Source organism: Odocoileus virginianus, chromosome 30 (assembly GCF_023699985.2).
Source record: "Odocoileus virginianus isolate 20LAN1187 ecotype Illinois chromosome 30, Ovbor_1.2, whole genome shotgun sequence".
Taxonomy (NCBI): Eukaryota; Metazoa; Chordata; class Mammalia; order Artiodactyla; family Cervidae; genus Odocoileus; species Odocoileus virginianus.
Genome location: NC_069703.1, coordinates 17102043 through 17162990, shown reverse-complemented (window position 1 = coordinate 17162990; position 60948 = coordinate 17102043). Strand labels below are relative to the sequence as shown.

Genomic DNA, 60948 nt, shown 5'->3' with positions numbered 1-60948 from the left:
AACCAAAAAACTGGAAATAATGCACATGTCTATCAAAGAGTAGTTAGAATTTACATGAGTGGACCAATCCTAGTATACTATTTATACAATGAATTCATAAGTCAACAATAAAATAGAATGAATTATTGATATACGCAGTAGTAATTCAAAATCATTATACTGAGTGAAAAAAGTCAGGTCAAAAGAAAAGTGAATACTGAATCATACCATTTATAAAACTTCTAGAAAGTGAAAACTAATCTATAGTGACAGAAATTAGATAATTGGTTGCTTAGGGAAGAAGTGGAGGACAAAGGAAAGGAGAGAGGATTACAGGGGGCCATGAAGAAACTTTGTGGGGGTGATGGATACATTTGTTGTCTTGATGGTGGTGATGGTTTCATTGGTGTATAAATATATTGAAACGTCAAATTGTATATTTTTAATATGTTCTGTTTACTGTATGTCCATTATATCTCAATAAAGCTGCTAAAGATTAGTAAAAAAGATTAAGTCAGCACTACATAGAAACTCTAAAATAGAAAAATTAAAAAAAAAACCACACACACAAAGGGAAAATAGCAGGGAAAAAAGCTACTGAAATTTGTAGGAAGAGACAAAAGGAAACCAAGAATGAAGCCAGTTTCGAGGAGGATTGAGCAATTAAAATTAACATGACACAGAGATAAGAGTAAAGACTGTCCAATGTATTTGGCAAAGAAATAATCTACTACATATCCAGGAAAGGGTGGTGGGGTGGGAGCCGGAATGTCAGAGGCTGAAGGGAGGCTTACTTGAGGCAAGGGTGATGGCAGCATCCTGAGACCACTTGTTTAAATAGCTCAACAATGAAAATGAGAGACAGAAGACGGTAGCTGGAGGGGACAGCGGAGCAAGCTTTTGGTGAAATGTGAAGGCAGAAGAAAAGAAAAGTGGAATGAAGCAGAAACTCAAAAAAGATTCTAGAGATGAAGGCAAAACATGTGGTAACAGGTTTCTTGAGGAATTTGGAAGGGATGGGATCTAAGCCACAGGTGCCAGAGTGAGTCTTGGGAAGGAGAAATTTATAATTGTTAACTCCTGACAGTCCTCCCTAAACAATGGGTTACAGAATACCTTAAGTGGATTTTTTTTAAACTTTGGGGAGGAAAAAAAAACTATTATTTTGCCAGCAGATTTCTTAGAAAACTTGGATGACTGGACATTTCTGACATTTCTTAAAACCAATCATGATAAAAAGAAGATATCGTATGAGTCATCACCTCTGACCCCCCCAAACTGTGACCTTTCCAGGGTATAATCTACTGACCACAGCCCATAGGTCGTTGTCCCAAGTGACATAAGAGTAACTTCTGCTTCATGAGCCTCAGTATCTTGCTGCTTCAGGAAGATTACTCTGAGTCAGATGTTTTAGAGGAACAGAGAGCAGGAGGAGAGTCAGGGATAAGCTGTGGGTTTATGTGTACGCGGTAATTGGGAAATTTCCATGGAGAAAAAAAAAAAAGAACAACCATAACTGAAAAGCTGAAATGTGTTGCTAAGGCTTGCAGAATAGTAGGAAGCATGTGAGGTTTAGAACTGGGCAGCCTTGGTCTCAAATCCAGGCTCCTCCTCCTATGTGCACTATGGGACCATGGGTTAATGTCTGTTTCCATTCAGCCACGTGATATGCGTGCGTGCTTAGTTACTCAGTCGTGTCCGACTTTTCGTGACCCCATGGACTGCAGCCCACCAGGCTCCTCTGTCCATGGGGATTCTCCAGGCAAGTATACTGAAGTGAGTCGCTGTGCCCTCCTTCAGGGCATCTTCCCAACCCAGGGAGCAAACCTAGGTCTCCTGCATTGTAGGTGAATTCATCACCATCTGAGCCTCCAGGGAAGCCCCAGCTAAGTAATGGGTATATGGTATACCTCACAAGATTGATCAATGAATTAAAATCCTGATTAAGTATGTAGTAGAAAATAGGCAAGCAATATAGGGTAGCTATACTTCCATTATTATTATATAGGAAGTGTTTTTAACCCATAAAAAAATACCCTAAGCTGTCGTAATTCCATCATTTGCTTACCACAGATAGTCAATGAATGCCTGTTGATATTTTAGTGGTTAATTTAGCAGCCTTCTCTACAACAATGGCAAACTGTCTAAAGGTCAGATAACACATCAGGCAAGGATGATGTGAAACTGGCCTTTCTCCATATCACCATGTTGCTTTCTCACTGGGTTCATAGTGGGTCTTGATATAACCATCCTCCCCTCTTATCACAAGTGAAGGCCTGCAATGAGGAGACAGTAACTGTAAGGGGTCCTGTGATCCTAGATGAATCCCCAAGGAGGAGTGGAATCCCTGACATTCTTGTATTTTGTAAGGCTGTGAAATATGGCCCATGCCCCTGCACATGTTCACACTTTGACATTTCTGAGGATAGATCCTTATCCAGATGTGAGGCATAGCAGCTCAACTCTTCACTGGGATCAAAGGAACATCTCTTTAAAGTAGATTAATCCTTTAAATGCTTACCACATAGTACCTTGAACCTCCTTTAATTATAGTATTAGGCCCACTGCTGAATTATGGCTTTTGATACAATTAAACTGAACCTTTTTAGAACAACCTATAGTATATTTCAGGCATTCTATCTGGCAATTTAAAAGATCTGGAATCTGTAAACCAAATCTATTTTCCCTTTATCAAGGAAAAAAATTTATGAAATATCTTTGCAATGAATGCAAAAACTCAGTAATAAGACGTCTGAGTCATTACTAGACATGCAAACATGTAGTACTAACACATCATAATCACCTTAATCGTTGGTGTTTGTGAGTAGGTCAGCTTGTCTCCAGTTTTACACTACAATTAAGAACTAGTTCAAGTGCAAAAAGTGGAGTGTGGTCTTAGAGACCAGAATGTGTTTGCTAAAGATAGCACACCCCTTGCCCATTTGATCCTTCTGGTGGCAGTTGACTGCATTCTGAGTTCCATGACTTAAGAGTTATAAAGGGTCTGGCATGAGCTTTTCCCTACTCAATATCATGACTGGAATGAGTTGATAACCCAATCCTGGACTTTGATTTGGCTCTGAGCACAACTAAAGTAAGTAATATTACTTTGAAAGGATCTACAACTTTTTTTTTTCATTTCCTGGGTCCTGGAGACCATATGATTGGACAGAGTATCACTGAAGCAAATTACTTACTTTGAGTTAAAAGAGAGACTATCCTGTATGAGTCAAAACCTACAAAAACTGCCCCAATTTAGACTGAGCTAATTGTGTGAAGTTAACATTGCAAAGTGACTACTGTAAAGTGAATATTACATATGTTTAATGATACACATTATTGTGCTACATAGTAATTAGGCATAAATGGTAAGCAATGGGCATACATGGCTGAAAGTAGTAGTAGTATACAGCTAAACCATCTTTTTCTTCTTCCTTCTTTAATTTTCCTTTTTCTATAAAAAGTATCAGTCTTGATAGCTGCTCTGACACCCTGCCTTAGGAATCTCAGCAGAATGTGCTGTTTTAAAAATGTATTACTTTAAGTCACTCATTCATGAATGATTTGTACTGTTCAACCAATCCATACTGACTGCATCCCTAGTGGTGATGAAGTTTTTAAAAGGATGCTGAGCAGCATAATCTCTGGATCTATGCTCTATTCTCTGCAATTTCTCTGCAGCTGAGGTATCTGAACTGTATGGACCCCACCAGCAAGACTCCTCACTGTCTGACCTCCAGACAGGCGTAGGAGGCAGCACCCAGAATGAGAGGGACATGTGTCCTGCAGGTCCCAGCCCCACGTCAAAGGTTCCAGCTCTGCCCACCTACCTCCGCACCAGCACGATTTCTGTCTCCAGTTCTAACAACGAGCACCCTTGCCCGCTGTGCCTTTAGGACAAGGGTCATGAAGAGTCCTTCTCTTCACAAATACCTCACAGAGATACTGGCCCTAGAGTTTCCTCCTCCCAGCTCACGAAAGCTCACATTATACTCTTCTCAAACTTCCTTCATTTGAATGTGCCATCCGTTTCCTGCTTAAGCCCTACTGATTCAAAAGGTATGATCTTACCTATACACATTTATTTTGTTGTAGTTAACAAGATTACAAGTTTCTCATAACATCCTAGTATTTGTTTTATCTGTTGTAATTTTATCAGTCTTGGTATGTGGAATGTAGAAGGTACTGAATATCTACCTGTTGATTGAATGAATGAACCTATTTTATGTGTAATATTTTCCGAATTACAGTTTCTAACATCAGTATTATTCTAGTAAGATCATTAATGGTCAAACTGTATGTTTTGTATAGTGTGATTTAGAAAAAGAGTTATTATTTTCCAGAGTTGCTAAGAGAACAGTAAACAGAAACACGCTGTAGTTTGCAGTTGTCCTGATGAATTTAGAAAGGACCTGGATACCTTATACCAGACCTTGTTTCCTAAGTTGACATTCTTATACTTTTAAATTGCCAAAGTTCTGTCTTTTCACTGACAGTACAACAATTGATACAGTTGTTAAATCACCAATGTAATTTTTTCCTAGCAAAAAATATATGCTTAATAAATTCAGTTAAGCAACTGATTATTGAGTGCCTCAGTAGGATAGGTAAGACAGCTCAAGCAGTCGTGTGAAGAATGGATTGGACAGGAGAGATTGGAGGCAAAAAGTTTAGTTAGCAATCTATCGCTGTACTCAAGCTAAATATTTACTGAGCTTTGTTAGTACTTTGCTTTGGCCATTTCAGTCCTGCTTAGTTTTGGGGTGGGGCTTGTGGAGCAAAGCTGGTATTTGAGCTGTTCTAGCGAATTCTTCTGAATTACAGTGTTTACTTTCTTTTTCTGCATTGCCTTTTCTTTCTTTGGTCAACCAATAAAAAAAAAAAAGAAGAAGATGATATCTTCCAGGGACTTCGAGTTACTTGCAATCTAGTTGGGAAACAAAATATTAAACACAGGGAAAATAATAGCAAAATATTAAAGCAGCAGAGGCGTTATCAGAGGGTGGCTTTGGATTAACATCCAAATTAATGGCAGGATGATAAGTGCCAGAAGTTTATGAGACTAAGAGGTGACTGTGGGCTGAGTATCTTGGGAAATTTTCATGAACTTGAATGATAGGCTAAGAACTGAAAAGAGAAAGGGAGACTTTCATGGAAAGAGAAATTCTAAGAAAGGCAGAGTTGCAAGAAAGTCTTAATTTTCTTATCATTTCTCTTTATCCCTCTGCTCTTCAAAGCAGAGAGCTGTCTGAGTTATGAGCAGGGTGGGGAGGTGTTATCGCCCAATGGGGGAGTCTCCTCCACTTCCTTTTTTCCCATTCTTCAAGGCTCAGCCAGACTTGAAATGCTTGTTCGACGTGTTGAATTACTACCTGTTTTCGAGTCTGGCAAAAGTTCTTGTTAAAGATCCACTTAAATTTCAGACGAGAACTAAAATTGAATATATTTTAATTCTGACATTCATAGGGATGCTATTTCTTCCAGATGTGTAAATGGAAGATCTCTCTATATTCTGAAGATTATTCTGTAAATCATGAGTAAAATTACAATCCCTCATGTCAAAGGAGAATTATGGAAAGAAGTCTATAATTGAGTGCAGACTAGTTACATATACTGATTTGGGTGGACTATATATATATGATTATATATATGAAATGAATGATTTGTTACTTGCAATAGCCTTATGAGGTAACACTATAAAATCATCCCAATTCTGTAGACAGAAAACTATAGTAAAGTTACATACTTAATGTTCCACAGTTGAAAAATGAGGGAACTAGTCATCAAACTGAAGTGAATGACTCCCTCTAAATGCCTTGAAAAGTTATGTAACTGATCTGGTTCCTTGTCTGTAAAATCTGGGAGGTTGAATTAGATAATCATGACATTTGCCCTCATGTTAAAAGTTTAAGTGTTTGGTTCACATCCTCAATTCCTGCTGTCTTCCCATAACTCAAGTTTGAAGCTTTCTGTTTCTCACTTGCAAAGAAATCATTTCTTCTTTCATAGAAATTTTGATATTAATTATTCTGGGTTTTTTAATGACCTAAAGAGAATTAGACACCACATGATGAGCATCTTCCAGCTTAAATTTTTTATCTTCCTGACTTTTCCAACTGATACAGGACCTATACTTAGGATTCAGTTTAGAAAATTGTCCTATATTATGACAGTCTTTAACATGTCAGTGAATAAGAAGTGCCTTCCATTTTGGTTCCACTGATATTTAATGGTTAATATCAGTTTGTTTAAGTATATCTACCCTCACAAAAGACCGAGTAAGGCTATTCTAATATTGAATTTTTTTCAGTGGGCTCTAAACAGTTTTTCCTGAATTGGTCTAAATGAAACACACTTTTTCCCCCTTGCATCAGCTCATATCCTATGTGCACCAGCCTTGTAGAACATGAACATTCCACATAGTCCAGCCACCTCAGCATCGGGGGGACAAGGGGCACCGTGACGAAGAAAGAGAGGGGAGGCCTAGCTTTGAAGCAGAATAAAGCCCGGCTTGTTCACCATGTCTTGGTTTTGACTAGAATAATTTCAGCTGAGCTCCGAGTTCCATGATTATCTCTGCCTCCTGGAAATGGCAGGCAGCAGCTGCCACTGAAGCAACTTCTTGCATGGACTCCAGTACAGAACACAACAGGGGGTGTGAGCGAAAGTCACCCCCCACCACCACCGCCTTAAACTTACTGAGGGAAGTGAACTTTCAGAGCCTGTCTCTTAAGTACAAACTTGGTGGAATAACTGAAATGTCTTTGGGGCAAAGTTTTCCATTGCAGAATGGGATTCAAGTGTTAAAATGCCAATCCCCCTGAAGAAAGAACGCACTGAGAGTTCAACTCAGAGAGAAGTGTACCCGAGATCGGAGGGGGCAGAGAGCTTTCTAGTGGAGATTCCCCAAGGGAGAAAAGACAGAACTGGGGTTGAGATCTAAAGATAAGTTGTGTGTACTGAATTAGTTCAATAAGCCAAAAGATTCCATGCATTTAGTATGTTCTGGCTTAATAATAAAGAGGCATGGTACAGATGAACCTAGTTCCAGGGCAGGAAAAGAGATGCCGATGCAGAGAACAGAGTTGTGGATGCAGTAGGGGAAGAAGAATATGGGACAAATTGAGACAGTAGCATTGATACACAGACACACACACATTATCATGTGTGAAATAAATCGCTAATGGGAAGATACTGTATAACACAGGGAGTTCAGCTGAGTGCTCTGTGATGACCTAGAAGGCTGAAATGGGGGTCAGGCAAGGAAGGAAGTTTCGAGAGGGAGGGGATATATGTGTGCATATAGCTGATTCGGGGCTTCCCGGGTGTCTCAGTAGTAAAAAATCTGCCTGCCAGTTGAAGGAGACAGAGGAGATGTGGGTTCAGTCCCTCGGTTGGGAAGATCCCCTAGAGGAGAAAATGGCAGTCCATTCCAATGTTCTTGCTGGGAGAATTTTGTGGACGGAGGAGCCTGGCAAGCTACACTCCATGGGGTTGCAAAGAGCTGGACATGACTGAGAACTGAGCAAGCACATAGCTGACTCACTTTGCTATGCAGCAGACACAGACCCAGCATTATAAAGCAATTATACTCCAATAAAAAAAAAAACAAACACCAGATAAAGAGGCAGCCAAAGGGATCATTGATTGAATCTTCAAGAACCCAAGGAATTATTTTTTACTTCACTGTCCAGGTTACACTTCAGTGAATGTAAAACACCTAATTCTAGTGGAAAAACAAGACATAGTAAGTGCTTCTTTTACAATAGACAATAAATCATAGGAAACCCTCATTTTGTTCAAATGCAGTGCTGATGACACACAGCGATGAGAGGGGAGTGTGGTCAGAATATGACCTTGGAATTCAGGGATGCTCTCCTGAGAGGTGGGAGAGAGGGACCAAGGAACAGCGTTGTTTCTCCTGGAGTGAGTAAAATGGAATGTTGATGGAGTGCTAAAGTGAGAAGCTTCAGAGTATCTGATATCTTCTATTATTTGCTTTCTTTTTCTTTCTTCCTGTTTTCCTTTTCTTTTCCCCTAACAATCTACTGTTACTCATTCAGTCATGTGTGACTCTCTGTGACTCCATGGACTGTGACCCACCAGGTTCCTCTGTCCATGGACTTCTTCAGGCAAAAATATTGGAGTGGGTAGCCATTCTCTTCTCCAGGGGACCTTCCTCGACCCAGGGATTGAACCCGGGTCTTCTGCATTGCAGGCAGATGCTTTACCTTTTAAGCCATCAGGGCAGCCACTTCTGAACTATCTCTTTCACCTTTATATTTTTGTTTCTATTTTATGACTCAGTCTTCAGTATTTAAATGCATCTAAAGGTAATTCTCCTCTTCCATTTTGATAGCTCTAGAAAATATCTTTTGTGTCCCATTCTCTAGTTTAGGTAACTACCAATCTGGACTGAAGCCCTTTACACAGGATGGTGCCTATGGATCTACCAGAAGAAATGCTACTTGCAATTGCTTTTCAGAAAATGTCAGGGTTTGAAAAACTGATAATTATTAAATAGAGTTTTCTGAGAGACTTCTAGGCAGTGTATTAACCTCTTATAATTTATAGGAATTTTTTACTTTACCAAAAGGCTAAGGAGCAAAGTTTGAATACATTGGTAAAATGTTAAATTAGTGCTAAATACCCCATACAGGGATAGGACAATGGCTATGTAGGTCTTTAATAAATTAAAGAATGGGGAAGTGAGCAAAGAAATATTTAAATTGATTTTTTTAAGGTAAAAGATGGAGGAGAATTTAAGTACTGATACAATTTATTCACAATGACTGGATTTAGTTCTCATACCTATGTACATCATTCTAAATATTTTCAGCTTCAGTCAGACTACTAAAGACCTTTAAGGAGTTAAATACAAAATAAAATATATTTTATTTGAGCCTACATTTTATTTGACCTGCACATTTGGTCTTTCAGCTAATGTTATATGATGAATATCTTCCTGTTTACCTATTAGCATATACTAAGGTTCCACTGTGGTCACATCTTTAGAAACTTATCTTCTAAGGATAAAATATAAATAGATGTCACATTCACTTTATGTGGCTTTTTTGGGGTTGTTATTGTCTTTTCTTTTCAGAGGACATGTATTTCTAATAGTTTCATCTTAGCCAAAAGTCTGCATTTTAGTCTCAAAAAGAGATCCCAATGAATAATTGAAGAAAAATTTCCCCTTCGAAGGAGTAAATAGACCACTAAGCAGTTCATCCTGACTCCTCTGCTAAGACTGGAATCATTTAGGGTCTCAACATAACCACTTTTTTGAGCAACAAGAAACATATTCTCAGTAGTAACATAAATAAACTACTCAGTTTCTTTGTGGTTTAAGTGCCACAGGGATTAGGACAAACACAGGGACTATAAGGGCAATTCCAGGTATTATAGAGAAGACGTATCTGCCGTAATCTTGAAGTTAGTTTTAGTCGATCTACATGTTACAGTACTGACATGAATCAACTTTCTCTAAATCTTGAGTGATGAGGAAAATGAACAAGTTGGGTGGAGCTCGGAAATAAACAGAAGCTCCGTAGCATGTACAGGCATGATCTGGACTGGTATCAGTTAATAGGAGTTTTGAGGGAGGAGGGATCATATTTGTAAACAAGTTGCAAACATACTATTGCAAATAAATTGCAAGCAGTGCAGAATGAAAGATGTATTATAAGTATACAAGTAACTGGCCTAGAATTAGCTTTTTTGTTGTTGTTAAAAGTAAATGAAAGCAGAACTGCTTGATTTCTCATGACTCTGCAACTCTCCGTTGTCTCAAGAGTAGTCAAGTTATCCATCCACCCCAGAATTCTGTATAGGTGGAGTGTGCGCCTCGTGCTTTGCTGAGTCCTCTACTGGGCTTTTTTCTTGACTCAATATTTTGACTTACTGTGTGAATTGTGACTGATTGCTTGGTACCTTCAGGCCACCGGTTTCCCCTAGCAGCATAGTAAGTGCTTACTTGCAAAAAGCTTCATGTGTGAAAATGTGTGTGAAAGACCTGCTTAAAAATAATTCATACATAAAGAATGCTTATAATTCTAAAATATTTTTTTAAGAAATGCATTTAAAGCTTTCAGTTTTCACTTAGACTGTTAAAAGTGATTTCATGCCACCCAGACTGTTTCCTCCTCTTCTTCCTGCTGCTGTTGCTGCTAAGTTGTGTTAGTCGTGTTTGATTCTGTGTGACCCCATAGACGGCAGTCCACCAGGCTCCTCTGTCCCTGAGATTCTCCAGGCAAGAATACTGGAGTGTGTTGCCATTTCTTTCTCCAATCCTCTTCTTCCTAGGGGTTAAATTTATGTCAATTACATGTAGCTTTGCATTCAGAAATTGAATTGATTTCAGCAAATTCTCTACTGCTTCCTACAGAATAGAAAGAGCCCACTTCCATTTTTACAGTACTGTGATGTTTTCATGGATGTGTTTGGTGATTCCAGATTTATTACCCTAATTATGAGCTAATGAGCAAAGAGCTTTGCAGGGAAATTTGCATCACTTGCTAAAGTAGGACAAATGATCAGCTTAACCAAGATAAAACATCTCGTGTTGTTTGGTACCCTTTAACTCACCAGCAGGGAAGCCTGTCCCAGCCAAGTTAAATCAGTTTTCAGAGAAAGGCAGTGACTGCTACCTTGAAAACAATAGCTGTCCTGCAATTTTAAGGAGTTTACTTGGCTGCATCCAAATGTCTTTGAATCCCTTTAATTAGAGTTCTCCTTTAGCCACTTCTACAGCCCTCTCTTACTATTTCTAAGAAGAACGTGAAGGAAGATATTGTCTGATCTCCTTACAACCCAATCAGGAGATTGGAAATAATTTAACATAATGCAAATATAGCATACGTGTAGACTTTTTAATCTGGTATTAAGCTTTCTTCTCTTTTGCTGTTGTTTAGTCACCCAATCGTGTCCAACTCTTTTGTGACCCCATGAAATGGGATTTTTCCAGTCAGAAATACTGGAGTGGGTTACCATTTCTTTTTTCGGGGGAACTTCCTTACCGGGGATCAAGCCCGTGTCTCCTGCCCACGTCTCCAGCATTGCAGGCAGATTCTTCCCCACTGAGCCGCCGGGGAAGCCCCATTTTCTTCTCTTAACACAGTACAAATATTTCATTTTAATATTTTTTTCCTCTGGGAGCCAGAAAAGATAGAGGTGTATGTTTTACTTTCATTTCTCTTTCCTTCATGTTCTCTCATATGGAAAACAACTTTGAGATTTGTTTTGGAGTTAGATGATCATCACTTTAATAAATAAGTTAAGGACCTGATTTTTAGCATTTACTTCCTCTTTCCAAGTGTATCCTTCTAATATGACTGTTTTGAGAATTCTGAGAAATGATACAAACTATCATATAAGGGGACCACCAGGGTGTTCTTAAGAGATATAGTAGGAGAGGTAAGGAAATTAGTCAGCTAAATTAACTAGTCGTTTTAGAGGACATGAGATCTTTAGTGCCATCACGTTATGCCTCATTAGCTCCATTAGTTGCCTGACATTGTCATTATTCTACCCACTTCTTTCTGTGCAGTTTCACCGTGTCAGCTTTGATTTCCCCTGTACTTATTTTTTTTCCAGCTTAAAGCTATTATATCACCTTCCATGAGCATTGATTTTTAGTCAGGTGTCACAAATTTCCCACTCATCATTTCCTTGCAAGCATAAAACTGACTATTATGGCTACTGCAGCACCCTTTCATTATTTCAGAGTTAATCACTTATTCCTATTGGCCAATTCTAGCATCCTCCTTCCACATTAAACTCAATGTTTAAATCTTTAAATGTTGTAATTGACAAACACTGAAATAACTTCCTATCAGTGTGCTTTGACCAAAATAAATCAGTAAGAGAGCAAGGAAGAGACAGCTGATACAAGCATTTGTTTTAAACAATTGTAAAGTATCTATTGTTTGTCCAGAATTGTAACAGATGATGTTGGAAGTGTGACAGAAATACCACCTTATCTTTATAGTACAGTTGCACCTCACTAGCCATAGAGGATTGGCTCTGGGAGCACTCTCGAATACCAAAAGCCAAGGATGCTCAAGTCTCTTCTGTAAAATGGCATAGTATTTACATATAACATACTGCACATCCTCCTGTATATGTTATAATGCATAATACAATGTAAATACTATTTAGATAGTTGTAAATACTATGTAGATAGTTGTAAATATGATGCAAACAATTTATAAAATAGTTGCTGGAACACAGCAGATTCAAGTTTTGCTTACTGGTTCTATCTAGACTTTTTTTCCCAAATATTTTTGAGCTGTGATTGGTTGAATCTGTGGATGCCGAACCCAAGGATATTAAGGGCCAACTGTACTTAAAGTCTTGTTAGGTGAAGCAATTTTGAAAGAAGAGTTAGAACCTCAACTGTAAAGTTTACTGTTTTCTGTTCAGCTTAGTTTTAACTTGTCTGGACTGCTTTAAGGAGAAGGCAATGGCACCCCACTCCAGTACTCTTGCCTGGAAAATCCCATGGACGGATGAGCCTGGTGGGCTGCAGTCCATGGGGTCGCTAAGAGTCGGACACGACTGAGCTACTTCACTTTCACTTTTCACTTTCACACATTGGAGAAGGAAATGGCAACCCACTCCAGTGTTCTTGCCTGGAGAATCCCAGGGACGGGGGAGCCTAGTGGGCTGCCGTCTATGGGGTCGCCCAGAGCCGGACACGACTGAAGTGACTTAGCAGCAGCAGCAAGACTGCTTTAAATTTTAGAAAAATTAAGTAGGTCAATAACTTTTTTTTTTTTAAGCAATGTGAGAAGCAATAATTTTTAGAACTTCAAACAATGAATTGACATTTTTGAAATAGAAACAAGCATTGCCAATTGAACTTTTTAGTGTAACTCTCACTAGCAGAGCTGACATAGCTATATCAGAAGTACAATAAATCCCTTAGAAATTGGTAGGACATAGCATTTTCTCCCCAATTTTTTGATTAAAGTTTGTTTAATAAACAAGTATCTTTTTTCCTCTAGAAAAATAAAAACTAAAATGAACTCTAGCTTCATGGGAAAGAAGCTTTTTTACAGTAGTATCTGTCTTAAGCAGCATAAAGACCATCACTTAAAGAAAAGATGGTGTTTACAGTCACACAGAAGTCACAGCATACAAACACAAGATTTCTAAGAAAGAAATAGGAGATAACCGCAAGTATAGTCACCTCATTTTGTCAAGTGTTATACAACTACCTATTGGAAGTGATTTTTAAAAATTGTGTTTTTAGGGAAAAAGTGAGAAATGGGGGTCCGTAGGAATTTATATCATATTCCATAGCCACTCAGATATTTTTAAGTTTCTCTTTGAGATATGTGGTAAAGAACAGCTTTGAAAGCATGTAATATGTATAAAAATACTGTAAGAGGAAATGTTATTTCTCTAAAGTGTAAGTGAGAGGTTAGATTACAAATGTTGACCCAGTCAACAAGAAGGATGATAAAACTGCACAGTCTTCACCTGGCAAGTCACATCTCTGTCTTTGTAAAATATTTTCTTCTTTTCAGGGTCATTTCCAACTTTTTGTTAAGTCTGTCATGGTTCCAGTCCTGAAAGGCAGCAAGCTTTATCAGAAAGAACATCAAGGCAATAGAGTCATCTGAATAGAAATTCCATATTTCTCTCCCTGGTCAGGTAGCAAGCTCATCTTCTACAGTAAAATGTGAATAATTCTAAAGGCCAAAGTTGCCTATATCATAGGAATGTTGTTAAAATAAAACAAGGTAACAGATTTGAAAGCATACTGAAGAAAAACATTTCCTGGGCATCTATTAAATTTCCCAATCATGAATTATATGCTTATAGTTGGTGTATTTAAGCTCATTTAAACTTGAAAGCACCATGGTAAATATCATTGAAGAGGCAGTAGGGGGCTTCCTTGGTTGCTCAGTGCTATAGAATCCACCTGCCAATGCAGGAGATATGGCTTTGATCCCTGGTCCAGGAGGATTCCACATGCTGTGGAGCACCTCAGCCCATGTGCCTTATCTCCGGAACCCGGGAACTGCAGCTACTGAAGCCGTGTGCCCAAGAGCTCACGCTCCACAAGAGAAGCCCACGCACCTCAACTAGAGAGTGCCCCTACCAACTACCGAAAAGCCTGCGCAGCAACAAAGACCCAACACAGCCAAAAACAAATGCATGAATAATCAAAAGTTGGTAGGATGCATTTAAGAAAACAAAAATTTAAAGGACTATCCATCCAGCTGCTAAGCATTTGTAACACTTGATCCAATTTTCCAGAAGTTTTCTATATGGATAGCCACTCCTATTTCAGATACCATTAGTATTTTGAGTATCCTGAATTTAGGTCTTTATTTTTGCTGAATTATATGAGTTATTGTAAATATGCCCTGTAATTCTCAATACAGTGTATCATGTAATGTTACTACAAAGTTTCCCTGTATCTTTTTTCCCATTAATTCTAATACACACTGTAGAAACTTTGGTTAACACCTATCCCTCTCCAGCCTTCCTTTAGAGGAATTTCCTGCTTACACACCTTTTACTGTGTTATTTATTCTCTTATATAAGATGGCAGTATATAAAACCTACTCTGCAAATAGTAATACACTCCCAGAAGATGAGATAGCTAGAGTAGATTAATTTTTCCTTTTATTTGGTAATTACACTTAGTAATTTTAGAAACTCCAAATTACTGTATTACTTAAGACAGAATAAAATGCAATATTTGGCATAAATTTATATATATATATGTATATACTATATATATATATATATTCAGCATTTTTTTTTCAGCTGCAGCATCTGACACTGCTTAGCAACAGTGGTTAAATTATTTGAAAGACAGCAAACATTTCTTACTCCACTAATATGGCTTGGAATTACTGTTTTATCTAATCTTATGTACATAGAGGGGCTTCCCAGTTGGCACAGTGGTAAAGAATCTACTTGCCAATGCAGAAGACCCAAGAGATGTGGGTTTGATCCCTGAGTCAGATAGATCCCCTGGAGTAGGAGATGGCAACCCAGTCCAGTATTCTTGCCTAGAAAATTCCATGTACAGAGAAGCCTGGTGGGCTATAGTCCAAGGGGTCACATACAGTCAGACATGACTGAGCACACACACATGTATATAGAGAGACCCTACAAAAAGAAAAGAGTAATTAATACATTGGCATTTCTCTTCTGGAGTAACTGTCTTCAATCTTTGGAAGCTTCTTAGAGAAAATATAGGAGTTTTGAAACCTTTAGGGGTTTCAACATGATGCTCCTTTCCGAATGTGCATAGTGACTTAAACATTTATTTCCTCAAAACATGTTTGTGGATGTAAGATAAATTCCTTTATAACTAGTGAATCTCTCAGTAAATATATTTTAAGATAAAAGGCCTAGCTTTTCCAGTTATGCACAGAAATACAAGTCTTGCTTAAGATTATCTTGCATCTATGCTAATATTGCTCAAGATTCCTAATCGTCCACAAAATTTGCTCATCACCCCCCATGGAAACAGGAGTAGATTAAAATTATTTCAGTAGTATCTCAAAATTACAGCAAATGAATCAAAACATCAGTTCTTCTCTCCTAGTATTTCTCCTAAAATCCAATCATGCATGTCGTCAGAATTTTCCAGTTCTATAGAATAATACTGTTCTGTTCCTGGACCCTTTTCTTCTTATTCTTCTTTTAAAGTAAAATTGCTATCTAGGGATCTAACTATATATCTTAATTTTAAACTTGTCCCCCAAATCCTCAGTTCCTTAATTTTACTTAAGATCTTCATTCTCATGTGGCTGTTAGTTTGAACTGGTTTTTGCCCTAAATCATTCCTACCATCAAATAATTAAGCTGATGAACAATATTATATAAAATATGCAATCATTTATTTAAAATAGAAAATGATGAACTAGAATAACTACAGAGAATAATAATGATTGAATATATAGGGAAACATATGGAAAGTCCATGGCATAGTAACCAGCACTGAAGACTCCCAATAATTGTTCAGCATTATTCTTTCATACTTTCCCCAATCATCCCTGTGAAAATAATTATAAACTTAAAAGCATCATAAGAAATTGAAATTACTTTTGAATTAGACAAAAGAAGATTATATTGCACATAAGTTTTTATGTTATACTTTATGCAAAATCAGAAAAAAATCCATTTCCACAGGTAGAGGGTAGAAGTGGGGAAAGGAGGGAAGAACTTTTCATTTAGTTGACCAAAGACTAAGCCAGACTTTGAACTCTAGCAGCAGTCTTTTCCTATTCCTCAAAATTAAAAGATATCAGGCCCTGGAAATTCCTCAGTGAAGTCAGAGTTTATTATATACACTATATTTTGTTATTCTAAATTGTTTTAGTTGCATTTTTCTACTGTGTATTGATTATCTTTGGTCTCAGCTACCATGTGCTGCTCCACTATTCATATTTAGACCCTTTTCTCTGTAGATATGTTCATCTAAATGCTGCTGCCTGGCTTCCATTGCTGGGATCACATAATTCTTTTCTGAAAACCCCTTAGGTGCCTGAATTGGGTTTTGAGGTCGTCTGTCAACATTCCCATTGTTATTCCTGGCTGTTGCTCTGCTTCTGTTTCTCCTACTTGCTTCTTTATGAACTGCCAAAAACCTTTAGCCATACTCCTCTACATTCATTTCTGAATTTTCTTCAATAGTCAGCTGAAAATCCACTTTATATATAAAGCTTTTCCCATTTTAGTAAAAGCTAATGAAGCCCTTGGGCCATTTTCAGAGAGAACACTTGGTTGTACGCTTGGTTCCAATTTGACCAATGTGTTCTTCTTCTTATATAAAATGAGTTTAGAGATATGTACAAACATGTGAACATGATCACATGTATTTGACTCTTCTTTAATTAGATTATCTCGAGTAGAAACTGCACTCTAACACATATCTTAGGCTCTCACCATAGTGCAGATGCATGGATATAAGCAATAAAATGCTCAAACATATTTTAGGTGATCATAAATAAAATATATAGTGATCTAGAACGACGTGCCTAAATCCATAGTTGAGATGGCAAATACTAACCTTCTCATGTGTCTATAGCTCTCTAATTACCTCACTAATTCTGGCTGCTATCTTTCTAAAGGACTGGTAAAGATTACCAGATGTGTAGGAATATACTTTTCATTGAAGTGAAAAGTGGGGTAGTGAAAATACAATCTTTAGGAGAGTTGTTTTTCTGTATTCTTTTATTATTGTTTCTGTAGTAGGTGGTCATTATCACTTGTAGTGTTTGGTTTACTTTTTCTGTGTGTGTGTCTGTGTGTGTGTGTTAGTTCCTCAGTTGTGTCTGACCCTTTGCGACCCCATGGACTGAAGCCTGCCAGGCTCCCCTGTCCATGGAATTCTCTAGGCAAGAATGCTGGAATGGATAGCCATTCCCTTCTTTAAGGGATCTTCCCAACCCAGGGATCAAACAGGGGTCTCCTGCATTGCAGGCAGATTCCTTACCATCTGAGCCACAAAGGAAGCTCACTTTTTCCACAGTCTTCCTAACCTTTGAAAACAAAGTTGCATCTGCTTGATCACCACATTATTAGCTTGGCCAAAGACATATCCGGCTTCCCTGTGGCTCAGACAGTAAAGAATCTGCTAGCAATGTGGGAGACCTAGGTTTGATCCCTGGAGAAGGGAATGCCAACACACTCCAGTATTCTTCCTTGGAGAATCCCATGGACAGAGGAGCCAGGTGGGCTACAGTCTATGGGGTCACAAAGAGTCGGATATTACTGAGTGACTGACACTTTCACTTTCAAAGACATATTGGCACCAGAGGCCAGTTTAGGATAAAATCACAAGTCTAAAGTGCTATTAGAAAACATCACTTGATTCACAGAGAAGCATGCTAGTCACAAGCAACTGGTAGAGATGCCTTCTTGTTACCAGTTGTCTTTGCACACAAGGCCCTCCGTGTATCCTTTGCACACCACAAGGTAAGTGCTTTGGATCCCTGGTAAATTGTTTTAGGTAGGAAGTCATTTCAAATAAGGTGAACTCGAATGTTCAAATAAACAACCAAGTTGACTGTGGAATTGGGAAATAGGATGCCAAAGTGGGGTAATTTTAAATGGCACGCAGTCCCTGGATAAGATCAGAGAAAAGTTCCCTTTTCAGCTGATACCACTTCATGGCACCTTGCTGTGGTCAGGATTAATTGTCTGCATGAGTGTGAGACAAGTCTTATCTCTGGTCCCACAGCATGAAAGCCTTTGAAAGAGAGGTGGGTTACCCAACAGAGTGCTGGGACAGAGCGGACAGCAGGGACAGTGGCAGTTCTACCAGCCGGGTAGTTCTGGTTAGGGGCATTTCAGGATTAGGTATGGATGGCATTAATCCACAGCAGGAAAGTTGGGTCTGGCTCATGCTTCTGATTTGGGAAATCACTTCCAACATTCTCTTTCTAACTATGTCTGGAGAATAGTTTATTATTTTCATAATACTGAGGCCTGATGTCTCAGCAGAAGTCAAAAGTCTTCTCACCAAATACAGCTCAGAACTTGATGTAAACAAACTCATCCTTCATTTAGTCGGTCGTAGTTCTTTAAGATATCATTCCCTTACTTTGGAGATTTTACATTCAGTGTCCCTACTGAAAAACCCTTCTTCCTCTGTGTCCTCACCATAGGTCCATTGTGTGCCTTGCAAACTTCCCATCTAAAGCTCTTCATAATTTTGTTCCCTATTCTCATGTCCTTATTCCTTAAAGATACTATGGAACCAAGCAGATAAGTTCTGTTGGAAACAATAAAGTACCTTTTACTTGTAAAGATAAGAACAATAGGCAAGAAATAGAGATTTAAAATTCATGGAAAGAGAAGATTACACCCTCTGAAAAAGGACTTTCCAAGTTATATTCATAAAAAATTCACAGGACAACATCAACAACAAAAGGAGGTGATGAGTATGCCACTGGTTTAGATTTCATAGAAACCCAATGTCTCTTTGACTTCAGAGCTAGAAGGGACTTTCAGTACCAAGTGGACCCAGTTTTTCATCTTACTCATAAAAGACCTGAGGCTCAGAAATACCAAGGGGTTATCCTCTGGCGTTCAGTTAGTGAGACCTGCCTCCTCACGCTGCTGTCACCCCAGCTCTCCTTCTAAACCGCCACAAAGTCTCCCATAGGATAGGGAAAGAATGAAACCTACTATGCTGCAAAGATATGCTTGCATGTAAGGTGGCCGTTTGGGAATGCAAAATAAAATTTGAAAAAAATTGGAGGATAGAAGCCTATTCAATAATCTGACCCAGATTCTAGTCATCCCAATCACATCACTTTTTAATAGCGAGTAGAATATTTTTAAGCAAAAGGGACCCATTATTGTGACTCACCACAATCACATACAATCAGTTAATACCTCCTACGGGGGTTTAAGAGACCCAAAAGTACATAACCAGTTTTCCAACATATTTGTTTCCTCATTCAGTACTGATCTCCGATGATTATTTCTCAGTGCTTATAACCTTCTTAAATTTTTAGACCATTTGAAATGGAGGGCTCCCTTTTCTTTGAAAAGGTAATTCCAATGTAACCTGCTTTGGGAATCAAGGTAGGATACTTAGGAAACTGCTGCACCCACAGAAAACTTTTCACCTGGTGTCAGATAAGGTGATCACCAATTGCTGTCTTAAGATGTGAAATCGCCTGGGAATCTCCCAACATCGCTTTAATAAGTGACATATAACCAGGGCAAGGAAGACGATTGCATTCCTTATTAACCAACCAGGGCCGTTTGGTAATTGGGATATCATCTGGAAGGGACAGACATCCGGGATGCCTGAAATGTAAAGTGAATTCAGGCTTGCTTGCCTGGACAAATCCCCAGTGGAAGAAAATGTATAGAGCAGCTACTTGGATGCCATGTAAGGAGTTACTAGCCAGCTGAGCAGAGTGAGTGACATTTGGTTGAGGCAGGGTGTGGGCACAGTACTCCAGGCAATCTGGCTCTCATCTTCTCTAGTATTTATTTGGCAAACACAGCCATCGTGCCTCACTACTCCCCCTCATGTCTGAAGCAGTCATCTTGGGGTGAGAAGATTTATTATAGATTTCACATAGTATTAAAGAGCTTTTCACAGAGAGAAGATCCTCCTGGGAAACATGGCCAGGTCAAAGAGGAATGGATGGCAGCAGTGACTCTGACCTGGCCTAATCACCCTCAACCAGTTCTGGCTTCCTTGCTTTCCCAAGACCTTTCTTTATATTTTCAGATGAGCCCTAATCAAGTTGCAATCTCTTGAGGTAGGATTGAGCTTTCCTGGTGGCTCAGATGGTGAAGAATCTACCTGCAATGCGGGAGACTGGGGTTCGATCCCTGGATTGGGGAGGTACCCTGAAGAAGGGAATGGCAGCCTGCTCCAGGATTCTTGCCTCCAGAATCCCATGGACAGAGGAGCCTTGTGGACTACAGTCCATGGGATTGCAAAGAGTCGGACACGACTGAAGGACTTGCACTTCACTTAGATAGGATAGAGATGGCACATCATAAGACAGAGGCTCCATTTTCCTCAAGAAGTTGAGGAGATGTGAGTGCTAGAAGGAAGAAAGGCAGTCAATCATCTTCTTTGTTTACAGCTTCTATTTAGGGCAAAGTCACGGTCTCCTCATCTTGATAAACGGTGTACCTGTTATTAAAGGGGAGTGCCCATTCCCTGGGGACTCCTTGGTTTTTAGTTTTTTTGTTCCTTCTGGGTCTGACCTGCTTTCCGCAGGTCAAAGTCAGGGAATCAGCTGTAAGGAATTCTCACTGCAACAGAGTTCAAGAAAGGAAATATGTGTGGGCATGCACACATATGCACACATAAACGGGGGCTGTCTTGCTTGCCAACCCCCCCCCCCCCCCCCACTGCCCGTGCCACACTCAGCTTCTTGATTTCCTTTGTGATTTCATCAGGACCAGAAGTAGGACAAGGAGGTTACCGTTTGAAGGTGGTAATGGAATGGGTTACATTTGTTCCATTTCCTATGCTCTTTGCATTCATGAGATCATTATCATGAAAACGGATTTGCGCTGTGCCATTTCCTGTTCTTGTTAAAATCTTTATCATGACAAGAAGGTACCAGGTCTTAACGCCTGGTGTTCTATTTAACTGTTTTCAATAACTGCTGTGTAGGGTGACTTTTCTTCCCATGCCATGTTGTCTGCCCCAGAGTCAAGGTACTGCCGTCTGGGTATCTGAGCTGTCTGAAAGCTCTCAACGCAAGGGTAGGGCTGCACATCTTCCTTCTCTATCCCAACCTCACCAGCGGAAGTACTTTCACAAGAGACTCTGACTCGCTGCACTGCCTTCCACAGCAAGTTCAGATGCCCACTTTTCTTATTCCTGACTCTTTCAAGCCCAAATGACACTCCTAGTGACAGTCGGATTGTATCACTTCAGTGGCAAGGCAGTGCAGTTTCCAATTATCATCAAACAGTTTCCCCAGCATTACCATGCTGAGACTTCAGGCTGTTGATATGGATTAGATCAAAAATAGAGCATGGTATAATAAGAACCTTTGCTTCCTGGCATGGACTAGAATCAGAATAGCTAATGGTACAACACTTTCAAGCTTTTTTTTTTTTTTTTTTTTGTAAAGTAGGTTTGGTTCTTGTGAAAGCTGCTGAATTGACAGCTCAGGGTACTATGGATAGAAAAATGATAAGTGTTCCTTCTTTGCTAGTATACCTTCGGCCTGCCCTGAAGGGAATGTCTCAAGAAGAGAAAGGCGAGTTCTTTTTCCAGATACTTTTAATCTTTGAATTCAGGAGTAGGAGTATTATCCAAGCTGCTTATTATGAGGAATGTATCAAGATGTGACTACTTTCCCTAAGATCAAAGCTAAAATGGACAGATCATTTCATACAGGCAACTGCAAAATCATCCAGCTAGAGCCCAGTTTTGAAATCATGTGTATCTTCTCACAAGTGAACCACCAATTGCTCCAAGTGAGTTTTGCAATGCCCTATTTGTGGTTGAAGTTTTAAGAATTCAACATTTAGAGGAAGATAAAGTAGAGCATTTGCTTTATACCCAGCACTTCCCATGATGACCCACCTATATTTCTTGATAGCAGCATTCAAAGTAGTGGTGCTGACTGGGATGACCTAAAGACTTTAGCCTTAGGTTAAAGGATGGTGGTGTATCCAGTCTTCCAAAACTTGGTAGGGGTTACCCTAATCACCCCTCTATTATACAGGTAAGTGAAAGTGTTAGTTGCTTAGTCATGTCTGACTCTTTGTGATCCCATGGACTGTAGCCCACCAGGCACCTCTGTCCATGGAATTCTCTAGGAAAGAATACTGGAGTGGGTTGCCATGCCCCAGAGGATCTTCCTGACCCAGGGATTGAACCCGAGTCCCCCGCACTGCAGACAGATTCTTTACCATCTGAGCCACCAGGGAAGCCTTTATAATTATTATAGGACTCACCTGATATTCGTAAACTTTGGGGTGAGGGCTCACTGATGCATATCAAGAGGGTTCTGAAATTCCCGAGATTCTATATAAATTTTTGTAAGCTTAAACCATTTTTTTTTTCCTGCCCAGAGTGTACTTCCAAGTTTTTACCTGATTTTCAAGGCGATCTGTGACATCTCATATTTTAAGAGCTGCTGCTTTAGGCAGTCACATTACATTCCTTACTTTTCTCCAGTTCCTGGACCAATTGTCACCAGTCCCACTCAGAAAAAACTCAGAGGAAAGGCAGTAGATCACTAACAATACAATAATGTCTTCTTAAATGTAGACAGTACCTCTACAATCATGTACATATTCACCTAGTAACTCCAGCCACTTTAAGAATTCCCTTAACGAACACTATCATTTTAAGAAGGAGAAAGAAAAATATCTGCCACCTTATAAAGGATGGAAGTCTATTATCAAATATAACAATTCTCTGAGAAACAATATGGGAATGCCAGTGCAAACATGACCACATTGCCTGCTCTGATTGTTAGCAAAAGAGAGAGAAAAAAGAAGCGAAAGAGAACAGCTCCTCCTTTGCCACCTAATATCGTTCTGGGGAGTTCATAAGGTCAGGAACTTGACACTGGTTTCGAGTGGAAGCTAGTCAAGCAGGATTTCTTTGCCCTCTGGACAAATGGTTGGCCTACTTCAGGAATTCTGAATAATTATTGCTGTTCTCTTCAGCCAGAAGTTTACCTTTCACAAACCATAGAGCTTGTGGCATTAACTTAATCCCATTGCCTGAACGCACAAAATCAGTTTTGCTCGGCAGTTATTGTTCCTAATTTATGAGTCTGAGACCTTTTTTATCTCACTTCTCAGGTCCTCACGCAAAGGTAGCACTCATGGGATTGTTTAGAACTGACATAAAGACCAGTACCCTGCCCTTCCTGGAAGGAAATCCCCTCACAAATACAGAGTACTGGAGAGGGAATACATTGTCACCCTTGCTCTCTCCCCACGAAACTACTCATATGTAAAGTGATTAGCCTACAACTAATAAAAATAAATGGAAAAAAAAAATAAAATACTGATAGAAGTAAAAAAAAAATTGTAATTCCCATTTTTGTTGTTGTTTAGTCACTAAATCGTGTGCGCCTCTTTAGCAACCCCATGGGCTGTAGCCCGCCAGGCTCCTCTGTCCGTGGGATTCTCCAGGCAAGAATACTGGAGCGGGTTGCCATCTTCTCCTCCGAGGATCTTTCTGACCCAGGAATTGAATCCATGTCTCCTGCTTGGCAGGTGGATTCTTTACCACTGAATCACTTGGAAAGCCCAGATAGCTTTGTAGAAGCTGAAAAATCCATAGCCTAACAAGAGAAAGAAATCAGTTGTCTGTACTGACGTCATTACTGTGTTGTTATGAAACAGGTAATTGAATGAGTTACATTTTTTCATAGTCAGTCCTTGAACAAAATCAGCATCTAAGTGTGTTTGAAGAAGACATGGTCTTGGCAACCACTGGTCAAAATGGCCAGTAGTTTTATTTTCTTCAGTGAGGCAAATTTCCCTCCGTTTTTTAACTCCCTCTTATTATTCCTTGGTGATTTCTATTGTTTTGGAATCATTCTCAACCATACATAACAAGTACTATTAACCATATGGGATTACTCATCTAAATTCCCAGGGAACAGAGAGTAGCTGTGAATATTTTTGTGTGCTTGCTATATCATTGCTTTCAGGCTGCCTCGGATTACTAGAGTAATTTTACCAAGAATCCCCAAGCAATTGAGATCTCAGGAATTACTCTGCTTCTAATAGGAAGCCCATTAACTCTGAGGGAAAATATATTAAAGTGTTGTTCCACAAGTGGTGTATTTGCTTAAAAGGCGTGTTTACTTTGATCTAGTATAGAAATATCTTGTCTGTTTTTTGGTAACCTGTGAAGACTTTTAAATTTTGCAGTGTGTGTATGTTTTCAAAACATCAGTCAAGGTATTTAGTCTTCCAGCCCAGTGAAAACAATATACACAGCATGAATCCCCCCCACCTTTTTTTGTCTTTTGCAACTTACACAGTTGACCTTGTATCTAATTAAGCAGGCAACAAGACTAGTGCTTTGCACAGAGTTAGTTTTCCAATACTTTTGACTCATGTCTGTTGGCTTTGTCATCAATTCAGTATCCAAAAGGGTTTCTTTTTTTTTTTTAGTTTTCAGGTCACTAAACTTGTGATCTTTTATACATTTCACCTTGGTACCTTATCACTCAGACTTTGCAATTGTAACTTTCTATCATCATTTCACAGGCATAGTAATAAAAAGGTTTTAATGACATTTATTTACCAAATGTTTTGCGCTCTTAAGTTTAGTACCCACTTAAATTTGTTGAGGCTTGTTTTGTGTCCTCACAGTTCATCTGTGTTGTCCCATATGGCAGGAATTCCTTCTTTCACCATCAAATCTGAATGAAATCCTTGCTGGGTAATCTTCGTTGTAGGTTTTTCTCTTGCATCACTTTGAATATATCCTGCCGCTCCCCTCTGGCCTGCAGAGTTTCTGCTGAAAAATCAACTGTTAGTCTTATGGGGATTCCTTTGTTATTTTTTGTTTTTCTTTGTGGCTTTTAATATTTTTTCTTTGTATTTAATTTTTGTTTGTGATTACTATGTGTCTTGGTATATTTCTCTTTGGGTTTCTCTTGTATGGGACTCTCTGGGCTTCTTGGACTTGGCTGGCTACTTTCTTTTCCATGGTAGGGAAGTTTTCAACTATAAATCTCTTCAAATATTTTCTCATACCCTTTCTTTTTCTCTTCTTCTTCTGGACCCTTATAATTTGAATGTTGGTATGTTTAATATTGTCCCAGAGGTCTCTGAACTGTCTTCAATTCTTTTCATTCTTGTCTCTTTCTTCTGTCCCTCAGCAGTTATTTCTGTCATTCCTATCTTCCAGCTTACTTATCTGTTCTTCTGCTCCAGTTATTCTGCTCTTGATTCCTTCTAGATTATTTTTAATTTCACTGATTGTGTTGTTCATCCCTGTTTATTCTTTATTTCTTCTAGGCCTTTGTTAAGTGTTAAACCTTTCTTGCATTTTCTCCATTTTATTTTCAATATTTTGAAATTTCTTTATCATCACTCTAAATTCTTTTTCAGACAGGTTCCCTATTTCCTCTTCATTTATTAGGTCTTGTAGTTTCTTACCTTGCTCCTTCATCTGTAACACATTTTTTTTTGCCATTTTATTTTTTTATTGAAGGATAATTGCTTTATAGAATTTTTTTGTTTTCTGTCAAATATGAACAAGAGTCAGCCATAAGTACGCCCATGTCCCCTCCCTCCCGAACCTCCTTCCCATCTCCCTCCCCATCCCACCCTTCTAGATTGTCGCAGAGCCCCTGTTTGAGTTCCCTGAATCATATAGCAAATTCCCATTGGCTACCTATTTTCCATATGGCATTGTAAGTTCCCATTCTACTCTCTCCATACACCTCACCTGTTAACACATTTTTTTGTTATTTCATTTTTTTTTTTTTTAACGTGTGGGATTGTGTTCCTATCTTCTTAGCTGTTTGGCCTGAGGTTTCCAGCAGTGGAGTTGGCACACAGTTGGGCAGAGCCGGGTCTTGGTGTTAAGATGTAGACCTCTGGGATACCTCACTCCAATTAATATTCCTTGGGGCCTGGGGTTCTGTTAATCCAGCAGTTCACACTCAGAGCTCCTGCCTCAGGGGCTCAGGCCTGGTCTCTGACCTGTGAACTGGGATACCACAAGCCACAGAAGCAGGGAAAACAAAGGAAAGAAAAAAAAAGGGTGGCGACAAAAAAGAGCAGAACAATGGCGAAGAATAAAGAACAACAGCCTCTGAAAGGTTAACACTGGGCTCGTTGCCCCAGGGCTCTTCCTGTCTGTCAGAGGCACCCCGCTAAGGCCTGGTAAGTGCTTTAGGTCTGGAGAGCACAGTGTCGGTATCTCCCCTCACCACCATCTTGGCTCTGTCCAGGATTTCCTTTTTTAGGGCTGAGTAATTTCCCTTGTGGTATGCACATATGTTTTCTTTATCCACTCATCTGTTAATGTACATTTAGTTGTTTCTACATCTTGACTATTGTGAATAATGCCGCATTGAACATCAGAGTGAAGATATCTGTTGGGATCCATATTTCAATTATTGTGGATAAATACCAATAAGTGGGATTGCTGGATCCTAGGGTAGTTCTATTTTAATTATTTGAGGAATCTCCATATTGTTTTCTATGGCAGGCACACCATTCTTACATTCCCACCAACAGTGTACAAAGGTCACAGTTTCTCCTCACCTCACCTTATCTTTTATTTTTTATAATTACCATCCTAACAAGTAGGAGATGATGTCTCAATGTGGTTTTGATTTAGCACCTCCCTGACGATTAGTGGTATTGAACTCGTTTTCATACACCTGTTGGCCATTTATGTCTCCTTTGGAGAAATGTCTATAAGTTCTTTGCCTATTTTTTAAAATGAGTTTTTTATTCTATCAAGTTGGAGGAGTTGACGTGTCCAGACTTGATATTCAATTAGATAAGCTCCTTGGATAATGATTTTTACATAATACTTTTGTTGGGACCATTTAAATGAATATTTAAATGGGAAATTTTTTTGCCTAAAATTCTGGTGTTACAGGCAGTTAAGTCCCATTCTAGTGTTTGTAAACTTTAAGTAACTGTGTTATCTCTGTTTTACCTTGATTCTCATCAGCATATAAAGTCAAATACAAAAACAGCCCTCCTCCTGGGATGGCCTTTAAGACAGATCTTGCTGGTCGGCTATAAGGAGCTCAGTTAGCTGAGACACTCCAGCTGCAGCACCTTGGACATCCACTGCAGCATTTAAGTCAAGGCAGGGCTTTTCTCAGATAACCCTAACCAAAGATTGACTGTGGCAAGGCTCCTGAATCCTGGCCATTCTGCCTCATGAAGACTCCTCTCTGGGCAGTCTTTGTGACAGAGCTTCCTGAGACATTCTCAGAGCTGCACAGTAGTCTCTCCTGACCAAATCCTCTTTGCCTTTCCCTCCTCCATTCACAGGTCTCAAATTTGTGTCATTATCTCAAAGCTTTCATTGCCTACTCTTGCTCCCTCTTCACTATCCTTCAAAGGCATCACTCCAATTAATTTCTTGTACTTCTATCTCCATATGATGGTCTGCTTGCCAGATGACTTAACCAGCATACCTCCCTTGAGTCCAAATCCCTCTGTAGCTGCAGCCCCATTGCTTTGTTCTTTTCTGCAATAGAACTTTGCACAAGAGCCATCTAACACTGTGGTTTCTACTGCCTACTTCCTGATGACTTGTTAAGCCCCATCTATCTTCTGTTACCAATGTTCCATTTGAAAAGTTTTCTCCATTGAAGCAATCTATCTCCATGTTGCAAGTCCAATGAATATTTTCCTATCATCTTATTTTATCTTGTAGGGAGATTTGATATTATTAATGGGGTAAAAAAGCTACTTTTCACTTGCAAATTAGAGGACCAATATCAGGTCCCAATTAAGAATATTGCCTTTCATATTAGATAACTTTCATCTGAGTCCTAGATATGCCACTTATGAGCTGTGTAAACAGGCAAATTGATTAACTATGCCTTAGTTTCTATGCCTTTAGAATGGGGTAATATTATCTACCTTTTGAAACTATGAGGATTAAGTTAGTTTAAGGCAATTAAAGCAGTATTTGGCACAGGAATTGCTAGCAATCATTGATATTATTCAATGACACATTCTTTTATTTCTTCTATTCTGATTGCTCCTTCACTATTTTTCTTTCCTGGATCCTTCTTATAATAAATGAGACCTCTAAGTGTTCAAGTGCTACAGAACTTGATCAAGTGCCTACTATAATTTTTCCTGCTATACTTTCTCCTAACCCAGTGAATTTACATACCACTTAGATGCCAACAGCTCCTAAATATATGTCTTTATCCTTGACCCATATCCAACAACATTTGACATTTCTACTTTTATATTATAAACATGTCAAGTTTCACATATTAAAAACAGAACTCCTGATAACTCACCATCTTGTCAAAACCTGTGCAAAATTTCCCCCCTCCAGCAATTTTTCTCGTTTGCTCAAGTTTCAAATTGAAGAGTCTGATTTCTCCATTTCTCCTTCTCTCTACTAGTACCACCTTAGTCTAAACCACCATTACTTCTAGTCTGGATTATGGAAAAGCCACCAGCCTGGGCTCCTAGCCTTCACTTTTCTTCCCCTCTGCAGCAGATTCAGCACACAATTGCCAAGTGTTTCATTGTCATTTTAATATGGAATAAAATTATTAATATGTCACTCTCCTTAATTCAGAATAAAATCTATAATTTTCTTTTGGACTACATTACATCATCTGATCTGGCTCTTGCCTACTTCACCCATCATCTCCTTGCAGATTCACTTATTTGTTATGTTCCTAGTGGCCTACCCGCTGTTTTTTAAGGAGTTAAACTCTCTTTAAGATGCCTTGGGGGCCGTGGGTTTGCATTCCCCTCTCAATACAGTGCTCCTCATTGCCTTTTGCCTGGCTGATTATTTCAGATTTCAGGTTTCAACTCAGATGGCGCTACCTCTGGGAGGCCTTCCCTGGCCAGATATGGAAAGGAATATATATCTCATTTGTTATCCTTTGGCTTTTTTCTGGTACTCTTGAAAATCTGAAGTTGTTTTGGCTGTTTGCTTATCATCTGTTATTCCACACTAGAATTTAATCTGCTTCAGGGGAGGGATCTTATGTGTCTTATTCACTCACTGTCTAGTGCAGTACCTGGCAGACAGCACACTTTTTTTTTCACCAAGACTTTCTGGCTACACCACACAACACGCAGGATCCTAGTTCCTCCACCAGTGATCAAACCCTGCCTCTGCTGTGGGAGCTCAGAGTCTCAATGGCTGGACCATCGGGGAGGTGCCACAGCAGGCCTTAATAATTTCTGGCTTAATAAACAATTGAATTTGGCAGTGAACATTTTAGCAAAACTGATTGACAATTTAAAGGACCCACGCTAGATAATAGAATTGTCATAGCTCTTACTGCCTACATTAGAAATTTTGGAAGTCAGGCAGATGAAAAAGTGTTAACATTAAAAATGTTTAAAATAGAAACTGACATTTAAAAAATTAAAATGCTAACATCTTGGTCATGGGTTTCTATATAAAACTTAATGTTTATGTAGATATTGAGGTAAAGGGAAGTTAAGATCTCGTAAACATCTACTATATGCTTAGAACTTAGCTAGCTTCTTCACATAAATAAAATAAACATATATATATTTCAGAACACATTTACTTTCTACTTTCATGTTAGATTGATTTAAAATAAACTATATGTCCATAGGGTTGCAAAGAGTTGGATGTGACCTAGCACACACGTGCACAGTTTTTAATTATAAAATTCTTACAATCTAATATTTATTTTGTTTTATGATAATAAAACAATACTTCATACATTTCCTACATAATATGAAAATTGGCACCTTAAAAAACTTAAGAACTTATAAAGCCATTTTCCATTGGGGATGATAATACATTTTAATACATATCAGAAATAAGACAGTTTTTATTTCTGATATGTATTAATTCCAAAAATATTTTCAGCAATTACATAAGGTAAAGAGAGGCATTTAAAAGACAGAAATGACAGCTGCCATCTAAATATTTGCTCTATAGAGAGGGCAGTCCTTTGCCAGTAGGACTTCAGTGAGGTAGTTGGCCATCTATTTTACAGATCTAAAAACCCAAAGCCTAGAAAAGTTGAGTAATTTGCCTAAAAGTGAAAGTGTTTGTTGCTCAGTTGTGTCTGAATCTTTGTGACCCCCATGTACTGTAGCCCACCAGGTTCCTCCATCCATGCATTTCTCTAGGCAAGAACACTGGAGTGGGTAGCCATTACCTTCTCCAAGGGATCTTCTGACCCAGGGATTGAATCTGGGTCTCCTGCGCTGTAGGCAGATTCTTTTCCATCACCTGAACTACCTGATTTTGCCTAAATGTACTTTGTAATTATCTCAACCAAGATTTGAATTCAGGTCACTCTGCCTTCAAAGCTCTTAACCTCTGTTTTGGACTGAATGTCATGTATTGGAGCCCTAACCACCAATGTGATAATGTTTGGAGGTGGGGGCCTTTGCGAGATAATTAGGTTTGGATTTGGTCCTGTGTGGGGGACCCTCCTGAGGTTAGTGCCCTTGTAAGAAGAGAAAGATAGACTTCCCCTCCCTCTTTTTCTCTCCAGGAACTTGCTCAGAGGAAAAGTCACAGGAGAACACAGCCAGAAGGTGGCTATCCACAAGCCAGGAGGCGAGCTCTCACTAGGAGCAAACCTGTGAGCCTGGACTAGCCACCTCCAGAACTGTGAGAAATAAATTTCTCTTCTTTAAATCATCCAGTCTTTGGTGGTGTGTTACAGTAGCCAAGCAGAGTGAGACCACTAGATTATTAAGCAATCATTATATTAGTGCTGGGCTTCCCAGGTGGCGCTAGTGGTAAAGAACCCACCCACCAATGAAGGAGACACAGGAGACTAGGGCTCAATCCCTGGGTCAGGAAGATCTCCCGGGGGAGGAAATGGCAACCCACTCCAGTATTCTTGCCTGGAAAATCCCATGGACAGAGGAGCCTGGAGGGCTGCAGTTCACGGGGTCACAAAGAGTCAGATACGGCTGCATCAACTTAGCACATAGCACATATTAGCACTACAGCATGAAAACAAAAGTGATCTTAATGAGAAAAAGCCAAGTTCTTTACTTCTCCAGCTCTAAAAGCAAAAGCCACATGGGACTTTTTTCTTGGTTCAAATAATATCTTATTCGAAATTAAGTTATAAAAGATATGATGAGCTTAGTCACCAGAGAGGCTCAGTTCTCCCTGCAGAGCTGTGGCTGAAGCTCTGTGGGGATCCTTCAGCTTGTCAGACTACAGCCAACTCTCTGGGGTGCTCTGCTTTCATGAGCATTAAAATCCTGCACAAGTATTGAAGGGAGGACTTGAAAGACCCTCTGAGCTGACCCAGAGTCCAAACATTCCTTGCCTGTGCTCCCTACTAGGAGATTCTGGCTTGATCAATCTTAGATTTTTGCTTATAGCCAGCAGCAACTGTGCATGCCACACAGCCAGTACCTTAAGCTCCCAGAGGGATAAAATGCCTCATCACTCAGCAACCACTTTGGCAGACTAAAGGGTGACATTGATTGGCTCTGAACAAGTGAGTAAGAGGAACCATGTCCAAACCTCGGGAGGAATTTATGATAGAAAAAAATCAAAAGAGCTCTTTTTAACCCAGTCTTTCATAGACTGATAAATAAATGCAAATCCATTTGCAGTGGGAAGCCCAATCACTGAAATGAGGGTACCAACAAAGTCACTCTTAGAAAATGATACATTATTTTATTCATTTATTCAATGTCTACTGAGCCTCTGGAATGTGCCAAATACTGTTCTAGGCCCTTGGGATACAGTCTGAATGAAAATTATCTCTCACATCAAGGAGAAAGAAAATAGATAATATACTGGGTGGTGATAAGTGCAAGGATAGTGACTGCAAGCATGAAATTAAAAGATGCTTGCTCCTTGGAAGAAAAGATATGACAAACCTAGACAGCATATTAAAAAAGCAGAGACATCTTTTTGCCAACAAGGGTCAATATACTCAAAGCTGTGGTTCTTCCAGTAGTCACATATGGATGTGAAAGCTGGACAATAAAAAAGGCTGAGTGCTAAAGAATTGGTGCCTTTCAACTGTGGTGCTGGAGAAGACTCTTGAGAGTCCCTTGGACAGCAAGGAGATCAAACCAGTCAATTCTAAAGGAAATCAACCCTGAATATTCATTGGAATGACTGACGCTGAAGCTTCAATACTTTGGCCACCTGATGCAAACAGCCAACTTACTGGAAAAGACCCTGATGCTGGGAAAGATTGAAGGCAGGAGGAGAAGGGGATGACAGAGGACGAGATGGTTGGATGGCATCACTGACTCAGTGGACATGAGTTTGAGCAAACTTTAGGAAAGAGTGGAGAACAGGACTGTGTGCTGCAGTTCATGAGGTCATCAGACATGACTGAGTGACTGAATAACAATAAAAGTGCAAGGAAGAAAAGTAAAATAGAGTATACAGTGAGGAGGGAAATGGATGCTGTTTCCACACAGTGATCAGGGAAGGAAGGCCTATTTGATAAGAGACTGAAAGAAATAAAGGGACAAGGCTAGCCATCCTGGTATTTGTGAAAAGAGAGTAGCAAGAGCAGGATGGTACATGAGCCATTTGAAGGCATCAGCAGTTGGAACAGAGAGAAGAGAGAAAAGAGGTGATTCAAGGGGTAGTCAAGCCAGATAAGATGACACCTGAAAAGCTGTGCTAGGACTTAAAGTTTTCTCTGAGTGAGATGGGAAATAATTGAAGGGCCTTCAGCAAAGGAGTAACATAACAGGCCACAACTTAAAGGAACTACTCTGGATAAAATATCAGAAAGGAGGAAGGAAACTGAGAAATCAGTGGAAAGTTTCTCCAGTTGTTCAAGGAAGAGTTGACAGTTTGAGCCAGAGGCTTCCCTGGTGACTCAGATGATAAAGAATCTGCCTGCAATGTGGGAGACCCAGATTTGATCCACAGGGTCAGGAAGATCCCCTGGAGAAGGAAATGGTACCCACTCCAGTATTCTTGCTTGGAGAATTCTAAGGACAGTGGAGCCTGGTGGGCTACAGTTCATGAAGTTGCAAAGAGCTGGATATGACTGAGCAACTATCACTTTTTTTCAAATGCAATAGAAGTCATGAGAAATGGTCAAATCTGGATGTATCTTGAAGTTTGAATGGACAGGCTTTGCTGAAGCTTGGTTAGGAGTGTGATAAACCAAGAGGGTAGTTTAAGAAAGTTGAAGAAAACACATGAGCCTAGAGAGAACGTCAAGAAGTGAGGCTGGAGTGTTAACAGTTAACAGCGGAGACTAGTTGTCTGTGCCAGGCATTAATCTAGGTGCTTAGTGCACGGTTAGTCGCTTCAGTCATGTATGACTCTTTTTGACCCCATTGGCTTTAGCTCACCAGGCTCCTCCATCCATGGAATTCTCCACGCAAGAATACTAGAGTTGGTTACCATTTCCTTCTCCAAGGGATCTTCCCAACTCAGGGATGAATCTGTGTCTCCCACATTGCAGGTTCTTTACCATTGACCACCTGGAAAGCCCAGGTGCTTTACATGAAACTCATTTAACACTCATAACACTATGAGGGATATAATTGTTCACCATTTGAGGAAACTGAGGCACCAGGAGGTTTAGTAACCTGCTGGATCACAAAGCTAGATAAGCAGGAGAGGCATGGTTCAAACACAGATATGTTGCAAAGTCTTGCATAGAGAAAGGCTCAGGTTATGCATCACCAATTTCAGACCTTTCTGCTTCAACTTCCATACTCCCCAGTGATGGTCTGAAGAGAGAATAAAAAATGAAGGTCAGAGTTTTGTACCATTTAAATTCTAAGCTTGTATGATTATCAGCACTAGAAACTGGAAGAGTCAAACAAGTTCTTAAAAATAAAGCACACACATATAGACACACAAATCAAACAAATCTTCCCTTGAAAGAAAGGCAAACAAGCTCAGGAAAAAAATGAAGACACTTTATATTTTATTCAATTTACCCAATTCCATCTATAGATTGTAAGGTGCCTTTCAATTTCTAAGCATTATTTTGCCAGAATTATATTGTTCTTAATATCCTTTCCACTGTATGAAACCACAGTGCTTCCCCTAGAGTAGAAATGACTTTCTTCCTACAAATAATATTTGTAAACCATTTATTTTAAAACCAGTTTTTAACCCTTTTAAGTTGTCTTATTATATATAATATCTTAGAGATCATAATAATGGCTGATAATGGACATAAAAAACACAATTTTCACATTGTTTTTATTGAGAACACTATTTTTACCTCATTCTCTTGATATCTTTAATATAGTAGGAACTTGGTAAACTTTCCTAAATAAACGGAAGTTTGATATTCCTCCTAGAATCAAAATATTGCCATGCACATATGCAGAATGTATACATAAAGCTCTCCTTTTTTAATTTTGAACTTTGCCGATCTGCTCAAGTGCCAGTGTTTATGAAAACAGACATTATTCTTGCTTGATTAACCTGCATATTTATAAAGTTTCTTTATCATAGGTATCCCTGGACATGATCAAACCAAGTATTTCACCCCAGAGAAGTTGTTGCCACTAGTCAATGGTAACAGAGAGCTACCCTTCTTAATCAAATAGGGCAAACCTTGGAGACAAGCCTAGCACAAAGGCACAAATGCTCTTTGATTACACTTACACATGGTACCTAGAACAGTCTAATTCATAGAGACAAGAAGTAGAATAGTGGCCAAGGTTAAAAGGTAGGAGGAATGGGGATTTGCTGTTTAAGACGTATGGAGTTGGGAATAATAAAATTCTGGCTAGCTAGTGGTGATAGTTATACTAGTGTGAATATGCTGAATTACACACATAACATTAACTTTTCTAAACATTTTTATGTTTATAATATATTTTACTACAACACACACAGAGAGAGTAGGGTGGCTACAATGATACATTTCTCTATTCTTGGTTAAGTGAAAGTGAATATTGCTCAGTCGTGTCCGACTCTTTGTGACCCCGTGGACTATACAGTCCATGGAATTCTCCAGGCCAGAATCCACTTTCCCTTCTCCAGGGGATCTTCCCAACCCAGGGATTAAACCCAGGTCTCCTGCGTTGCAGGAGGATTGTTTACCAGCTGAGCTGTCAGGGAAGCTCAATTCTTGGTTAAGTGGTTTTCTAAAGGCAGGCCATAAAATTGTGGATGTCTGTATCCACTTGTATATAAATGCATATGCATACACATTTACCACCCTTTGTCTCCAACTAATCCTCTTACCCCTTCTAAACCTATCATCAATCCAAATTTTTTATTTCAAATGTCCAAGTTTGATGCATGATACCGGGTGCTCGGGGCTGGTGCACTGGGATGACCCAGAGGGATGGGATGAGGAGGGAGGTGGGAAGGGGGTTCAGGATGGGGAACACATGTACACCCATGGCAGATTCATGTCAATGTATGGCAAAACCAATACAATATTGTAAAGTAAAAAAATAAATAAATCCTGGAAAAAAAATATGCAATTTGCCATTAACTTTAGGATCTCTCAACTTTTAGAGTTTTATTTATTTTTTTATCTCTCAACTCAGTAGTTACTTATCGATCTCTGAAATTAACAGCTGAATCTCCCTCTGCTTGACACAGGAAAGCGTTCTTTTGGACTCCTGAGGCTCTTTGCTCCAGGCAGTTTACAGTGAATCCTTATCACTTGCTAAGAGAAGCTGAGAAGCTGTTTGAGAAAGTCTCAGAAACAAAGTTCCCCAGCAGTGGGGGTGGAGGCATCCTATACTGGAAAATACAGTTTAACATCTTTTTTTCCTAACACCACAATCTGATGAAAGGGTACATATTACAGCTACACCCATGTGATTTTATGTGAGTTACTTCTCTGATCTCAGCCTCCTTATCTGTAAGATCAGGAACACTAGGACCTGCTTGCTCAGTCCTTGTGAATGTAGATCTACCATGCAGGACATACAGTAGATACTCAAGAAATTCTACATTTCTGTCCCTTCCCTAATCAGAGGGTCCTGGCATGACCAGTAAGGATTTGGATCTTGAGGTTGTTGGGCAACCTGCCCATGGTCCACAAACCCATCAATGTGGAGAACGTTTTGCCTGTGATCCTGTGGCAGAAAAAGTGAAATTTATAATACCAAGGACCATGAAGTATGATGGAGAAAAAGCAAATGGTTATTTAAAACCCAACTATAGCTACACTTCCTTCTCCAGGGGATCTTCCCAACCCAGGGAGCAAATCCAGGTCTCCTGCATTGCAGGTGTATTCTTTACCACTGAACCACCTGGGAATCCCAAGAGGCACTATGAAAGTGAAAGTGAACTTGCTCAGTCATGTCCGACTCTTTGCGACCCCACGGACTATAGCCTGCCAAGTTCCTCTGTCCATGGGATTCTCCAGGCAAGAATACTGGAGTGGGTTGCCATTTTCTTCTCCAGGAGATCTTCCTGACCCAGGGATTGAACCTAGGTCTCCCGCATTGCAGGCAGACTCTACCATCTAAGTACCAGGGAAGTCAGAAGAGGCACTATACTGCTAACTAAATTCCCTTGTTATCCCCAAACCTTCGCTAAGATGTTCTACACACTCACACTAACTACTGTGATATTTTAGGGGATAAATCAAGGAGAAAGCACTGTATTCTGCCTCAGGTGATGTGATACAATACAGACACCGTTCTTGGGGAGAACATCACAGTCTGAAAAAATCACAAACTGAAAAGTGGTTCAGAGCCTGAGTTGACCAAGGAAAGCATACACCATCCTTACCTTTCTTTCTTTCCCCTGCCAGAATTTTTGGAAAAACTATAAGCAATGTGGGGCTTCTGTCACTTGCAGGATAAGGTTCAAATCCATTCCATTTAAATATAAAACGATGGCACACCTCCACTGATGTCTGGGATACTGCAGTAATACTGGGCTGGATGTAGGTAGGAAGGTGCCCATGTCCTCCAGAGCAAAATTCAAGGGTAGCAGTCTGCAGTCCACTTCTCACAAAGGAACAGTCAGTCATCTCTGGAGAAAAGCTTTATTTTTTCTATCAGGTTTGTGGGTTTGTTTGTTGTTATGTACTTACACCTCAAGCATAATTCTGGTTTCTTAAAAGAAACTGACTACACAAGAGAAAATACATCAGAATTTCCTTTGGAAGTATTTGTCAGCTGCCAACATGGATATTTCAAATTTGAGCTCCCAATTTGGATAGCAACAAAGATTCATAACTTCATTAAAGACCCGATCTTATTTTATGGAGGAAAGGAAGGGTTTGTAAGAACACAAGTTTGCTTTTCGATACAGTTTCAGTGTAAAGGTAGATAAATTACCCTATTCATTTTATTTCCTTTCATAGTTCTCTCCCCCCATCCCACCAACCACTACTGCCTAGATGCTTGTTTCTTCAATTTGCTATAATTTAATCACTGACTTAGTTATTTAAGACTCATAGACCCCCAGGTGAATATCTAATTTAGGTGGCATTTGTTTCAGTGCTCATTTTTAAAACTAGGTTATCATTTTGATATTAGTAAAGCAGACACAGGTGTATGTGAGTTATTTTCTGCAGAGGATTACAGTAACTTATTTTCTAGTTTGCTAGTTAGTTATTTGAAAGGAAAAATAATTGTGATAAGAGCAATGCTTGGAATGTAATTGATTCTCAGTAAATGCTTCAAAGGAAATAAAGGCTGAAGATATCAAAAAATGAAGCAATGAATGAATTAATGAACATATCAAGATGGCCTGCAGTCCATGGGGTTGCCAAGCATTGGACATGACTGAATGACCAACACACTTCACTTGCTCTGAAAAGGCATTTAATTATTGATAATCCATGGAGAGATTTAGACGTTCTACACTCTGAGAAAACCACCACTTAAGATCTTTTCAGTTGTTGAGGTTATTTTATAAGGTTGTTGTCGGGAGGCAGTGCAGTATAATGAAAGAACATGGGACTTAAGGTGATGTACAAACCCAGGTCCAGATCCCATCTCCGTAAGCAAGTGACTTCATCTCTCTCATCTCTCTCTCTCCCCCAGCTTGTGTATCGGTTGCACTCTCTATCTCCCCACAATAACATCCCTAACCCAGCCAACAGCATAAGCACATACACACCCCCCACATGCACCAGTGTGTTTATGTAAATATTTGTCTAGGCAAGTGGGTACCTAAAACTTTTAGGCGGCTTGTCTTAGATTTACAGGTTGAAGTCTGAAAGGAAAAGGGAACTCTCCCCGCTTCTACTGCTTTTCTCTTTATTTACTGAGCACTGATTGAAAAAATAAATGAATACTCAACTCAGGCTACTACTCTCTTTCATCTTGAGTATGCCGAAGGGTTTTTGGAAATAAGTGTAAAACACATATTTTGACTTTTAAAAAGACATGTACCTTTATTATCGTCTTCTGACAAAAGTGATGTTTAAGATATTTGTGCAACTTTCTTAGAGATGAAATACAAGTTCTCTTTTCTCCTTTCAACAAACTGTTTTCTTCATGGACGAGTGTTTGTGGTTGAACAATTATAGCACTCCATCCAACTCTGGAATTCACATTGTGTTGTGAATTTGTAATATTTAATTTTTGTGTTTATAAAAAGATAGCATATTGTCATACTATATTATTATTATACTAAATGAAGTCAGAGGATGACAAATATATGCTATCACACATGGAATCTAAAACATTATACAAAAGAACTTATTTGTGAAATAGATACAGACTCACAGACATAGAAAACAAGCTTATAGTTACCAAAGAGAAATGGGGGCATAAATTAAGAATTTGGGATTAGCAGGCACAAACTACCAGATATAAATAAACAACAAAATCCCACTGTATAGCACAGGGAACTAATATCTTGTATTAAGCTGTAATGGAAAAGAATATGGAAAATAATATAATGAAAAATAATTATGAAACTACAATGGAAAAGAAAATATGAAAATATGAACTATCATGTTAAAGAATATGAATCACTTTTCTGTACACTAGAAGTTAACACAGCATTGTAAATCAAATATACTTCAATTTTTAAAAAGATACTATATATAGGTTAATTGAATTATAATAGTTAATGTGTTAAAGTTATTAATACCTGAACATTACTGAGACTTCTTTTAAGTTTGCCCTTTCAATCATGAGTGGCTTTGCCCATTTCTTTCATTTTATTGGTACAATTGAAATACATGCAATTAGAGCATTTGCCCAAGGATCATGATGGTAGGGGAGAGTAGCTTGTGCCATGGGCTTGTGAGCAGAAGATCCAAAGGAGCCTATAATGTATAGGACTAGAATGTATACACAAGACATAGTCTGGGAATTGATCATTTCAATCACCAAATTAGACAAAAATCCTAAATATCTGTGTTAATTTTTAAAGACTCCATCTGTGTGAGATCAAGAGAGTAATGCAAATTAACAACAAAAAAAGGTGTTGGCAGGTGTAGGTTGGCTCAAGTGAGTTCCAAGAACCAGTGACTGAAGAGTGAACTCTGATTTTTTCCCGGTTTCTCTTCATTGTTTGGAATTAGAATGGTCTAAATACCATGAGTAATATGGAAGTTCTCTGAAGGGTAAGTTACTGCTCTGATTAACACTTTCTGATAATTCAACTGGAAACATAATTGAGAAACATTCCTATGGCAGTTTCTCAGAGATGGGAGTGATATGCAGAGTCACTCTGCTTGGAACTTCATCAGTTTATTCCTAAATCCTGGCAGGATGAATTCATCACTTGCTTAGTTGTTGCTATTGCCTTTTCATGCCTAAGAAACAAGTCCTGGTCCTTAAATAGCCACTGTCATCACCCTTAACACCACAATGCACCTTCTTCTTTCTACTTTGTATTTCAAATTCTACAGGATATTCTATTCATGATATCTCTGAAAGAAAAGTGGTAGAAGATGTGGTGATTTTTTTAATGAAAATAGTTTATAAATATTCTCCATGTTCTCTTATGAGGTTAGTGTCTGGATAATGTGTTAGCCCATAGGCTCTGGTGACTAATGGTAATACAAATTATACTGGCATAGCACTTGCTTCTTTATTCATTTTCAGAGGAGTCCAACCTACTTTAGACATTTCTTTCTTTATGTCTTTTATGTATCACCACTGGTTTACTTTTAATCTAGTTTATTTTTATTGTTGAATATCTACATAGCCATAAAGTTTAAATAGTTATAAAAAGAAAATTATATAAATAAAAAGGACAGAGTTCACATCTTTCAGACATTCTCTTTGGAGTCATTTGAAAGATGTTTAACTTTTGGTCCCCAGTAAATTCTCTTGTGGCCTTGCCAGCACCACATTAGGTGGCCAAGTAGATAATTTGTGTCTTGAGCCAAGGTTAAGAAAAAACAACTGTAGATAACCAACAATTGAAACTACAAACCAGCAAAAGAAAGAGCACCAAATTATAACTGTGTATTACCAGGATTTAAAATGAATTTTATGGTTCTTTAGCTTGAGTTTAGATCCATATTTTTTTTCAAGTACATCTTAATCACTCTGTTCACGGGGCTCTTGACATGCTAGAGAAGACTCTTGAGAGTCCCTAGGACTGTATAGAGATGAAACCAGTCAATCCTAAAGGAAATCAACCCTGAATGTTCATTGGAAGGACTAATACTGCAGCTCTAATATTTTGGCCACCTGATGTGAAGAGCTGATTCATTGAAAAAGACCCTGATGCTGGGAAAGACTGAGGGCAAGAGAAAGGGGTGGCAGAGAATGAGATGGTTGGATGGCATCACCGACTCGATGGACATGAGTTTGAGCAAAGTTCAGGAGATGGGGAAAGACATGGGAGCCTGGCGTGCTGCAGTCCACAGGGCCACAGAGTCAGGCATACTTAGTGACTGAACTACAACAACAGGTCACTTCGTATTAAGAACAAAAAATACAATAGTGAAGAAATTTCATTGCTACACATAATTAAATAATTATATTTCAGTATATAAAACAGAGACCTTATTGTAGCAAATAATCATAATAGTTTAAAAAAAAAAAACAGACTTTCTGACTACACCTAGAAAGGTCACTTTTTCCTAATTCAGTAATAATAATAAAAATAAAATAAATTCCAGTAAATCTCCTTAATAAACTGCAGAAGACTTCTTAGAAGTCTTTTCCTTACTTTTGTGTGATATTATAACTCTTTGGAGAAGGTTCTACTGGAGTTTCGAAACACTAATAAAGTCAAGGTGTCCATTTTTACTACAGGTTTTTAGACCTTCAGCTTCTTAGAAAAAGTTCATGTGAATATGAGAGTCCAATAATGCTGCCTAACTTAAAATATGTTCTCAATTTATAGCTAGAAATAATTAGAAGTCTTCATTTTAAATCATTCACACTATGGACAAATCATTGAATGACATTTCTAAGAATTTTCTATTCAAGTAAGAGGAACTGTAGATCATCCATTTTCTTGACATATGTAATGGTGAAACCCCCTTCACTATAGCTATTGTTTTGGTTTTCTACATAGTTGAGTGATTAGAATGTGCTTTTTAAAAAAATAGGAATCCTAACCCAAGAAGTTAAAGCAATAAAATTCATTCTCAATCATGCTAACACCTGATTAAATGTGATGCCTTCTCACTAATTTGTGGTTTCTTCAGTTGTTATTAATCTACAGTTGGTTTTCCACTGTAATACCTTTTGCATCCAATTCTCTATTTCCAGGGCCCCTGAACTTGGCCTCAGGGGTCTATCAGGTTTTCTGCTAACTACTGTACCTTAGGTAAGTCATATAGTGTCATAGATGCTCTGTGAACACCCTCACATGTAAAATGTAAGAGTGAAAGGAGATTAAATTATATCCAACATGCCTGTCCTGAAGAATTTCAGGAAACTACAATTCCAGTTCAGGTTCCTCTTATACCAGGAACCCTGTCCTCATTAATCTGTCTACCTTCAGTATGACCTCTAGCATTTAAGGTGGTTTATTAGAATTTAATCACTTTGGATTTGGGGAAACCTTTTTAATGTTTATTTTATACTGGAGCATAGTTGATTAACAGTGTCACATTTCAAGTGTATAGCAAAGTAAGTCACTTATACATACACATGTATCTATTTTTTTTCCAATTCATTTCCCATACAGGTTGTTATAGAATATTGTGGAGAGTTTCCTGTGCTATACAGTAGGTCCTTGTTGATTATTTTACATATGTTAGTGTATTTATGTTAATCCCCAACTCCTAATTTATCCTTCTCCTGCATTGGGGAAATCTTGCTTATCTTCATTTACTGTTTAAAATTAAATCTATCTCCTGGACTTCCCCCCCCAGATATTCCCACCTGTTTTCCAAACTTGTGTAAAACCATCATGAAAGCTGAAGCTACTGAACTTGGCAGAATTCTGTGTAGGCAACTGGTCTTGTTGGCCATAAGTTCCTTAGTCACAGCCATAGGTAATCCGCTTCCTTCTTGGCTGTTAGGGAAGGGTTTGGTAAGCCAATCTAACAACTTCCACGCCCCACCCCCTACTTGCTTGGGATAGTTCTTTCCTCCTGCCGGAGGCTTCATGCCAGGTTGTGCAGAGCGATCAAGTTACTTCTGCAGTGGAGCCAGCAACGGCACAATGCTGTTTATCTGCCGTCCACTCCACAATTGTCTTTTTCAACATCAAAAGTTCTGCTTCCCTTGACTCTTCATGTTTTTCTACCTCGGGAAATCTACCACTTGTCCCATTTGTTTCTAAAGAATTGATGAATGTTCTAATTTTCAATTTTGCTTCCCTGTTCCCAGTAACATACTGAATTGCACATAAATTGGTGAGACTTAACTTCAGCAACAAATGAAATAAGTTAAAAAAAAAAACAAAATCTTTCCACCCATCCAGAAAGTCATATGCTAGGCCTGAGAGCAATGGGAATGGAATGTTTCAGAAAAGTTAGACATTTACACTTTTCACAAATGTGAAAACGACAGCTTTCACTTCAGTCATAGGGTTTTGCTTAGAATTGATGCCTTCTTATAATGATCTTTGCTGGGATTAGTATATGAAAAGCTGTTATGAAGAGGCAAAATCTATGCTATGTCAACGTACACTTGGCAAAGAGAGTGACTCATCGTCATGAATTCTGTGTGTATTAAAGAGTTCAGTTGGGTGGCCAGGTGATCGGTAGGAGTGTCTTATTTACCTGGGAGGACCTGGAAAGCCTTTTCCACAGTGTCAACAGGATTGTTGTTAAGCAGCAAGTTGGCAAACATGGGAAAGTTGTCATTAAACAATGTTGGGATTCAGAACTGTTGACGTTTATTTGCTTTTTGACTCTTCAACAACTCATGGAACTATCCAAGCTATCTGAAAAGGCACATGCATCATTGCACGCCTTCTCTCTCTCTTTTTAAAGCTCTTGGCAACTCTAAAACAGGGTGAAAAAAATCCTGTAGGGTGAGGACTTTTTTATGTGGGCCTCCATAAATGGGCTTTCAGGAGTTCGTGAACTCCTGCAAATATATGTGGCATGTGGTGTATAATTAATGTGTGTATAGAGAGTCTCCTCTTTGGGTAGAGTGGGAGGCTTACATGTCTTTTACTAGATTTTTAAGGGGTCTGTGAAACAATGATGTTTACAAACTATGCCTCTGGGGTCTAAGTTGAGCAGCTTTAATAATGTGGGTGGGGAAGCAGAAAGAGAATACTGGCATAGTGCATGTTCTTCTACACAATTTGTAAAAGCAAGGTCATGTAGGTAGTCGTGGAAGTACAAGACAGGAAACCTTGGTCACTGCTGCAAAGTCAAACTGGTACGTTGAAAGCAGTTGAATTGAGAGAAAATTAACATAGCCCCTAGAAGGCATCAGGACACCCTCATCCTATCCAACTAGAAAGGAGTTTTCTAGCTTTTGGTATTCGTTGGAAAACTGCCAACAAGTACTGCTTTTCTAAGAGTTGTTGTTTAGTCACTGTAAGTCCAGACCCTTTTTGCGTCCTACTCAAGAGTTCCTCCTCAGATGCAAATGGGTTCAGGATCTATTTGCTGCTGTGCTTGGTTCATCACACAGCTCTGAGACTTACATCCAGGGGGGCCTTTACACAGCCCCCTATTTGCTGAGTAAAGAGAAACTGTTGGATCAGGAATTGTGTTGTTCCACCCCCAAATCTGTATAGTTTTCTCAAATTGCATCAAGGTAGCAGACTTCAGAAATGGCAGTCCAACCTCTGAGACCTTGGTAAATTCTGTTATCTTATTTCTGTTCCCTTCACAGTAAGGGAGCTTTGGAGATGCTTTCTTCCCAACTGAATCACCACCTTTGACTATGCCTTCCTCATTTACTGGTGAATCCACATCCATCCCCCTTATAAAAACAATGACAATAAGCTTTGCTACAGTTGGCTGACCCTGGCTTCTCTCCAAGGCAGGCTTCTGCTTTTATTTATTTATTTTTTTTTTGGTCTCATGGTTTCTTAGGTCAGAGAAAAATTGGTTAAGAACCTGAATTTTTCTTTGGGTTTAAGCTTCATTTGTAGGATTGTGCCTTATTTGCGAGGTTTCCAAAAGACACTGTTCTGCCCACACCTTATCAACTTCACTCCCAGAGTTTATAAGCCATGACTGCTGGGTGACCTCCCTCCCCCCAAAACCTTCGCATCTCCCCCTCCCCCCGCTTTTTTTTGAGGTGGGGGAATAGTATACAGACTTCCCTTGAAGTTTTAGATAGCATTCTTAAAATGGGTTATTTTGCTTCCTACTATCCTTCCAGCTAACTGCACACACACCCCCAAACTCCATTTCCACAGAATGTGAGATTTTACTCATCAAAAAGTCAAGTTATCATAATTGACTGGCAACGTATCTGCTTCTGCAGTGCTGAGTCTGCATTAGTATTTTAAATATGCCTTTCTTAACTGATGCTATCATCAGTTCAGTTCAGTCGCTCAATCGTGTCCTACCCCATGGACTGCGGCACGCTAGGCCTCCCTGCCTTATCACTAGCTCCCAGAGTTTATTCAAACTCATGTCCATTGCAGAGAAAGCAATGGCACCCCACTCCAGTACTCTTGCCTGGAAAGTCCCATGGATGGAGGAGCCTGGTGGGCTGCAGTCCACGGGGTCACTAGGAGTCGGACACGACAGAGTGACTTCACTTTCACTTTTTACTTTCATGCTTTGGAGAAGGAAATGGCAGCCCACTCCAGTGTTCTTGCCTGGAGAATCCCAGGGATGGGGGAACCTGGTGGGCTGCCGTCTATGGGGTCGCACAGAGTCGGACACGACTGAAGTGACTTAGCAGCTTAGCAGCAGCATGTCCATTAAATCAGTGATGCCATCCAACCATCTCATCCTGTCATTCCCTTCTCCTCCTGCCTTCAATCTTTCCCAGGAGAGCATATGCTATCATATGTTTTTCCTTAAATCTAAAAACTATCACTTAGCCTTAAATAAAAACAGTGTTGTTGAAACACAAGTACCTTGGGTATAAAATCTGGATAGTCATTTGCATATAATTGTGACAAGTAAGTGTGTGGTGAACATAATGGCATGGTCTCTAAACTCTGCAGACTTCAGATACAAATTCCCCCTTTAGAGTTGAATGGATTTTTACATTTTACTCCATAAATATATTAGTTTCTTACTATTGCTATAACAAATCAGTGGTTTAAGACAGCAAAAATGTATTTTCTTACAGTTCTAGAGGTCTGAAGTCCAAACTGTCTTCCACTGGGTGGAAGTCAAGGTGTCAGCAGGGCCATATTCATTCCTTCTGGGTGTTCCAGAGGTGAACTCATTTCTTTGCTTTTTCCAGCTTGCAGAGGTAACTTATATTTCTTGGCTCCAAGCCCCTTGTTCTGTGTTCAAGGACAGCAATACAACAGTGAATCTCTCTGCCAACCCCCTGCCCTCCCTTTTATAAGTTTCCTGTGCCTACACTGGACCCTCCTGGGTAATTCAAGCTACTCGCCCCATCTCAAGATCTTAACCTAGTCATACCTGTAAAGCCCCTTTTGTCATGTCACATTACATATTGCCTGGAGCTTCTGGAGATTAGGATGTGGACATCTTTGGGAGCCATCATTAAGCCTACCACAGTAAAAATTAATGGGGTGTCTACAATATAATGCCTACTCTAAAGAAGATCCTTAGTCTTCAAAATTTCATTGGAAATAAAAATATTTACTGTTCACTAGACCAATTAACTCCAGCCAGGTCAGAATTGTTAGAGTCAATTCAAATGAAAACCTTTCCAATTCAACTCCACAAATGCATTTTGGGTGCAAGTGTTAGGCTGGAACATTGAGAAAATCCAACAGCTCTTTAGGTAAAAGGAGTTGTCAGGGTAATTTCTTTCTAGGCTGTGGGTTTCTCCACAGATGTTGCAAATAAATCAGGAAGAGGCTGGAGTCATGGCAGTTGTGTTTAGTATTCTCTAAACTGTGCTCAGAGCTGACAAACCGTAAACACTTTCTTCCATCCCCATTCCCTGTAAAGGAGTTATGCAGCTGGTTTGCCCTGCAGTTCTGACTTTTCCAAATTTTGTAACTTTATGCCTTCAGACACAGAAAACAGCCGAGGAGGCCGTGCCCAGTTCTTCAGGTGGCTGACGATCGCCCTCCATGCTCCTTCTGGAAGCCTCTCTCTCCGCCGATGATGAGTGACGTGTGGCGAAGGTGGAGCAGGTGTGCCGTGTCCGCCCTCGGCGTGTTGAAGCGTGACTCGGGGGAAGAAACTTGGCTTTTCCATTTCTTACAGGAGAAGGGAACCAAAGGGATGACAGACTCCCATAGGAAATGCACACACACACACCTGCTTTTTGGGATTTGATGCTCTAGGCAGTTTCAGAAAACAAACCCCAGAGTAAAACCGTCAGCAGGAGAATGCCTTCCTGCTGTTCAACGTTAGTCTCAGAAACTAAGTAGCACTTTCTGACCAGGTGAAGGAGAATATTTTCTTTTTCTCCTTTTTTCCTAAACACAAAACTAGTTTTTATTACTTTCCTTGGCAATAAATTATTCTTTTCAAATCACATTTGGATAAAAATATCAGATGACCCTGACAGTGTTTAAACATAGATATTTCTCATTCATAATCTTTGAAAACAAGGTCTAGTTTTTGAACTTTATGTATCTTCACATAAGATCTAGATATAAGTATGTAAATTATTGCTGTGTATAATAAATATGTAGCCTACTGAGAAATTAGCATCATTAAGAAGAGAACTACTTACCTGATATTTTTGTCTGCTTTTGGCATACAAACAGTTGTGTGCTGGTAAATTAATAATAAAAGGCTCTCTAGGGGAAGACAGCCCTAATTTGTAATGTTTGTAGCTTTCTATGGTGTTAAATAATGGGCTTCCCTGGTAGCTCAGTGGTAAAGAATCTGCCTGCTAATGCAAGAGATGAGGGTTTGATCCCTGGGTCAGGAAGATTCCCTGGAGAGGGAAATGGCAAGCCACTCCAGTATTCTTGCCTGGGAAATCCCATGGACAGAAGCTTGGGGAGCTACAGTCCTCAGGGTTAAAAAAAGAGTCAGATACAGCTTAGCGACTACACAGCTACAACTAATGGTGTTTAAAAATACTCCCACCAATACCAATTTTAAGCAACCATCCTGAAGTCACTGAAGACAGGGATGGGGAAGAAGGGCTCAGTTGTTTTTCCTGAGCTGGTGTAAGAATCTATAATATGACCTAGAGAATTCATATAGATAACAATGGGATATTTCAGAACCCTGACTCTGAAAGTACTGTGTACATTTTGCTATTCAGTGAACCATGAGGCTATATCATAGATCTGTAACCGAGAACATGATTTCTGACCTAGGATGGTCTGGATTCTTCTTTTCCTAGATTCTGCTAATAATTCTTCGCTCTGTATCTTATCCTGGTTATCCTGGGAGTCTGCCTCTTGCTTCAGGGGCTTTGGTAAAAATCACAGGATGCCCCAAATTCTTATTTATGCAGTTAACACCAAGTGCACTTTTTATGTATGGAGTTTTCTCCAATTGCCCTGTGTGAAAGACTTGAGTCCTTTCCAAAATCAGCTGGAAATACAAGATGCCTGTTTGTACGGAAATTTCCTGAGACTGCCTCTTTTAACTTGCTGACCTGGGTAGTATATATGTGAGTTTCCCACTGGATTTCATACCCTGCATTTTCTCTGATTTGCAGTTGCAAAACTTTTGCACTAATGTACAAGGGTCCCTGTCTGCCTCCCACCCCAGCCTCAGTATTGCCTCTAGACCTGGGCAGGTGGATCTGCTGCTCTGGGCTCCTGAACCAAAGATTTGACTGTAGCCATCTGCTGGTTGTTTCCCTTCCCATTGAGTTTGTGACCCCAGTTCTAAGACCAATGTCTAAATTCCAGAGATACCGGAATTGCCCACCCAACAGGCACAGAGTGTATTGGATCTGAATTGGTATCTCTGCCTTGTCCATCTCCCAAAGGGCAGACTGTGCCCGAGATTGTGATAAAGGGAAGCTGTTGCTGTGAACGGAACTATACATAAGGGCTACGATGCAGCCTAAGCTTGAGCCAGGCTTTCTAGGTCAAGGATGTGGATTGGAATGTATTTCATGCAAGCATGTGTTGGCTTAAACATTTATATATTTAGACATACAGTATATGGACCTCCATTTGTACTCTTTATCCTGCCCTGTGAATATTAGGGCAGGACCCCCAAACCACAGGGCACACAGAAGAGTGTTCTCTTTTCTCCTTTAACTGTAGACAATCTACATAAGGATGAGGTTTTTAAGAGGGAAACATTCTAGGGAAAGAAGCATGGACACGTGGATTCCTTTATCAAAGAATAGAAAGCTAATGTCCCAGTGCTATTGCCAGAGAGAATGTAGCCAGCCCAGCCCCAGGAGCTTCTGTGAAGACACGCTTGGCTCCCTAGACAGCAAGGAGACTCATCAACGGCAGTAGCCCAGCTTTCAGAACAGAGATCCACTTCCTCTTCACTTAACCTCCTGCCTCTCCCTGTACCGCTCTCTACCTCCTCCAGAGAGGAGGTACTCAAGAGAGCTAATCACTGTCCTGGGGGAGGTGTTAGAGGCTCCCCCTAGTTGCAGACTCTGGCGTCACCCTAATCTCATCAATTCTACCATGGTCCGTCTGTTTCTTCATTGAAGTGAACCAACCAGTGAACATCCTAAACTCCTTTGGGTGAGAAGAATCACCTTCTGTGTAGACTGTGAGCTGAAAAATAAATGTCTTCATTGTGTAGCACCATGGTCTTTTCTGTGTCATTAATCTCCTTTTTGCAAAGCCCAGCATCAGTAGCTCTGGGACATTATAATATAATTGCTGCCTACTCAAGATCGAGTAGGCTACTATATGAACATACTATTTCCCAAGGCTTTCTCAGCAATACCTATGTCAGTGTGGGAATGCAAGTTAAGACAAACTACACTGGTGTCATTGTTTTGTACTCAATAGATGGTACAATAAAAATTCAGCATCATGGCTATCTCCAAGACTGTCAGCATGCATGTAATAATAATGCTTGTTTCAGTAGTAAGTACTTCTTGTGGGAAGAGTATTATAGTATCTTCTAGTTAGTAAAAGTACTCAGATAAAAATTTTCATGAACTGGGAAAATAAAGAAAAAACCAATTAGCCAAAATTTGAAGAGTATTGACCACTGTGAGGTTTATGTTAAAAGTATGATAGGAGTCCTGCCTTTATGATTATCACCAGTTGGGTAGAGGCAAGTCTAATACTCCAAAAACAAAAATAGAAAAACTTAAGGTAGTATATCACCTCGGACTAGCATGTAGTATTGACTCTGTGAGTGCTATTGGTAGTTGAGATGAGGAAGAAATCAATGAAGGAAAGTTAGGAACATATTCTTGGAAAACATAGACTTGAGCTATGACTTGACAGGTGTGCAACGGAAAAGGGACAATTCCAAGAATGAAAACATGAAAAGTGTCATGGTTAATGTTATGTATCAGCTTGACTGGCCATGGGGTGTCCAGATATTGGGTCAGATATTTTCTGGGTGATACTGTGAGGGTGTTTTAAATGAGGTGATTGCAGCCATGAAATTAAAAAATGCTTACTCCTTGGAAGTTATGACCAACCTAGATAGCATATTAAAAAGCAGAGACATTACTTTGTCAACAAAGGTCTGTCTAGTCAAGGCTATGGTTTTTCCAGTGGTCATGTATGAATGTGAGAGTTGGACTATGAAGAAAGCTGGGCACTGAAAAATTGATGCTTCTGAACTGTGGTGTTGGAGAAGACTCTTGAGAGTTCTTGGACTGCAAGGAGATCCAACCAGTCCATCCTAAAGGAGATCAGTCCTGGGTGTTCATTGGAAGGACTGACGCTGAAGCTGAAACTCCAGTACTTTGGCCACCTCATGCGAAGAGTTGACTCATTGGAAAAGACCCTGATGCTGGGAGGGATTGGGGGCAGGAGGGGAAGGGGACGACAGATGATGAGATGGCTGGATGGCATCACCGACTCAATGGACATGAGTGAATAAACTCCAGGAGTTGGTGATGGACAGGGAGGCCTGGCATGCTGTGATTCATGGGGTTGCAAAGAGTCGGACATGACTGAGTGACTGAACTGAACTGAACTGAACATTTAAATCAGTAAACTGATGGAAGACTGCTTTCCCTACTGTGGGTGGTACTTACCCAACCAGTTGAAGGCCTACCTAGAAAAGAACAACTGACCTTCCCTCAAGTAAAAAATAATTCTTCTCTCTTGATTCCTTTCAAACAGAAACATAGACTTTTTTTCCTGCCCTCAAACTTGAACTGAAATATTAACTCTTCCTGAGTCTTGAGCCTGCCAGTATTTGGAATGGAACCTACACCATCTTCTCTCCTAATTCTCAGGTCTTCAAACTCAGACTGGAAGTAAACCATCAGCATTCCAGGGTCTCCAATGTCCTGACTCATCCTGCAGCCTCCAAAATCACATGAGACAGTTTCTTGTAATAAATCCATGTGGGTTCTGTTTCTCCATCCTATTGGTTCTGTTTTGCTGGGGAATCCTGACTAAAACAATAAGTACCGCCATGCAACATTTGCAGAACAGTACAAAGTCTTTCCTGGCCAAATTAGAAACTGTATGTTGTGGAGAAATTCAAGATAATAGTTGATTTGATAGAGTAAGAGAAGATGAAGAGTTAGGAAGGTTTGTAATGGTAATGCAGTTATCCCACTCCTAAGGTAATCATGCTCACTTGTCAGTTCCCTCATTTTTTCCATTGAATCCAAATTTGAGTGAAGATTTCATCTCAGTGTGTGTGTGTGTTAGTCTCTGTCATGTCCAACTCTTTGCGACCCCATGGACTATAGCCTGCCAGGCTCCTCCGCCCATGGAATTCTCTAGGCAAGAATACTGGAGTGGTTGCCATTCCCTTCTCCAGAGGATCTTCCCAATCCAGGGATCAAACCCATGTCTCTTGCATTGTAGGCAGTTCTTTACCATCTGAGCCACCAGGGAAGCCTCTTCATCTTGATACTGTATCCCTAAATATGCACTACTAATCTTTTAGAGCAGAAGCACCAGATTAAACCTTTAAAATATCTGCTGGACAGCTGGTTAAAAATGCAGCTTCTGATTCAGTAGGCCCCTGGGGAGTCCGAGTTCTACAGTCCTGGGTGATACAGATGTATCACATACACATACAAGTGTACGTGTGCTGTGAGAACCACACTTTGAGTAGAGAGCATCGCTTGTTTAGTTACTGCTGCTTGAATCAAAGAGCCGCTGAAGAAATACTACTTATTCTCTGAAGAAATAAAGCCTGGTTGGGAAATAGTACGTCTCGGAATTGTTTCTGAATTTTTCTGTGGATATTATCTCCTAAATATTGTCATGGGAATGGATTGTCAAGAATTTGGAAAATCATAGAACAAAAATTAAGAGGAAATCAATATTTATTCAGAATAACTAATTTAAGATAAGCATCATGAGTTTGTCTGAGACAATGTGAACAGCCATTTTGCTAATAAAGAGAGGGCATTTTAAAATTTGAACTCTGAGAAGCATTTGATGTAATTAGTTACAAAACGCTCATCTTGGGTAATTGGAAGATGCCAAAGGATTTGGGTAAATCAAGCAGAACTGTTCGACTAGGATTTCTCTGGGGAGCGGCAGCGTGGAGGTGGTAATTCCAAGGAAACCAAGTTGCAAGCCTTTTGAAATCAAGAGCTGTGGTTTTCCGGTTAGGACACTGGGTAAAAAAGAATGGAGAACAAGTGAGTCATACATCCAGGAAGGATAATCTATTTGGAAATAAATAAAAGGAATAAACAATTTGTCATCTGTCCATATGATTGATTCATGGAAATAGGACATTACAAAATACGAAGTGAAATTAAATGATAAACGAGGCTGAAATCCAATGTATGCTCACGTTAAAATATTTAGAACATCATAATGAAAAGAAGAAATACAGGCCTTGTGATAAGAAAAAGAAATGGAGACCAAGGGGTTGAATGATGAACAGGAGTTTCTCATAAATAACACAAAAATACACACGCAAGATAATCTCTTTATATAGATATGTATTTTGTTGTTGTTCAGTGTTTAGCTATAGAAATGAAGGGATGATTAAGTGTAATTTTGCCCATGTCTGTGCTGTTAGTTTGGAATAATGAATTTAACGGAAAGAATTAACAGCCAGTTAACTTGAATTTCAGTGTTATCACGTGCTAGATTGGAGCTATTCCTCCTTGATTTAGTTAAAATACACTCAACTACAAATTTTCAAACATCTAAAGTCTACCAAACACCATGCTAGCTGTTCCAGAAACAACATAACAAGGAGACTGAGTCCTAGTCCCCATGGAGGTTATTAATCAATATTTAAGAGCTCTGACTTGGAATTCAAACTGTCTTGTGCTCTCCTGCAGGATATATCACTAACCTGTTGTATGACCCTGAGGAACGTGACAAAGGTTTAGCACAGTGCCCAGAAATTACTAAATGCACAATAATTATTAGTTATCTATTACTCTTGAGCTTAAAAGTGGAGCTTAAAAGCCTTTTCCATGAAGCAACCCCAAATCTATGTGTGTTTAAATTACTCAAATAACTTACTTTGGATGTTTTGTCACCAGTTATACTATTAAACAGTCTCATACTCTTTCACAGACATATGAAAGAGTCATATGTTTGACTCTTTTGGGTCCATATATGGAGTAAAATGGGCATTCTTTGAAACTAAAAATGCTGTCTTTTATTCCCTGTATTATTCCCCTGTCACACACAATATGAATACATTGCAGACGGAGTCCTTACGTTTGTCAGTTCAGTTCAGTTCAGTCGCTCAGTCGTGTCCAACTCTTTGCGACCCATGAACCGCAGCACGCCAGGCCAGAGTCCACCCAAACCCATGTCCATTGAGTCAGTGATGCCATCCAACCATCTCATCCTCTGTCGTCCCCTTCTCCTTCTGCCCTCAATCTTTCCCAGCATCAGGGTCTTTTCAAATGAGTCCGCTCCTTGCATCAGGTAGCCAAAGTATTGGAGTTTCAGCTTCAACATCAGTCCTTCCAATGAACAACCAGGACTGATTTCCTTTAGGATGGACTAGTTGGATCTCCTTGCAGTCCAAGGGACTCTCAAGAATCTTCAACACTAACTCTAATATCTTCATGTCACAATTTCCTTTTTTCATTCCCCTGTGTCCATGTTCTACCTATTTCAAAGATTGTTTATAAGGACAAACATTGTAGATATGAAACTTCTTGGAAAAGAAGTACAAATTCAAGATACTTTATTATGATGATAATTATGATTTTCTTTTCATAAACTTATTTTCAAATATAGTTTGTGTATTCATCTCCTAAATCTCATTTGGCTGCTTATTCCTCATATTTTGTAAAAATGAAAAAAGTGATAGTTCAAAAACTCTAAGCTGTGTCCTGATATAATGAAAATTAGCAAATTTTTGCCTTGTTTTTTCTTGGAGAAAGTTAAACATAAATAATGCTTTTGTGGTGGGTGAGCCCCACAGAGGGGATAAGGGGAAAATAATAATATGCAGAGCAAATTCTTCTAGGACTGAATGGGTATCACTGGTGAAAACACTGGCTCTGAGTTTCCCTTTGATTCTTCCATTAGTCCCCATTCTCTGATTTCCACACTGAAAAGCCTTTAGAGCCCTTAAATTCTGTTATGATGGACCCCTTTACCAATTTGGAGAACTTTAGAGATCCCTTCTCAACAATACTTTTAAATATTTAAACATGTACAATAAAATAAGTGGAATAACAATGAAAACATAAATTTTAGAGAAATAGACACCTAAGTATTTTACAACAAATGGTGTTAGTGGTAAAGAATTCGCCTGCCAATGCAGGAGACAAAAGAGATGCAGGTTTGATCCCTGTTGTTAGGAAGGCTCCCTGGAAAAGGGAATGGCAATCCACTCCAGTATTCTTGTCTGGAGAATCCCATGGAAAGAGGAGCCTGGTGGGCTACAGTCCATGGGGGTCACAAAAGAATCAGACATGCCTGAAGTGACTTGTACATATGTGTACCTATAAACTTTTATTAAAACATTAAGATTATATTAAAAAGAGGATCCTATAGAATCCTGTGATTCTATCAATTTTGTTTCATCTAACTCTTTATTGATATTTTCAAATGTTTTATTTCAGAAAATCTTAAATATATATATATAAGTAGAGGAAAGAGTGTAAAAATAAATGAAAACATTACAGATCTTTTGTGTATCCAATTACTGCCACAATTCAAATCATCAATGAGTGTAAACTGTATTTCAAGATATCTACGATGACTCTACTATGATATGAAATTTTCTATTATTTGGTTTTATGAGAAAGGTCACAGTTATCACTAATACAATGGCTGTCACCTACATTCATAATCAAAAGAAGTGCTAAATTTCAGTTAGAGATGAATGAAAACAGAGATTATTTTTTTCCCATCCAAGTCCATGACTCTTCCATATTCTATCCATGGACTTTTCAGGATCTGCAGTCTGGATGAAGAACCCTTGATTTAGACTGTGTTTTAGTCACTTGATAGTATCTCAAGCTACCCGGTCTCCTGCCTTTCCTGAAGCTTACTCTTTCTTTTGTTGCCACCTTCAACTTTTGACACCTGCTTTTCCACTAAGATTCAGCCCACCATTTTCAGGAAGATTTGGTGAAGTGGGTGCCAATTTCCTGACTCTAAGCCTCTCCTCGACTCTTCTTATCGAAACAACTAGCAAATTGTGTTTTTGTTTTATTGGTTCCTCTCCACCAACTGTCCTTGGTGCTATTTGAAGACAGTGATGGGTCATTTATTTTCATTCATTAATATATCATCAGTTATTTACTAAGTGATGGACTCCATACCTGGCTGAGTGGTAATAATGCATACTTTGTGTCATTAATAAACTTTATGTGTGAGCACTGGTATGGATGAGGTCTGGACAAAAGGATGAAAATAGTAGGATAAATGTTCCGATAGGGATAAGGACAAGGACTCTTAAGGGCAATCACAAGAGGTGCATGGAAACTTAGCCTTGGGGTTTAGGGGAGTTTTCAGTAGGCAAATACAAAATGCTGAATATAATGAATGTAATATCAGTTTTGAATGTGTTCCCCTTATAATTGTTCTTAAAATGTACTTACATGTTTTACACAGTATAGACATGCTATGAGCTGAAAAACCTCAGCTCATGATGGGTGTTGAAGAATGAGAGGTCTACGGTGCTTCCCAGCCTGGTTAGCATGTTGGCTGGTCCTGAGAGAGGGCATTCCCATGCCCAACCTGGTAACTATCACTCCTCAGTGAATGGCTAGATCTATTTTAAATTGATTTAATTAATTCTTCAAGCTGTTAACCATTTCAAATCTAGGTGGCCAGAAAATTGAGAATAAGTGAATTTTACCTGAAATGTCTAAGCAAATTGTTTTCATTCTTTATAATACACCTTTGGATATACATTTAGCCTAACCCAGAAAGATAGTTTAACTGTTTCAGTACCTGAAAACAGAACCATAATTATACTTTTGCTGGCTCAAATTATACACTAGAAGGCATACTTTGAATAAGCTCAAGCACAAAAGAGTTACACTTTCTATTTGTTTCCCAGTGATGAAAACTCAAAATATTAAGTGTTTAGAAGAAATTAACTAAGAATGAAAAAGAGCTCTTGTTTGTACTGTCTGTGGTTACTTGTATCTGTTATGACATAGCTTAGATTCTGGTATGATTCTCTTAATCAAAAGTTCATCCTGATTGAAAATATTACATTTGTTAAGACTGAAATGCTGTTAGGAAAGATGTGATCTCATTTTAGGATGCTAAAAAGAGAGAAAGTGTTTATTAAGCTTTGCAGTGAAAAAAAGAAAAGACATGAGTTATTCCTGTTAATGCAAACAACAGAAACTGATCAACTTAAGAGTGGAATTTAGTAGAAGTGGAATAGCTCCTAAAATCTAAGAAATGGAAGCACAATCAGAACTCCAGACAAAAGCAGGACAGTAACAAGGATCTGGGTGAAGAAACAAGGACAATCTCTTTGGGGAGTTGTCATCAAAAGACTCTCGTCTGACCATCTTCTATCCTTGAGCCAATTTCCTAGGACTCCTATCTGATTGGAAAGTGAGAGTAGAGATGAAAAGTGCCATCCCATCCCTTTGCACTTTGGTCTGTAGTTTGAGTCCACCAAGATGATACGTGATGGGGGTGGGTGTTCCCCTGAGAGTCAGAGGGACATTATCAAGCTAGGAGGAAGAGATGCTGCACTGGCAAAAACAACAAATGTTCACTGCAGGTACTTTTGTTTTATCAAAGGGAAAAAGAAGTTCTCTCTAAGATAGTCTATCTGATCCAGTGTTGCTGACATCTTTCTGCATGTTGGGAGTTCAAATACTAACCATTTTCAGTTAAAGGCCTAGGCACAGGCTATATACAAACATTAGTGACAATTTTAGAAGCCTTAGCTATTTATCATCAATCATTTTGCAATGCCACAAGGATCTGGAAGGGCAGCTAGATGTTTTCTTGCTGACCATTGCATTTCTTAAAATGATCACATTAAAACCATCCTTTTATGTAAAAGCTTACAATTTGTATCATGTAACTTGTGGATGAAATTAACATCAAATGGTAAGAAAAATACTTTATGTTCTTTTTTACCTTATGAAATGTAAGTCATTTTTTCTTAATGGGATGTTGAGGTTACTCAATTTTAATTTAAATCACTAATTACTGAGTATTATTTTAACCTTAGTCTGGGTTTGGCTTATTTTTTTCCTGGTATTCAATGATGTGGATAATGGGTAAAGAAGATGTCAGATGTTAAATATAATTAATGTTCAAAACAGATATGATGAATCAGAGGTTAATTCTAAAGAGAATGACTCAACAAGGCTTGCTGGTCACAACTACTAAAAATTAGTCATTCCGTGAGATCTTATCTGATACTAATGGATGAAATACCTTTGAGGGAAACCCTTTTGAAAATGCTGCAACATGACCTCAGAGAAACATGCCTTTCCTGACACAAAAACTAGTTATCAATTCATCCAAGAGGATGTGAGCAAAGTTTTCTTAGAATTTAAGTATCACTGAAAAGTAAGCTTTGAATAGATCTCTTTCCCTAGCTACATTTCATGTAGATGATTTTTTGCTCTATACTTTGCATTCATTCCTTAAAGTTGCTTAAGACTAAGGTAAGGACTTAACCTCTGTGAACCTCAGTTTTCCAGTCTGGATAAATGAGGACAATATTGGTCTTACTCTTAGGGGTAGGATATTAACTGAAGTAAAGCGTGTGTAGTACTTAGCCCAGTATAGGATACATAAGAGATGCTTTAAAACCTTTAATTAATATAATTTTTATGAAGCATTTTTATGGTAATCTGAAGATTCCACTAATTTTCCAGCACATGAGGGAAAATCTCTCTGATTTTATCACACCAGTAAATTTTATATGCCTCTCAATTTATGTTGCAACTCCCCTTCCCTAAGACTGTCAGTTTCCTTTTCCAAGTCATCTTTAGTGAGCAATCAGCTGGATCCTTCCCTTTCATTAGGCAATTCACTGGCACAGCCCCCTCATCATCAGGTCTCAGGCTGCCAAGAAGATAGACCAATTCCCTTGACATTTCTCCCTGTTCCTCACAGGCATCTGCTTTCCCTTTCTGCCTCATCACCTTTAGAAAAATCTTCTTTTGTTCTCACAATTGCCAGCTAATACGGTTCTCACAGTTTGCCAGACGATGTACAGGCATGCCCAGTGATGATGGGTTCCTAAGAAAGGACTAGGAGTCCTTGAAAATGAAATGTATACTGATCTGGACAGAGTAACGATAGGAAAGAATGCAGAGATTCATGAATTCTTAGCATATGGAACATATGAAAGAATGTTGAGACATCCCTGTGGACATTTTGTTTTTATGTTATTAGAACTATGTCATGTTTTATAGTATTTATTTCCTTAAGATCTTAGAAATATACCTAGATTTGTAGTGGAATACTCATGTCTGAAAAGAAATGTCTAAAGTTAACATATATTTTTGCTACCTGTGTCAGTTATCATAACTTAATCCTCCCCTTGTACTCACTAGAGCCTAAGAGATCATGGGGGTGAGGTTTGATTGATTGGCTTTTAGGTATAAGCAACAGTTTTTATACCCCAGAAAGAAAGAAAGAAAAACTCCACTTTTGGAAATATTTTTGGCGAATATTTGTTGAGTTACTATAATTTATTAAATACAGTTGAACAGTCTTTCATTTAAATCTCAAAGAAAACATACCAGTTAGATATTATTTTTATGTCCCATTTTACAGAATAGGAAACTAGGATTTAAAGAGTATAGATCACTTACCCAAAGTCACAAGCTAGTTAATGGCAGGAATAGGCAGTAGATCAAATTCTTTTAAAATGCAAATTCAGTTGCTTAATTGCCATGGCATAACAGCTCTTCTCCTGGAAAGCTAATCTCTCTTTCAACACAGGTCCTACAGGTGGTTCTACTAATTTTGTTTGTGAACTTTCGTTTTTCCTTCACGATTTGCTTTCTCATAATGTGTATGATTTAGCTTCAAATTACTCTTCTCCAAATGGAGATAGTGGACAAGCCTAAAGCTAACAGGCAGGGTTGGAATGTCAAAGCCTCAGCTCCTTAAGGGTCTTAGAGAAACCTCCCTCTCAAGACTGCCTGGCCTCTGGGCTTCTTTCCAGGCTCAGCTGCCCACAGCACTTGATTGCTCCATCTTGCTGGTTCTCAATGGAGAACTCTTTGTCTTTGATCCTGTTCTTGTATTCTGCTCAGTGGACTTGAAAATTGGAGATTTCCTTGCTTCCTGGTCCTCCTTATGCCTGGGAAACAGACATGGAATTCTTCTTTTCTTCTCTTTATTCAGCAAAAGAACAGCCCCACCAGTTACCATCCCTTGTTTCAGCTCTTGGAACCCAGCCTGGGCCAACAGTTAGGCCCCCTGGGAAAAGAAGTTTAACCTCCTTGGCCTAATTCCTTCCTCAATAGATTGAAGAACTGAAGAGAGAAAAGCTTCTCAACATATACTAAAATCTACTTTCAAAAAAATACTTAAGCCCTGTATTACCATCATTTAAGACAATTTATACAAGCTAATATTATCTCCTATATCATCCCCAAAGAAAATAAACCATTTCTTTCCTTTTCTCTTCCCTTACTGAGATGAAGCATAAATAGATGCTTGAGCAGAATCAGTTCTTATAGTTTGTAGGTGTGAATGCTTCTGACAACCCCAAAAGCCATAATCACTCTTTATATAGTATCTTTTATTTTGCTGAGGCAGAATTTGTATGGTGCATGTGATAAAGGTGGCAAGCTGCCCACAAAACCCCTTTTCCTCTTTCTCCTGAGCCCCACACAGCTGAACTGTATTTTCCAGTCTCCCTTGCAGTCTGGTGTGACCAGGTCCTAGCGTTCTCGCACAGGTGTGCTCTGACATGCCTTCCCACCATCCATCTTCCGGATATGGAGCCAACAACAGCCACCCTGAAAGGATGATGTGTGTGTGTGTGTGTGCTTCATTGCTCAATTGTGTCTGACTCTTCGCAACCCCAACTCTTTGCAACTGTAGTCCGCCAGGCTCCTCTGCCCACGAGGATTTGCCAGGTGAGAATGTTGGAGTGGGTTGCCATTTCCTTCTCCAAGGGATCTTCCCAACCCAGGGATCGAACCCAGGTCTCCCACATTGCAGGCAAATCCTTTACCATCTGAGCTACCAGGGAAGACCTGAATGATAGAGCTCTGTCATCCTGGTCCATTGAATGACTGCCACTGACCTGGAACCCTCACCCTCCCTGATCTTTTATATGAACGAGAAATAAATGTCTTCTTCTCTGAGACACTGAATTTGGAGATCTCTCCTTTTAAAAATATTAGTATTTCTTTAGTTTTATTTAGTTAGCCGCCTTGGGTCTTAGTTGCAGCCCACAGGATCTTTCCTGTCCTGCATGGACTCCAGTTGTGGCATGTGGGCTCAGTAGCTCCAGGCCTGTGGGATCTTAGTTCCATGACCAGGGATCAAACCCACATCCTCTGCATTGTGAGGCGGATTCTTGACCCACATACCCTGCTCTGTAAGGCGGATTCCAGGGTAGTCCCTGGAGATAATTTTGTTACTACAACATGCACCATCCTAACTGAAACAGTACCTGTTTTGAGTAGGTACCTGGTCTTGAGTACAGATTCTTAGCTAGTGAGAGTACTCAGAACATGAGTGCCTGCCCTTCATTATGATTGCTGTCTCCACCTCACCTTAGTGCAAGCAATAACTGCCAAGTGGCATATATTTTGAATGTGGATGGAATATGACAACACAAAGGAAACCAGCAAATTGTTGGTAGATAAAGTAAAATAAAATTTAGTGTGCCTAAGAAGGCAACTATTTCATGGGAAATAGATGGGGAAACAGTGTCATGCTTTATTTTTGGGGGCTCCAAAATCACTGCA

General features: G+C 39.3%; 1 long non-coding RNA gene across 1 annotated transcript; it reads left to right on the top strand.

Moving 5' to 3' along the window:
* The first annotated feature begins 2918 nt into the window (after window positions 1-2918).
* Window positions 2919-49234, top strand: LOC139032176 (uncharacterized). The gene is made up of 2 exons (XR_011484691.1): window positions 2919-4038; window positions 46556-49234. It is a non-coding gene; the product is annotated as an uncharacterized lncRNA (long non-coding RNA).
* The last annotated feature ends 11714 nt before the right edge of the window (window positions 49235-60948 follow it).